Raw genomic sequence first — 72,089 nt, 5'->3', positions numbered from 1 at the left:
CAGCTACAGGTAAATGGTAAAGTCCCAGTGCGGCCGCACTGGACGGTAAGTGATGGACCCCACTGTGTTTCCTATAAATAGACCATTAGGATCTTCATTAGAGCTTTTCACCAAAATTAACCCCCGAGCCCTAAAAGTTACTGTTCACATTCAGAGACCCCTCTTAGTGTTAATATAAAAAGCATTTCTTCACTTTCCTGGTAACATATCTCTCACATTAGTCTTTACTTAGTATTAATTTAAACTTTATACATGTTCTCTTAGTCATAACTTCTTCGTTTTTCTTTTTTTGTTCTTCGTCGCTTCATGATTAGGATAGTTTTATATTGTTCTTGTTGTTTTTTGAAATGATGGGCATGTTATAAATGAGTAGGGACAAAGTAGGATGCTAAAACGTGAAAGACTTGAGTTTTTTGTAAAACCCTAATTGCCCCTGTAATTAAAGCCCAGTGCGGCCGCACCCTCTAATTATGCGGTCCGCATGCCTTTTACGCGGCCGCATCATTCTGCTACGCGGTCCGTGTAAACCTTGAACCTAAAGGTTGATTATCCCAACGCGGCCGCATGCCCAGTTTGTGCGGTCCGCGCCATGCCCCACACGGCCGCATCCCATGTTTGCGCGGTCCGCATGGGTGAGGTTCAGAGGGCACCAGTTTTAATAGTATGGCCAATGCGGCCGCATGACCAGTTTGTGCGGACCGCGTTGGCCCCCACGCGGCCACACCCCCTGTTCATGCGGTCCGCATAGTTCCTAATCAGAGAGGGTTCATTTCCTAACTTGGTCAGTGCGGTCCGCATGCCTTGTTTGTGCGGTCTGCACTGCTATCATCTGTTCTCTATCTGTGTTTCTGTTCTGTACTGAAATTTTGCAATTGCCTGAACTAACAATGTTAGAATTATTTGTGTGCAGAAAATGGTTAAACAATGAGGGCGTGGAGTTAAACAACCCGGACGAGGAGTTGACCCCTCCCGGGGAGGTAAAGCAAAATTGAAGAAACTCACTCCCCAACCAAAGCTAAAAACAAGAAAGCAGGTGATGAGTGATGAAGAGCAGTCGGGGAGTGAGTACCTCCCCTCCTAGGATGTCTCAACTGATTCGGGGAAAGCCCCCACAGGCCCAGCTAAAGCTCCAACTGTTATACAACCTGAGTCGTCTGAGGGCTCAGAAGCAGGCAGTGCCAAATACTCCACCTCCCCCACAGCTTCAGAATCTGGGGAGGGTGCAGAAGATAAAAACAAGAGTGATGAGGAGGTCCCAGACAGTGGGGTACTTAGAGTTGGGGGAATTGAAAGAACTAGAAACCCAGTTGTATGGCAGGACAGATTTGTCAGCGAGGTGGCCTTTCATATATTCCGGGAAGTGTGGCCCAAGAAGAAGGTGATTCCAGAAAGAAGAATAGTCACCCGGGATTTGTTACCCTACCTTCCCCGAGTCCATGAACAATTTCTTACTAGAGTGGGGTGGGATTTCTTTAAAGATGAGCTGGTTGATGCAAATGAACATATGGTGAAGGAATTCTACAGCAAAGTGGCCCACACAAAAGAAGGGTCAATTGCAACCAAAGTGCGGGATAAGAATATAGTGTTCTCAGGAGAGGCGTTGAACGAATATTTGGGTTTCAATGAGGAGGATGACTCTCTGTACAGAGAGAAGTTAGCGTTGAAAGAGGAAGCTCATCCTTGGGTGGCACAGTTCTTAGCTCAGTCGGGTATTGTTCCAGAGTGGATTCAGGTGGGGAAGAAAATACTGCGAAAATACCTCAATTTTGAGGCGAGAGGATGGTTAACTTTTGTAAACAACAGGTTGGACCCTTCGTCCCATGACCAGACCATTCCAATCGCCCGAGCGATTCTCATTGCATCCATCATGGCAGGTTTCCCCATCAATGTGGGGAATGTTATGTACAGTGTGATCACATCCATTGGCATTGATACGGACAGAAACTACCCCTACCCGAACACCCTAACAATGTACTTTGAAGATGCAAAGGTGAAAAAAATACCCTTTTGATGTTGGAGTCCGGTCGGTGTCCCCGTTCTCATGGTTTAATATTGAGGGGCCGGACAACCCGAAGGGGGATAAGAAGGGAAAAACATCCACCTCTGCCCCGACTGGCCAGTTTGAGGAGCCAGTTGCGGTAGAGGCTTCTATTGAGCCACCTACTCCTGCTGCCACTACTGTTCCGGACATCCCATCCTCATCTGTATGTCCCAGTTCTTCAACTGGCCCAGTGGTTCCCACATCCAAATCCAACCCCCTCACGGCCCAGCAGTTAGCAAAGACATTGGCCAGTTTGAACAACTGGATGTCAGTCTCGACATCCAAGTTGTCCACTTTGGCAACCACAGTTGCGGTCTAGTCTGTTCCAGCCACCGTTGAGATTCCTCAGTCCATTGAGGAGACATTGAAGACACTCCTGGACAACCAGGAGAAGATTTTGGCTACTCAGGCTGCCTTGACAAAGGCAGTTGATGCACAGGACAAAGCTCTAAAAGAGCTTGCCAGAGAACACAAGAAGATGAGAAAATCTCGGGCATCTAAGGAAGAGGTGAAGGAGCTCTGAGCTGAGGTTGACAAGCTAAAGGCAGACCAGCTGCCTTTAGACTTGTTCTTTGATGACTCATCACCTCCACCAGCAGTAGTTGTACCGGAGCCACAGCAGGGGAGGAGCCTAGGCACCCAAGGAAGAAGAGGAAGCTTCCTAGCACTGAGGGTGTTGTGATAGAGGTAGCACAGGTTCAGAAGGATACTTTCAGTGCTCCACCAGATGTTCAGCCGGTCCATGACCCGGCCCCTGTCCCAGCAGTAGGCCGGGAACCAGTCTGAGGTTCCCGCTAGTACAGAGGACCAGGGGACCACTGATCAGCCCATGACGACGAATCAGGCTTGAGGAGCCACTCTATATCATTTCTCTGTTTATATGCTTATTTTGGTAGTTGGCATTGGGGACAATGCTAGATTTTATTCGTGGGGGTGCGCCCTACTATTTTGTATTTTTTGGTTGATACATTTGAGATGACTGTACATATTTATTTGACTCTTAGCTTATGTTGCTAGTTGATAGTTGGCATGTACATAACTTTTCATTCTAGTTACTTTTCTACTTTATGTACATATCTATTCCCCCCCCCCTCCGTTGTATATTCTACTCCCCTATTGTACATATTCATTCGGTTTTTCTATTTTCGTTAAAAAATTTCGTTTTTAGTTTCATAGCAGGCTCGTAACCTTTTTGTTTTGTGTTGGCGTTTGCAATAAGCCCTTGGTTTTCTTAATATCACGTTTCTTTCCAAGGGTAGAGTGTTGTGCAAATCGGGTGGCTCTTCCCAATGAGAGATAGCGTGACAACCTTCTTAAGGGTTTGAGTCCGTTTTTGATTTTTTTTTTTTTGATTTTCAAGTTTTGCAGTCAAAGGTACCTCAGGCAAAGCTTCACTTGGGCCTAACACATTTGCCTTTGATCCCATGGTCAAAGACATAATGTTGTGCTTAGGATGGTGAAGGTCGTGGCCTTGAGACTCTTGTGTTGACCAAATAGTCATCATGTGGTCGTATTGGACCATTGTGCGCTTGAATCATAACTAAGGTCGTTGTGGTCCCTTGACTCGATATCTTTAGCAATCCTTGAGAGTGTGTGGTGAGAATTCGATTTGCGAGTCCAAGTCCCGAGATGATGGTCTAGAACTTGCCCCGAATGTTTGTTGAGGCGAAATCTTAGGTGAAATTTGGCTTGAGAAGTGATTGTAGGCTCTCCTTGATCCAAAATGCTAATATTGAACAATTCCATGACCTACCAATGAAATGATACCTAGTTAACCCTTTTGAGCCTTGAACCTTCTTCTTTTAAGAACCAAAGCTACAAGCCTATACCCGTTCTTAATGATATCCTCTCTTGGCACCCAAATCTTCTCTTGAGTATATGGAAAATATCTAAGTTTGGGGGAGACAAGAAAGGAAACAATGTGGTAAAAGGTACAAAAGCAAAAAGAAAAGAAAGGTAATAACAAAAAAAACCTAATTGAATAAGGTCAAAAAGGGGATTCAAAGAAAACAAAAGTGAAAAAGGGTGTGGAAAAAGTAGAAAAAGGAGAAATGTGTTGAATTGCATAAGAAAGGGTGACAATGTGTCTCTCTAACCCCTTGAAAAAGAAGTGAATACTCAAATGAGTCAAGAAAGTGTGCCAAAATGAATCAAAAGAAGTGCTTAAGGGAAGATTGAACCCACTTGAACAAAAATATGTCCTACCCTTACCCAAAAGCCTTCACAATGACTCCACAAAAGCCCTACATGATTTTGAGTTGAAGGGAACCTACATTAGTGGATACTTACATAAGGGGCAAGCATATGGTACTTAGAGCCGGACTTGTGGCCTCTTCCTAGAGAGAGATGAGTGAAAATCCATCAACCTCGATTTGTGTGTCAATACTTTAAAAGGTGAGGTTCACTTAGGGATAGTTGAGGATGTGTTAGTTTGGGTTCCACAATGGCCAAAGTAATTTAGAAAAGTTTTTTGATGAAATGTGTCAACTCTTGATGCTCTTGTGTCACACTTGATCCACAAGTTTTCAAAGTTTAAATGTGTTAATGATGCATTCGCATTGAGGGAAATTGTTAGTCCCAATTGATGCTTGTTGAGGCTACTTTAGGATAAGCTGAAATTGCTTGGATGTTGCCTTTGAGGGGTGGGTCTTATTTTATTTGCTTGAGGACAAGAAAAGGTTTAAGTTTGAGGGAGTTGATAAGTAGGATTTTAACATGTTTTATAACCATACTTGCCTGCACTTTGAGTGTAATTTGCTACAAAATAGTCCCAAAATGCTTATAGATTGCGCTTGATTGCAGGTTTGAGCTATAAAGTGACAAATCGTCAAAGATCGGCTCAAATCAGAGTGAAACTTGCTCAAGTGTCAAAAATCATTAAAGTAAGGACATTCAGAACTTGGTGCGGACCGCACCATCATGTCATGCGGCCACACCATAGGAGTTCAGAGACTGTGAAACTACAAGTCAAGCTCATGCGGCCGCGTCCCACTTCATACGGCCCGTGTCTCACTCATGCGACCGCACAATCCTGCTATGCGGTCGCATCCAAAAAGTTCAGAGAGTGTCATATTCCAGAAGCAAACCACGCGGCCGCGTCCCACTTTATGCGGCCCGCATCCCTCTCCATGCGGCCGCACTCTATGGTCACGCAGTCCGCGTCCAAGAAGTTCAGAGAAGCTGCCAAAACTATTTATGCGATCGCACAACAATTTTGTGCGGTCCGCACCAGTCTTCATGTGGCCGCACTCCAACTTTGTGCGGTCCGTATCACCATCTTCAGAGAGCAAGATTTAGAGGTCAAGCAACCCAGTGCGGCCGCGTGCCAACTTTGTGCGGTCCGCACTAACCCCGCAGGGGCATTTTTGTCTAGTTTTTCCAGCCCACTATAAATAGAACATTTTACCATTTTTAGGTTAAGTTGGGTACATCTGATAGTTGTTGCACTCGTGAGACTTATGTTTTGGCCTATCTTGGGCATTTTTAGCTTAGTTTCATCATAGATCATTGTATTTTAACAGTAGCAATTAATTAATATGGTTGTTTCATCTTCTATTTCTTCATTTTCTTCTTTAATTATGTCTAGCTAAACCCATTAGCTAGGGTTGTGGCTCAACCCTAGTGTGGGTAATTAATGGGTGTAGCTTCTTAATTATAGATTGATATTGGGTGTTTGTTATTTGGGTTGATTTTATGGTTTAATTAAGGATTGTTGGTTGCAAACATTGATTCTAGCTTAGTGGGTCTTGACTCTTCTTGAGAAAGAGAGTCTATGACCCCAAAATTGACCCAACAAGGAATTGGGGTGGACCCATGAGAAATGGTAGTCCCAATTAACGGGTTAAACCTCGAGAGAGTAATCACCCTACTTGAACCCTAGTTGCTTGGTCTAACTGGCCTACCCAATTGGTCTCGAGAGAGTCAATTGGGCAAAATCGTTCTCTCTACCAAGAGGTGTGAGAGTGGGTATAATTGTGCAACGGTTATAACATTGATCCCAAATATGTCAATCTATTATTAGTAGTCTCTACCTGTTAGTTAACCACCTAGGTGATACCACGACCCTAGTGCCTTTCTCTATATTAATCACAACTTAGAATATCTCTCTTTAGCATAAATTAGCCTAAATTTGTAGTTGATAATAGTAGTTATTAAACAAAAACCCCAAAAACGTTTAGAAGTACAATAAGGAGCAAGCACACATTCCTAGTCTGAACAAATACGCAACTCCATCCCAAGCTCCCTGTGGAAATTGACCCCGATACCACTATTCGGGTAAAAGTCTTAGCGCCCGCTCTTCCTACCGTTGTGTGAGGTTGAGTTTGCTGTGATTAGTGGGCGAGCTCGATGAGCTTAATTCCGAGGCCTTTCAAAGAGAGGATAATATACCAAGTGAATCACTTCGGATAATTAATGTAGGTGACTCGCCGCCGGGCCTGGTGTTCTCCAAAGAGCAATTCTGAGATGCCCGGGCAATGAGGACTCCTAATGCGGGAACGACCCATAAAGGGAGTGACATTTTTTGGAAGTGCCTTGCAGGGATCGAATATGGTCCCGATCCTGACGCCTCATTTATTTTTGATGAGGCCCCAAGGCTTCTCAAACAAGTAAGTTTTTGTCTTTATAATTACGCTCGAGTTTAATTCTCATCTTTCTAAGTCTAACTCCTTTTCTTTGCATGAATGTCGTGTTTCTTCACCGACAAGCATTTTCCGAATCTCGAGTTGAGCTTGCCCGATGTGAAGCCACACTCAAGAAGCTGGTAGAAGAGAGGGATGGCCTTAAGCGCCTTTATGTACAGAAAAAGGAGGAGGTCGGGGATCTCTGAGTCGAGTTGGCGAAGGCTCGTCAAGAACAGACCGAGCTTATTGAAAAAGTGATACAACCTTTGACGGTCTTTTAAGCATTTATTTGATTTGGCAACTAACACTTCAACTTTGCAAGCCCAGCAGAAGGGTGAGCTGGTGGAGCAGCTTCGAGAAGAGCTCAATATGAAAGAGGCCGAGACCCTAGAGTGGAAGCAACACATGGACCGTCTCGCCGCAGAAAAAGATACACTTTGGAAACAACTGACTTCAATCGAACGCCAGCTTCAAAATGCAAAAGAGGAAAACTTGGTCCGGAGCCGCAAAATCGAGGAGCTCGAAACTAAATCAGTTGCTGATCTTGCGAAGGTCAAATCTGAGGTAGAGGTATTTGTGTCCTTGTACCGGACTGACGCCGAAGCTGCTAACACTCGAGCACAGGAGATCTCCACTGCGGCTAAAGTTAAGTTATCATGTGCTCTTAACCAAGCCAGGCGACAATCCCGGAGAGAAACTCTCGATAAGGTGCACGCTCATGGCTTTGACTTCTCAGTTGATATTGAAAAAACAAAGACTTTGGAGGAAGAGGTTAACAATTTGCTCTCTGATGAAGAGGATTCTGCTAGTGGATTCGAGAACGGAAGAGATGAGGACGAAGTCCCCGAGGAGGAGATTCCCGAAGATAAGGCCCTCGATGATAAAGCTCCCGAGGACGTGGCTTCCAAATAAGTGGTTCCCGGGGATATGTCCCCCAATGTAGATTAGGTTCCTTTGTTTTGTTTTTGTGAGAGTCCCTTTATGGGTATTGTAAATACTCTATATGAATATAAGGAATTCCTTTTCTTCTTGCTTTATTTCCGATGTGTATCGAATTCTGCTTTGTCTTCATTTTGTGAAAAAATTTGATAACTTCAATGACCAAGTGAACATTGGCTCGGACTCTGAATATAACAAACCCTTAGGTTTTTTAGTAATAAATGGGTGATCTTCGAACTTATAATAGAATACCTCTTAAGGTTTTTGTTAATCCTCGAGCTATGTTTAAGTCGATTTAATACGAGCTCGGGATGATGGGACTCTTGAGTTCGAGTTGAGTAAGAGTAAGGTCTCGAACTCTGCATGCTTTGGCCCTTAGGCTCTATTATATTGGCCCTTAGGCTCTTTAAGTTGGGCCAATTCGGCCTCTAAGACGGCTATAATTTTTCCCTCTTTTCGGCTAAAAGACTTAGTGAAAATTTCTTTATGCCTTAGCATGTGTTTTCGTACCCGTTGGGTTTTTCGAAGGTTCAATCGATCGAAACCCCATTTGTAATCCGTTTGTGTTACGATAATTTAACACCTTTTGAGGCTTTTTCGAAGGCTGATACCATCGAAGCCTTTAAATTATTCGAGGGGATGATTTTATCGAAGCCCTTTCTTATTTGCTTTTGCCGAGGGTAGCCTAGTTTAACCGGTTTTTCAAAGTATTTGAAGGCCTTTAACTTATGGAAAAAGTCGGACGTCTTCGAGACGCATTATTTCGGCCATAGCCTTTTTATGTGACCGTAGTCTTTAATGTGGCCGTAGCCTTTAATATATCCGTAGCCTTCGGGTGTGTTTCTTGGACTTGTTTCCTGATAACCCTTTGAACTTGTTCAAAAGGTTAGTCCCCGAGTGTGATGGCTTTGGCCTTGATGCCGAGGGGATGCCTCTTTGAGGTCTTATGAATTCGAGTTTAGATGACTCGAATGCATTGACTGTCGATGACAGTCCTCGAGCATTTGAGGTGTATTCGCATTTTGGCCCTTGAGTTGTTTCTTGCAAAAGCACAAGTATTATGTTCGTATAGTAGCAAATTTTTTTGAGACACAAAGTGTTTTGATATAGAAAGAATGCTTCTTTGAATAATTGATATATGCGTACATGTTTTGCCGTTGGGGCTCGACTATTCTATATGGACAATGTTCATCTAACCGTTTGGTCCATTACAAAGTTTTCCTATCAAGACCCTCTTTGGCGTGAAGTATTTTCCTTGAAAATATAATCTCCGAGGGTGATGCCCCCCAGTATTCGAGGTTGATTAAAAAGAAGCCTTGGATACTGTTGAGTTCTCCTTAGGTAGCACATAGTTGTTGCCTCGTTAAAAACCTCGCTGGTAAACCCATTTGGGACAAAATCCAAACTAAGGGAAAAAGATTGCAACGCGTGCCCTAAGATCTTCGTGTAAAAATGTGCCCTCGATGTCTGCGATCGAACACCTGCAATGAGTTAGTTTTAAATTTAAATGGACAAAAGGAGAAAATCATACCTTAGCAGTAGTATCGTTTGAGTAATGATACATTCCAATTGTTCGGCAGTTGTTCGTCTCTCATCGTGCCAAGTTTGTAAAATCCTTTACTGACAACTCTGATGACTCGGTATGGTCCCTCCCAATTCGGCCCTGTTTTCCTTCATTCGGGACTCGAGTATTGAGGGTGACCTTCCGTAGAACTAAGTCCCCGATTTCGAAGTGTCGAAGGTTAGTTCTTCTATTATAATATCTCTCGATTCTTTGTTTCTACGCCGCCATCCGAACAAGTGTTGCTTCCCATTTTTCATCTAATAGCTCGAGGCTAGTATTCATAGCTTCGTAATTTGACTCCTCCAATGCATGTCGAAACCTGGTGTTGGGTTCTCCGACTTCGATCGGGATTAAGGCCTCGTAGCCATATACTAAAGAGAATGGAGTAGCCCCCGTGTTGGATTTCGATGTCGTTCGATATGCCTAAAGGACCTCGGGTAGAACTTCTCTCCATTTTTCTTTTGCATCGTCCAACTTTTTCTTTAGGTTTTGATTGATAGTTTTGTTTGTTGACTCGGCCTGTCCGTTCCCGGTTGGGTGGTACGGTGTTGATAAGATCCTCTTTATTTTGTGTGCTTCAAGGAACTCCATTACCTTGTTGCCGATGAATTGCATTCCATTATCACATACAATCTCGGCAGGTATCCCGAACCGACATATGATGTGGTCCCAGATGAAGTCAATAACTTCCTTTTCTCTGACCTTCTTGAAGGCCTGTGCTTCCACTCATTTAGAAAAGTAATCAGTCACAAACAAAATGAATTTAGCTTTACCTGGGGGCCGTTGGTAGAGGGTTAGCTATGTCCATTCCCCATTTCATGAAAAGCCACGGGGATAGGACTGAGGAGTTGCTCTCCAGGCTGGTGAATCATCGGTGCAAATCATTGGCACTTATCACATTTTTAACAAACTCCTTAGTATTTTTTTCCATGTTATCCCAGTAATACCTGCTCTAATAATTTTGCGAATCAAAGACTCGGTGTCGGAGTGATTCCCACAAGTACCTTCATGGATTTCTTGTAGAACTTAATCGGCGTCCCCCAGCCCTAAACATAACACTAGTGGTCCATCAAACGTCCTCCTGTACAATGTTTCATCTTTATTCAATGTGAACCTAGCAGCCTTGGTTCGTAGGGCTTTTGACTCTTTGTGGTCCAATGAGAGTTTCCTATTTTTTAAATACTCGATATACTTATTCCTCCAATCCCAAGTCAAACTTGTAAAATTTATCTCGGCATGACCCTCTTCAACCACAGACCTCGATAATTGGACGACAGTCCCGGGACAATATCATCATCTTCAACCGATGACCCCAAATTATCAAGTGCATCGGCCTCACTATTTTGTTCTCGAGGCATATGATCTAGAGTCCACTCTTTGAAGTGGTGCAAAGTTACTTGTAGCTTATCCAAGTACCGTTGCATCCTATCCTCTTGAACTTCAAAACTTTTGTTTACTTGGTTTACCACAAATAGTGAATCGCATTTGGCTTCAATGACTTCTGCCCTCAAGCTTTTAGCTAACTCGAGACTTGCAATCATGGCCTCATACTCGGCCTCATTATTAGTCAACCTAAAAGTTTTGATGGATTGTCTAATAGTACTACGTATTGGTGGCTTCAAAACAATACCAAGCCCGAACCCTTTCATATTCGAGGCACCGTCCGTAAAAAGGGTCCATACCCCCGACGATGCACCCAATTTATGCAGAAGTTCTTTCTCCACTTTGGGTACAAGGGTCGGCGTAAAATCAGCCAAGATTTTAGACTTGATGGCCATTCGGGGTTGATATTCAATATCGTACCCGCCAAGTTCGACTGCCATTGGCAAATCGGCCTTATAGTTCGGGCTTATGCAAAACATTTCGGAGAGGATAAGTGGTAATTACACATATTGGGTGACACTGGAAATATGGCTTTAACTTTCTAGATGCGCTTATTAATGCAAGTGCTAATTTTTCTAAATGAGGATATCTAGTTCCAGCATCTCCTAGAGTTCGACTTATATAATAAATAGGGAATTGCGTATCTTGCTCTTCTCGAACTAGTACCCCACTTACCGCTATCTCAGACACTGCCAAATATAGGTAAAGCATTTCATCTATCTTCAGGGTGTGAAACAAATGTGGGCTTGCTAAGTATCGCTTCAATTCTTCTAAGGCTTGTTGGCATTACGGGGTCTATGCGAAATCATATTTCTTTTTTAGCAAGGAAAAAAACCTATGACTTCGATCTGATGGCCTCGAAATAAATCGACCCAAGGCGGCTATTTGTCATGTTCGCCTTTGCACGACTTTCACACTATCCATGATTGTGATATCTTCGATGGCCTTGATCTTATTGGGGTTGATCTCGATTCCCCGATTAGATACCATGAAGCCGAGGAACTTGCCCTAGTGTCACGACCCGGATTTCTCACAATCAGGAGTCATGATGGCGCCTACTAATACGAGCTAGGCAAGCCAATCAATTGCACAATTTACCTTTTTACCCATTTTATATTCATTAACAATTTCGAAATAATTACAGTTAAACAGCAAAATTTAACATAAGCGGAAGAAAGAAATAATAAGCTATCTGAACATGAATATCCAATACAACTGTTTGAGTCTCGACTACCCAGAACTGGTGTCACAATTTCATAGACGGTCTAAGAATACTACAAACAAAGGGTCTGAAAGAAAGAAATAAATATAACACTATCTCTAGAAATGCATGAAAGAAACAAGAATAGTAGATAGAAGGTGACGCCAAGGCCTGCGGACGCCTGCAGGACTACCTCGGGTCGCCTGATGATTAAGAATCAGCAATCTCACTGTGGTCCGAAGTCCACAATACTAGGGTCTGCACAAAAGAGTGTAGAGTGTAGTATCAACACAACCGACCCCATGTGCTGGTAAGTGTCTAGCCTAACCTCGGCGAAGTAGTGACAAGGCTAGGACCAGACTACCAAATAAACCTGTGTAGTTTAAATACAATAGCGGAAAAGAAATATAGAAATAAACAAATAAAGATAGGAGGGGGGAAACATGCTTCGGGGAATAATAGGTAAAACAGAATATCAAGAGAATTATAAAGGAATCAAAATCAACCACTAACAAGAATAAGGAAAACAAAGGCAGATTTCACTTTATTTTCATATCTTGTTGCATGCGTGTAACCCGATCCCATTTCATGTGTCTCGTGGCAGGCGTGCCACCCGTTCCTATTTCATGTATCTCGTGGCGGGCATTCCACCCGCTCCTATTTCATTTATCTCGTGGCAGGCGTGCCACCCGCTCCCATTTCACTTATCTCGTGGTAGGTGTACCACTCGCTCCCATTTCATTTATCTTGTGGTGGGCGTACCACCCGCTCCCATTTCATTATATCTTGAGTAGGCGTACCACCCGCTCCCATTTCATTATATCTTGTGGTAGGCGTACCACCCGTTCCCAGTTACAAGCCAACAATAATCACAAGGAATCCCGGTAAGGGAACAATAGTATCAAACAAACATCCCATCAAGGGAACAATGATGATAATAACATATGAGGCACAATAAACCACAATAGAGTCATAACAATTTATAACACAAGACTTACGGACATGCTTGACACCGGCGCATAGATACTCGTCACCATGCCTATACGTCGTACTCCACATTAACACGTAGCAAATAGACACCACCCCTAATCTCTCAAGCTAAGGTTAGACCAAACACTTACCTCGATGCCACAAACACAATTCACGTTTCAATTATAGCTTTACCCCTTGATTCCACCACCAATTCGCTCGAATCTAACCATAAGTTACTTAATTACATCAATAAACGCTAAATGAATCAACTCCAATGCATGAAAATAAGTTTTCCAAAGTTTTACCCAAAAAGTCAAAAATCTCCCCCAGTGTGTTTATGTTTTGAGATGATATGAAAAAAGGGTTTAAAATCGTCTAAGTATAAAGTTGCAGGTCGCAGGTATGGGAAATGCGAATAGGGTTTCGCAATTGCGAACCCCGACCTATGTTAAGCTGGGAAATGCGAGACATGGCTCGCATTTGCGAACCCTCCATAAATGCTGGACTTTTGCATTTGCAAAAATACTATCGCATTTGCGACTTGGGAATTGCGACTACAGCATCGCATTTGCGATCACTGGCCAAATGGGAAACTTCGCATTTGCGAGGATAACCTCGCATTTGCGAGAGGGAGCTGGCCTGAGCTTCTTTCGCAATTGTGACAAGCTGCTCGCATTTGCGACATCGCATTTGTGAGCCAGCGAAGCCTGCAGGCCTACTATGCACAGCTGAAAAACCTGCAATTTTCTAAGTTCAAAATGCACCCCGTGGCCTATCCAAAACTCACCCGAGCCCTCGGGGCTCCAACCCAAATATACACACAACCTCAAAAATATCCTACGGACTTATTCGTGTAATAAAATCACCAAAATAACATCATGAACATCGAATCAAACCTCAAGATCAATGAAATTTCTCAAAATTTCTTTGAACATCAAATTTTACATTTAAGGTCAGAATCACGTCAAACAGATTCCGTTTCTTACCAAACTTCACAGAATTATCTTAAATCATATATAAGACCTGTACCGAGCGCCGGAACCAAAATACGGGCCCGATACCAACATGTTCTAATCAAAATTCATTTCCAAACCTTATGAACAATTTCAAAAAGCAATTTTTCTTCAAAAATTCATTTCTTGGACTTGGGATCTCAGAATTTGTTTTCGGGCATACGCCCAAGTCCCATATTTTCCTACGGCCCCTCTGCGACCGTCCAATCACGGGTCCGGGTCCGTTTACCCAAAACGTTGACCGAAGTCAAATTAATTCATTTTATAGTCAAAATTTATCATTTTTCACAGATTTTCACATTTAGGCTTTCCGGCTACGCGCACGGACGGCGCACGCAAATCGCGGTGATGCTAAAAGAGGTTTTTAAGGCTTCAAAAAGTAGAATTTTATTTTAAAATAGGGTCATCGCTTTCTCTACCTCTAAAACAATTGTTCGTCCTTGAATGGATAGAAGAGAGAAGTACCTGAGTCGGGGAAAAGATGGGGATAACGGCTCCACATAGCGGACTCGGACTCCCAGGTCGATGCCTCATGAGGCTGACCTCTCAACTGAATACGAATAGAAGGAAAACTCTTTGATCTCAACTGATGAACTTGTCGGTCTAGAATAGCCACCAGCTCCTCCTCATAAGACAAGTCCTTGTCCAACTGACAGTGCTGAAATCTAACACGTAGGATGGATCGCCGTGATATTTTTGAAGCATGGACACATGAAACACTGGATGCACGGCTGATAAGCTTGGCGGCAATGCAAGTTTATAACCCACATCTCCCACTCGATCAAAAATCTCAAACAGGCCAATGAACCTAGGGCTAAGCTCGCCCTTCTTCCCAAATCTCATCATGCCCTTCATAGGTAACACTCGAAGCAATACCCACTCACAGACCATGAATGCCAAATCACGAACCTTGCGGTCTGCATAACTCTTTTGCCTAGACTGAGATGTACGAAGCCTATCCTGAATAATTCTGACCTTGTCCAAGGCCTCCTGAACCAGATCCGTGCCCAACAATCGAGCCTCTCCCGGCTCAAACTATCCTACCGGAGACCGACACTGCCTACCATATAAAGCCTCATAAGGAGCCATCTGGATACTCGACTGGTAGCTGTTGTTTTAGGAAACTCTGCTAAAGGCAAAAACTGATCCCACAAACCTCCAAAGTCAATGACACAAACTCGGAGCATATCCTCTAAAATTTGAATTGTTCGCTCGGACTACCGTCCGTCTAAGGATTAAATGTTGTGCTCATCTCAACCCGCGTGCCCAACTCTCGTTGAACTGCTCTCCAGAAACGTGAGGTAAACTACGTACCTCGATCTGAAATGATAGACTCGGGCACACCATGAAGACGAACAATCTCCCGGATATAGATCTCAGCTAACCTCTCGGAAGAATAGGAGACTGCCACAGGAATGAAATGCGTTGACTTGGCAGCCTATCAACAATAATCCATACTACATCGAACTTCCTCCGAGTCTATGGGAGTCCAACAACGAAATCCATAGTGATACGCTCCCACTTCCACTCGGGAAGGTCAATTCTCTGAAAAGAACCACCGGGCCTCTGATGCTTGTACTTAACATGATGACAATTCAAACACCGAGCCACATATGCAACGATATCCTTCTTCATTCTCCACCACCAATAATGTTGCCACAAATCTTGATACATCTTAGGGGCGCCCGGATGAAAAGAGTACCGGGAACTATGGGCCTCCTTTAAAATCAACTCTCGAAGCCCATCCACATTAGGTATACAAACTCGACCCTGCAATCTCAAAACTCCATCATCACCTAAGGTAACCTGCTTAGCACCTTCGCGCTGCACCGTGTCTCTAAGGATACACAAATAGGGATCATCATATTGCCGATCTCGGATACACGCTAATAAAGAAGAACAAGCGACCGTGCAAGCTAACACACATCTGGGCTGAAAAACATCCAACCTCACGATATGATTGGACAAATCCTGAATATCCAAAGCAAGCGGTCTCTCACCGACCGGAATATAAGCAAGACTGCCCATACTGGCTGACTTCCTACTCAAGGCATCAGCCACCACATTGGCCTTTCCTGGATGATATAAGATAGTGATATCATAATCTTTCAATAACTCTAACCACCTCCTATGCCTCAAATTCAACTACTTTTGCTTGAACAAATACTGAAGACTCTTGTGATCCGTTAACACCTCACATGCCACGCCATACAGATAATGCCTCCAAATCTTCAATGCATGAACAATGGCTGCCAACTCCAGTTCATGAACCAGATAGTTCTTCTCATGAATCTTCAACTGCTGTGAAGCATAGGTAATGACTTTGCCATCCTGCATCAACACTGCACCTAGTCCAATACGAGATGCATCATAATAAACTGTATAAGGCCCTGAACCTGTGGGCAAAACCAACATCGGTGACGTAGTCAAAGTTGTCGTGAGATTCTGAAATCTCGCCTCACACTCATCCGACCATTTGAACTGGGCACCCTTCTGGATCAACCTGGTCATCGGGGTTGCGATAGATGAAAACCCCTCCACAAACCGACGATAGTAGCCTTCCAATCCCAAGAAACTCCAAATCTCTATAGCTGATGCTGGTCTAGGCCAGTTCTTGACTGCCTAAATCTTCTTCGGATCCACCTGAATACCCTCTGCTGATACAACATGACCCAGGAATGCAACTGAACTCAACCAGAACTCACACTTCGAGAACTTAGCATATAACTAACTATCCCTCAAGGTCTATAGAACCACTCTAAGATGCTGCTCGTTCTCCTCCCGGCTGCGGGAATATATCAAAATATCATCAATGAAGACTATCACGAATGAATCCAAGTAAGGCCTGAACACTCGGTTCATCAAATCCATAAAAGCTACTGGGGTATTTGTCAACCCGAATGACATCACCAAGAACTCATAATGCCTGTACCGAGTGCAAAAAGCTGTCTTAGGAACATTAGATGCCCTAATCCTCAACTGATGGTAGTCAGATCTCAAGTCAATCTTCGAAAATACCTTAGCACCCTGAAGCTGATCAAACAAATCATCAATCCTCGGTAATGGATACTTATTCTTGATCGTAACCTTGTTCAACTGCTGGTAATCAATACACATCCTCATCGATCCATCCTTATTCTTAACAAACAACACTGGCGCACCCTAAGGCGAAACACTCGGCCTAATGAAACCTTTCTCAAGCAAGTCTTGCAACTGCTCCTTGAACTCTTTCAACTCAAGCGGGGTCATACGATACGCCGGGATAGAAATGAGCTGAGTGTCCGGAGCCAAATCAATGCAAAAGTCAATATCCCTGTCAGGTGGCATACTCGGCATGTCTGAAGGAAATACCTTAGGAAACTCACGAACAACGGGCACAGAATCAATAGAAGGAACCTCAGCACTAGAATCACCAACATATGCCAAATAGGCCAAACACCCTTTCTCGACCATACGCCGAGCCTTCACATAAGAGATAACACTACGGGTAGAATGACTAGGAGTCCCTCTCTACTCTAAATGAGGTAAACCCGGTAAGGCTAAGGTCACAGTCTTGGCATAACAGTCCAAAATAGCATGGTAAGGTGATAACCAATCCATCCCTAATATGACATCAAAATCGACCATGTCCAAAAAAAGCAAATCTACACGAGTCTCAAGACCTCCAATCACAAATATACATGAATAATGGACTCGATATACCACAATAAAATCACCCACCGACGTAGACACATAAATAGGATCACTCAAAGAATCACTAGGCATGACCAGATACAGTGCAAAATAAGAGGACACATACGAGTACGTAGACCCTGGATCAAATAACACTGAAGCATCTCTATCATAAACCATAACTGTACCTGTAATAGCGACATCGGAAGCCTCAGCCTCGGGCCTGGATGGAAGAGCATAACATCGAGGCTAGGCCCCACCACCCTGAACTACATATCTGGGATGGCCTGCTGCTGGCTGGCCTCCACCCCTAGCGACCTGAGCTCTACCTCTAATACATCTACCTCTACCTCTAGCACCTCTACCCCTACCTTTTAGCTGGCTGGCCAGGCTATCGAACACCTAGTGCCTGAACCATGGCACGAGAACCCTGATGTTGAGAGCTACTCGTGCTCAAGGGCAATACCTAGCAATGTGCCCCATATCACCACAAGTAAAATAAGCCCTCGGCCAGTGGCGGATGCACATAGAGAGTTGTGGGTGCTTAAGCACCCATTAACTTTGACCATATTAATTAATTTATATAGGCAACAATACAAATATTTAGATAAATATTGAGCGAGCACCCACAAGTAAATTTATTTTTCCTCTTCTTTTAAAGTTTTTATCAGCGAGCACCCATAACTTTAAAATCCTGGATCCACCACTACCCTCGGCTGCTGGGGCTAACGATCCTGGAAACTCTGAAGAGGCGATGCACTGATAGGAGCTGATGGTGCACTGTAGGACTGCTGATCAGAATACTGCATCTAAGAACCATGACCACCTGAAGCACCGTGAGAAACCTAAAGTGTTGACTGAAAAGGCCTAGGAGGATGGCCTCTACCATATGAATCCCTACCTCCAGAAGAGGTACCACTGAATCGGCCTGAATGATGGGGTCTCTTGTCTGACCCATGACCACCTCCTTGCGACAGAACTATCTCCACTCTCCAGGCCACATTGGCCCATTTCTATCCTACCGTATCATATGGCCCTCCTGAGTTGAAAGAGTTGAAAGAGCAGTTGCAAGACTTGCTTGAGAAGGGTTTTATTAGGCCGAGTGTTTCGCCTTGGGGTACGCCAGTGTTGTTTGTTAAGAAGAAGGACGAATCGATGAGGATGTGTATTGATTACCGGTAGTTGAACAAGGTTATGATCAAGAATAAGTATCCATTGTCGAGGATTGATGATTTGTTTGATCAGCTTCAGGGGGCTAAGGTGTTTTTGAAAATTGACTTGAGATCTGGCTACCATCAGTTGAGGATTAGGGCATCTAATGTTCCTAAGACAGCTTTTTGCACTCGGTATAGGCATTATGAGTTCTTGGTGATGTCATTCGGGTTGACAAATGCCCCAGTAGCTTTTATGGATTTGATGAACCGAGTGTTCAGGCCTTACTTGGATTCATTCGTGATAGTCTTCATTGATGATATTTTGATATATTCCCACAGCCGGGAGGAGAACGAGCAGCATCTTAGAGTGGTTCTATAGACCTTGAAGGATAGTTAGTTATATGCTAAGTTCTCGAAGTGTGAGTTCTGGTTGAGTTCAGTTGCATTCCTGGGTCATATTGTATCAGCAGAGGGTATTCAGGTGGATCCGAAGAAGATTTAGGCAGTCAAGAACTAGCCTAGACCAGCATCAGCTATAGAGATTTGGAGTTTCTTGGGATTGGAAGGCTACTATCGTCGGTTTGTGGAGGGGTTTTCATCTATCGCAACCCCGATGACCAGGTTGATCCAGAAGGGTGCCCAGTTCAGATGGTCAGATAAGTGTGAGGCGAGCTTTCAGAAGCTCAAGACAGCTTTAACAACGGCACCGGTGTTGGTTTTGCCCACAGGTTCAAGGCCTTATACAGTTTATTGTGATGCATCTCGTATTGGAATAGGTGCAGTGTTGATGCAGGATGGCATCATTGCCTATGCTTTGCGGCAATTGAAGATTTATGAGAAGAACTATCCGGTTCATAATCTGGAGTTGGCAACCATTGTTCACGCGTTGAAGATTTGGAGGCATTATCTGTATGGCATGGCATGTGAGGTGTTCACGGATCACAAGAGTCTTCAGTATTTGTTCAAGGAAAAGGAGTTGAATTTGAGGCAGAGGAGGTGGTTGGATTTGTTGAAAGATTATGATATCACTATCTTATATCATCCGGGAAAGGCCAATGTGGTGGCTGATGCCTTGAGTAGGAAGTCAGCCAGTATGGGCAGTCTTGCTTATATTTCGGTCGATGAGAGACCGCTTGCTTTGGATATTCAGGCTTTGGCCAATCAGCTCGTGAGGTTGGATGTTTCTGAACCCAGTCGTGTGTTAGCTTGCACGATCGCCCATTCTTCTTTATTAGCGCATATCCGAGATCGGCAGTATGATGATCCTTATTTGTGTGTCCTCAGAGACACGGTGCAGCGCGGAGGTGCCAAGTAGGTTACCTTAGGTGATGATGGAGTTTTGTGATTGCAGGGTCGAGTTTGTGTGCCTAATGTGAATGGGCTTCAAGAGTTGATTTTAGAGGAGGCCCATAGTTTTCGGTACTCTATTCATCCGGGCGTCACTAAGATGTATCAGGATTTGTGGCAACATTATTGGTGGCGGAGAATGAAGAAGGATATCGTTGCATATGTGGCTCGGTGTTTGAATTGTCAGTAGGTTAAATACGAGCATCAGAGGCCCGATGGTTCATTTCAGAGGATTGAGCTTCCCGAGTGGAAGTGGGAGCGGATCACTATGGATTTCGTTGTTGGACTCTCATAGACTCGGAGGAAGTTCGATGTAGTGTGGGTTATTGTTGATAGGCTGACCAAGTCAGCGCATTTCATTCTTGTGGCAGTCTCCTATTCTTCCGAGAGGTTAGCTGAGATCTATATCCGAGAGATTGTTCGTCTTCCTGGTTTTCCTGAGTCTATCATTTCGGACTGAGGTATATAGTTTACCTCACATTTTTGTAGAGCATTTCAATGAGAGTTGGGCACGCGGGTTGAGTTGAGCACAACATTTCATCCTCAGATGGACGGACATTCCGAGCGAACCATTAAGATTTTGGAGGATATGCTCTGAGCTTGTGTCATTGACTTTGGAGGTTCGTGGGATCAGTTTTTGCCTTTAGTAGAGTTTGCCTACAACAATAGCTACCAGTCGAGTATCCGGATAGCTCCTTATGAGGCTTTATATGGTCGGCGGTGTCGGTCGGCGGTTGGATGGTTCGAGCCGGGAGAGGCTCAGTTGTTGGGTGCGGATCTGGTTCAAGAGGCCTTGGACAAGGTCAGGATTATTCAGCATAGGCTTCATATAGCTCAGTCCAGGCAAAAGAGTTATGCAGACCGCAAGGTTCGTGATTTGGCATTCATGGTCGGTGAGCGAGTATTGCTTCGAGTGTCACCTATGAAGGGCGTGATGAGATTTGAAAAGAAGGGCAAGCTTAGCCTTAGGTTCATTAGCCCGTTTGAGATTCTTGATCGAGCGGGAGAGGTGGCTTAGAGACTTGCGTTGCCGCCGAGCTTATCAGTCGTGCATCCAGTGTTTCATGTGTCCATGTTTCGGAAATATCACGGTGATCCATCCGACGTGTTAGATTTCAGCACTGTCTAGTTGGACAAGGACTTGTCTTATGAGGAGGAGCCGGTGGCTATTCTAGACCGGCAGGTTCGTCGGTTGATATCGAAGAGTTTTCCTTCTGTTCGTGTTTAGTGGAGAGGTCAGCCTTCTGAGGCATCGACTTGGGAGTCCGAGTCCGATATGTGGAGCCGTTATCCCCATCTTTTCCCCGACTCAAGTACTTGTCCGTTCGAGGCCTTAAAAACCTCTTTTAGCATCACCTCGATTTGCGTGCACCGTCCAGGCGCGTAGCCAGAAAGCCTAAATGTGAAAATCTGTGAAAATGATAAATTTTGACTATAAAATAAATTAATTTAACTTCGGCCAACGTTTTGGGTAAACAGACCCGGACCCGTGATTGGACGGTCCCAGAGGGTCTGTAGGGAAATATGGGACTTGGGCGTATGCCCGGAATTAAATTCTGAGGTCCCAAGCTCGAGAAATGAATTTTTGAAGAAACGTTATTTTTTGAAATTGTTCTAAGGTTTGGAAATGAATTTTCATTAGAACGTGTTGGTATCGGGTCCGTATTTTGGTTTCGGCGCCCGGTACAGGTCATATATATGATTTAAGATAATTCTGTGAAGTTTGGTAAGAAATGGAATCCGTTTGACGTGATTCGGACCTTAAATGCAAAATTTGATGTTTAAAGAAGTTTGAGAAATTTCATTGATCTTGAGGTTTAATTCGATGTTAATGATGTTATTTTGGTGATTTTATTACACGAATAAGTCTGTAGGATATTTTTGAGGTTGTGCGTATATTTGGATTGGAGCCTCGAGGGATCGGCTGAGTTTTGGATAAGCCACGGGGTGCATTTTGAACTTAGAAAATTGTAGGTGTTTTAGCTGTGCATAGCAGGCATGCAGGCTTCGCATTTGCAAAGCCTGGCTCGCAATTGCGATGTCGCAAATGCGAGCGGCTTGTCGCAATTGCGAAAGAAGCCCAGGCCATCTCTCTCTCGCAAATGCGAGGTTATCCTTGCAAATGCGAAGTTTCCCATTTGGCCAGTGATCGCAAATGCAATGTTGTAGTCGCAATTCCCAAGTCGCAAATGCGGCATTATTTTTGTGAATGCGAAAGTCCAGCATTTATGAAGGGTTCGCAAATGCGAGCCCTATCTCGCATTTCCCAGCTTAGCAGAGGTCGGGGTTCGCAATTGCGAACCCCTGTTTGGATTTCCCATACCTGCGACCTGCAACTTTATACTTAGACAATTTTAAACCCATTTTTCATATCCTCTCAAAACATAAACACACCGGGGGCGATTTTTGACTTTTTGGGTAAAACTTTAGAAAACTCATTTTCATGCATTGGGGTTGATCCATTTAGTATTTATTGATGTAATTAAGTAGCTTGTGGCTAGATTCGAGCGAATTGGTGGTGGAATCAAGGGGTAAAGCTATAATTGAAACATGAATTGTGTTTGTGGCATCGAGGTAAGTGTTTGGTCTAAGCTTAACTTGAGGGATTAGGAGTGGTGTCTATTTGCTACGTATTAATTGTGGAGTACGACGTATAGGCATGGTGACGAGTATCTATACGTTGGTGTCAAGCATGCCCGTGAGTCTTGTGTTATAAATTGTTATGACTCTATTGTGGTTTATTATGCCTCACATGTTATTATCATCATTGTTCCCTTACCGAGATGTTTGTTTGATATTATTGTTCCCTTGTCGGGATTCCTTGTGATTATCGTTGGCTTGTAACTGGGAACGGGTGGTATGCCTACCACAAGATATAATGAAATGGGAGCGGATGGTACGCCTACCACAAGATATAGTGAAATGAGAGCGGGTGGTACAACTACCAAAGGATATAATGAAATGGGAGCGGGTGGTACGTCTACCACGCGATAAGTGAAATGAGAGCGGGTGGCACGCCTACCACGAGATAAATGAAATGGGAGCGGGTGGCACGCCTGCCACGAGATACATGAAATGGGAGCGGGTGGCACGCCTGCCGCGAGATACAGGAAATGGTATCGGGTTGCACGCCTACAACAAGATGTAAAAAGAAAGTGAAATCTGATTTTGTTTTCCTTATTCTTGTTAGTGGGTTGATTTTGATTCCTTTATAATTCTCTTGATATTGTGTTTTACCTGTTATTCCCTGAAGTATGTTTCCCCCTCATATCTTTATTTGTTTATTTCTGTATTTCTTTTCCGTTATATGTATTTGAACTGCACAGGTTTATTCGGTAGTCTAGTCCTAGCCTCATCACTACTTCGCCGAGGTTAGGCTAGACACTTACCAGCACATGGGGTCGGTTGTGCTGATACTACACTCTGCACTCTTTTGTGCAGACCCCAGTGTTGTGGACTTCGGACCGCAGTGAGATTGTTGATTCTTGATCATCAGGCGACTTGAGGTAGTCCTGCAGGCGTACGCAGGCCTTGGCGTCACCTTCTATCTACTATTCTTGTTTCTTTCATGCATTTCTAGAGACAGTGTTGTATTTATTTCTTTCTTTCAGACCCTTTATTTGTAGTATTCTTAGACCGTCTGTGAAACTGTGACACCAGTTCTGGGTAGTCGAGACTCAAATAGTTGTATTGGATATTCATGTTCAGATAGCTTATTGTTTCTTTCTTCCGCTTATGTTAAATTCTGATGTTTAACTATTATTATTTAGAAATTGTTAATGAATATAAAATGGGTGAAAAGATAAATTGTGTAATTGATTGGCTTGCCTAGCTCGTATTAGTAGGCGCCATCACAACTCCCGACCCCGAAGGCACATTTTTATGGGTTAAGCTTCATGTTGTACTTCCTTAAGATTTTGAATGTTTCCTGCAAATGAGCTAAATGGTCCTCTGCGCAGGGGCTTAACCAACATATCGTCAATATACACTTCCATTAATTTACCTATCTTTTCCTCAAATATTTTGTTAACTAGGTGTTGGTATGTAGCTCCTGCATTTTTTAGCCCTAAGGGCATTACATTGTAACAATAAGTTCCAAACTTAGTGATAAATGAGGTATTCTCCTGGTTCCCCAGGTTCATCTGAATCTGATTGTACCCAGAGTAGGCATCGAGAAAGGTAAGGATCTCGTGGCTGGCTGTGGCATCGATCATGCGATCGATGTTAGGCAGTGGAAAAGAGTCTTTAGATCATGATTTGTTTAAATCCTTATAATCTACGCACATTCTAAGTTTGTTTCCCTTTTTAGGAACTACAACTACATTGGCTAACCACTCGAGGTATTTTACCTCCCGAATAGACCCCATTTTAAGAAGTTTGGTTACCTCATCCTTTATGAATGCATGCTTCACCTCGGACTGGGCCCTTCTCTTTTGCTTCACCGGTTTGAATTTGGGGTCGAAGCTTAGCCGGTGTGTTGTTATTTCTGGTGGGATCCCTGTCATGTCTAAGTGGGACCAAGCAAAACAATCCATATTATCGATAAGAAATTGAATAAGTTTTTTCATGAGTTCGGGGGTTAACCCCGTTCCCAGGTATACTTTTTTCTCGGGCATGTACTCAATTAGTATAACCTATTCCAGTTCCTCGACCGTTGACTTGGTTGCGTCTCACTCTTCGGGAACAACAAAAATTCGAGGAGTAAGGAAATCCTCCTCTTCTTCTTCGATTACATGTTCCTCCGGTTCGATCGAGGCTGGGGTCGGTGGTTTCTATTTGGCCATCTGCTTATCTTTGGTGCTTAACTTTTTCGAGGTCGGAGACTCCGGTATCGGTGTCACCTCATCAACTGCAAACATTTCCTTTGTAGCGTGTTGTTATCTGTAAACCATCTTCACACCATCTATTATTGGAATTTGATCATCTGGTGAAGGGTTGATGCGTTTGAATACAGGCCCTTGTGGAACATCAACACCGCCAACGATCATATGGATTACATGTTGTGGTTCTTCCAGTTCATTTTTTCTGTTTGCATCTCTTTCCTTGAAGTGGTTCTTAGCTCGATCACTGAGAAATTCTTGAAGATGACCCTCGTTGAACAACCAAGCTACCTCCTCGCTTAGCTGTCTGCAGTCTTCGATTCTATGGCCATGTGTGCCATGATACTTACACATCAAGTTTGGAATCCTTTGAGAAGGATCGGTTTGTATAGGCCTGGGCCATCTGGTGTCTTTGATTCTTACAATAGCTAACACGATCCTCGATGCATCTACAGTGAAATTATACTCCAACAATCGAGGTGCTTCCGCGGGGTCGGTATGTTTATCAAAGCCATTTTTACTCATGAGTCCCCGAGAGCTTTGATCTTGACTATTTTTTCCGATCATTCCGGGGAGATTTACGCCTCGAATTGTTGTTCTCCGATATACATACGGCTGGTACCGTTCCTTGTTTGATCTTGATTCCATGTCTGTATCCCTCGGGGGCTTAGTTGCCAATCTATTAGGATGAACTGAACTCGAGGGGGCTCCCAACTGGTCGTCATCGACCCTGATCTTCGTTTGATAACGATTACGTACGTCTGACCACGTCACAGCTGGATACTCGATCAGATTTTTCTTTAATTGTCGAGACGTGATCGAACTCCACTCATTCAAACCCTGCATAAAAGCTTGTGCTGCCTAATCATCTGAGACCGGTGGTAATTCCATTCGCTCTATCTGAAATCAGGATACGGACTCCCATAGCATCCCATCGTTCCTCTATTTTATATTAAAAACATTTTATTTCCTTGTCGCCACCTTTAGGGCCTCAGTATGTGCTTTCATGAAGGCATCTGCTAACATAGCAAACAAATCAATAGAGTTCAGGGGCAAGTTGTGATACCAAATCATGGCTCCCTTAGACAAAGTTTCCCCAAATTTTTCCAACAATACTGATTCGATCTCATCATCATTCAAGTCGTTTCCTTTAATCCCGCAAGGATACGAGGTAGTATGTTTGTTATGATCTGTTATTCCGTTGTATTTAGGTATATTGGGCATGCGGAACTTTTTAGGAATGGGCTTCGGAGCCGCACTCGGAGGGAACAGCTCTTGTATGAACTTTTTGGCATCCAAACCTTTCAAGATCGGGGGTGCCCCCGGTATTTGAACAATACGGGAGTTATAAGTCTCCACTTTTTTGTCATTATCCTCAATCTTCTTTTCCCCGGACTCGACTCTCTTGGTGAGTTCCTCGAGCATCATTATAATTGTGGGGTCACTCTCCGAGTCATTACCGTTTGTTCTCTCTGGCACCGGCTCAGTACGTCGAGTGTTTTCTGGTTCGACTATACTTGGAGTTTTATTCTGACTTTGAAGTTGAGCGATGACAATCTGTTGAGCTTGTAGCATCTCGAATATTACTTGGAGGTCGATTCCCCCATCTCCTACACCCTATGTTCCTTGGCCCCTAGATCGGGCTTCCCTGCGTACACTTCCTCCGGGGTCTACACCTATATCCGCATTCAGAGCCATGTGTGAACTAACATTAACTGGTTCCACATTTGGCACTTCCCCAGGGTTTATCTGTGGTACACCGACCCTTACATTGTTATTTTCCTCATGAAATCCAAGACCATCGTTGTCGTGTATAGGTGTTTTTTGCGAGTTTGGTATGTTTTTACCCGAGAACAAAAAAATCTTGACAAGAACAAGTGTGAAAATAACGTGTGTTATGAGAATCAGTACTGAAATAATCACTATTATCTTTATCCCCACGGTGGGCGCCAAATTGTTTACCTCGAAAATACGAGTAACAATTAAACTTGATTTATGGTTGTTCAATACTAATTAATAACCAAGAAGTATAATGTAAAAACGAAGGAAATAAGTACAATCAAATCAGTGTGCAAGGCAGTCTCGACCTCGAGCTAAGGTGGCCTCGAGGTTGCTTAAAAACAGTAAAGCAAGAACAATTAAGTAAAAAGACGATTCAGATAAAGTATGAGCCAAAAAGTAAGAGAGTATATTCCTTTCCAATGATTCATGATCTTTACAAGTGATTGGGGTCTCCTTTATATAATAGGGGAACCCTAAATAAGGTATATTTCTATTTACAGTAAAAATTTATTGGGACAACTGTCTAACCGCCTAGTACGGATTCATACAAATCTATTCCGGGATTTATGCCACGATATTGGGGACGCGGCAGGAATCTTGCTTATTCTGTTACAAATCTATAACGGCATTATCTCGAGGCTGATCATATTAAGCTCCGACGTTCCTGGAACACTTGATTCTTCGAGCCTTGTACTCTATCGTTGAGCTCGAGCCTAGTCCATTGAGCTCGAACTCGATCCATCCTAAACTTGAGCTTAAGGCGATCCTTCAAGCCCGGAAAATTGGACATATCTGATTTCGACCGTATACTAAGAACTTTTCAAACTCTGAAAGTAATTTGAAGGAATAAAAACCCAACATTATCTTAGCTGGAGTGATTTGGATTCTTTTGTGAATATGGATTGCTGTGAAATTATTTATTTTTCGACTATTTCTGCCACAAAATTTGAGCAACGATCTTTGACGAGACTAAAGACTCGTTAGTGGGGAAACCACTTTGTCGTTTTGGTCAGAGGTTAAAAATCTCTCATATCAAAAGTAACGTACGTATAAGAAAGGTATAAGGGTGATATAAGAATTTAATATCACCTTAATACTTTGTTTGGTTAGTAAATTAGGTATAAGTTATTCCGGTGTTAATTTTAATATTGAGATAATTTATACCTTATAGAATATGGGGTAATTAGCACTGGTATAATTTATACCTTCTTTTTAGAAATTATGCAATTATCATTCTTAATACAACATACCAAACAATGAATAAACAACAATCTCAGCATAACTTATCTCAATATAACTTATACCGGTATAAATCGTATTCCAATCAAATAACCCCATAATGTGTATGTTGTACATTCTCTCATATCTAAAGTCTTAAACAGAAAAATGTGTAATCGTGTGACCAGTAAAACGTCAAATGAGCTGTTAACTGAGTCTACATATAAAATCGAAACACAGAATTCTTTTTGTTTGGAAAAAAAAAAATCCTAAATGTTGTCCAGAACATTAGACTATGTTATTAACACAACCCAGTTAAATCAGCAATGACTAGTTGTGGGCGGTGGTGTTTTTTTGCGAATCTATGTCCTATGTATAGATTTGTTCCTGACACAATAAATTGTATTTTTATATAAAGAAGTCATTAGATCTGGGCTCAATAAGGACAAGAATTCCTATAAGAATCTCTTTGGAATATGTAATTCAGAATAGAGAAATCACAAAATTGAGTACTTAAATGCATAAAATATTTATTGAGTGCAGCTACTGCTCAGTGCTCGACATGCCCAAATGTCCATTCACACCGTCATTCGGAGCATCGTGATGTGGAAAGGTTCGGACATCTATGACTTCCATTTTGACATTATTTATTCCTTCCTTTTATTTACTTGTCCACTATAAATTTTATATAGTTCTTAAGAAATAATAAATAAAATATATAACTTACCATGATACTCATATTAATTGATGTATATTTTTAATAAATTTGAGAAAATAATTTAAAATGAGTCATTAATAATGTGGGTACAACAAAAAAAAAGAAATTGTTTTCTCTTTTATATGTTAAAAATGATAAGTAAAAGTGATTTTTTTTTTAAAATACTGAAGTAGAAGTGAATGGAGCTGGCTATTTTTATCTTTCTAAAGTTTCATTAGAGGTAGGGTGGGGTGGGATGGGGTGGGTGTTGGGGGGGGGGGGCATTTAGGTTCTTATGTTTAAAATCCAAGCATATATTAGTACTCCTTCCATCTCAAATTATCTATTGTTATTTCTAAAAATAAATGTCTCAAATTATTTGTTATTTTGGAAGTTCAAGATAAATTTAATTATTTTTTCTTATTTTACCATTAATTATAATTATTTTTAAAGATGAAAATAACACATAAATCGAATTAATATCAATAAAGATAGATTATGTATTAAGATATATATAAGGGTAAAATACTCAAATAAATTTTATAATTAATATTTTTTAAGAATCGTGTAAAAGAAAAATATGTCAGATAATTTAGACATAAGGAAATATCATCTGAAATGGGTACCCATTTTACTTTTACAATTGTTATAGTACTAACCCCGCCTTTCATTTTGAATGTCTTTTAAGATTTTGCGTATTTATTAAATGATCGTCTATTATTTCTAATAAACTATTAAAATAATTTATTATATGAATCATTTATTAGAGTGATGATAGATTTGGAAAAAGATATTAATTATTTTTATTTGACTTTGCTAGTAGAGTGTTAACTAAATAAAAAATCTGGGAGAGACAGAAAGTATTTTAAATAAATATTTTACAACTAAGACTAGAGAATACTGAATAGTACCAAAATTGGCCCTTCACTATTGAAAATAGAACAAATTCAAGACATATTCAGTAGCGAATTTATCCAGATTTGCTTTCAATTATGATAAATAGAACAAATTTGTCTTTTTTTTTACTTCGTTCCAATATTATATTCTTATCATAAGTGGAGCGACTCATATTTGTCTCTCAAAATTAACAAAATTCATTTTTCTTATCAATCCTTTTATTTTAGTGTTAATAATTTTCTTAAGGATGTGTAATTTTTTTCAAAATTTGTGGATTTGAATCTTATGAAGAAGACAAATTAAACTTTGAAGTAATATGAAGTTAAATACCCTTCGTTCACTTTTACTTTGCATGTATAGTAAAAATAAATTTTTATTTTTACTTGTCATTTTACGCATATCAAGAGAAGACAAAAAAAATTCTTGTTATACCCATAGTATTTAGTACTCATTTCAAATCAGTTTCTCAAATCTAATAAAATATACATTAATTAATATGTATATCATGGTAAATTATGCATTTTATTTATTATTTCTTAAGGGACGTGAAAAGTCAAAACATGACAAGTAAGAATGAACGAATGGAGTATTAAATAAGCTAAACATTAATCAGACACAAACTCAAATGTAACAAATAATGAACGTAGGACGAAAATGGACTCTAGTTTTGATATTAGTTCAACCCAACAATGTGGTAAATTTTACGCCGTTAAACAGCAGAAAAATATCAGGAGCGTATGATGTACGAACTAGTGACGAATTAGTCTTTATTTAGAAGTGAATGTGGTGAAAGTACAGTACAGTATTGACCACATTCAGTGGCAGAGGTGGAAATCGTAGCAATGACCTTGTAATAGTTTTGAACCCCCTTAAATTATTAAGTCATACTTTTGGATTGTGTAAAAAAGATTTAAAATATAATATATAAAGGTAAAAATAAGATTTTACTTAATATATACAATGTAATTTTTCGGCGAAAAGGGTTCGGATGAACACCCTTGCCCTCCTAAATCCGAGTTCGGAACCAAAATGTGATTCTTTTGGAATCAAAATACTTTTTTAGGTGTAAAAAAAATTACCATTCTATATAAAATGCGGTCATGAACCGCGTTTTACCTTAACGTCAGTTTGAGACGTTAAGGTAAAGCGAAATTTGTTACCGCATTTTATATAAAATGCATTTTGATACCGCGCTTTACCTGAAAGCTGATAAGACTTTTATATAAAGCGCGGTTCAATATCGCATTTTATATAAAACGTTGTATTAAATCGCATTTTACCTATATAAGTATCATTCTATTCCCTTTCCCCCATGTTTCTAGAGAGATCCTATTCTCCCCTATTTTTAAAAAACAAACAGCGGTCCCCCCTCCCCCCATTAACTCGATAAAAAAACTCGAGTGGACCCCATCCGTCCCACAAAAATTAATCCAAGTTGGTCTCACATCCTAGCCAAGCCTTTTATTGTTCTAGGTTACTTGTTTCGGAGTCAAATTTTTAAATCTTCAACTTTTCGAAAAATATAAATCGAGGTATTCCGATTTAGTTTATGTCCAAGCTCGTATAAATAATGCATATTAGTTGTTTTGAATGTGTTGTATGTTGCTTTGTATTTTTTCGATTAAATTGGTATGTTATTTTAGTCCAAACTAAGATATTAATGTTGTAAAAAAATATGTAAAAATTGTGAAATCATTATTATTTGTTAATAAAAAATTTAATAAATTACTTTACTGTTTTATATGTATTTTTGTGATTACAATATATTTGTTGTATTTTATCTGGTTTAAATTATTTATTTGCTTAAAGACTAATAATATAGTGCCTTGTAGGGTAGTAAAATGTAACATTTTTTAGCGTAGTATAATGTAGTGTCTTTTAGCGTAGTATAATGTAGTGCCTTTTAGCGTAGTAAAATGTAGTGTCTTTTAGCATAATTTTTCTGTAGTTTAAGTATCTCTTATACTGAAAAATACATCAAAATAACTGATAGATCAAACACAAGCTCTGTCCAATTGTAGTCAACATATATTTAGCGTTATTCGGCCGCAAATATCGAGCATGGAACCCAAATATGAATATTTAATAATTAAATATTATATAATTATAAAAAATAATTATTTAATTTATAAACAAACATATAAAATTATAAAACTAACATGTAAAATAATAAAACTAACAAATAGAAGAATTTAGGATAAATTGGTGCTACTGAGATCTAAATATCGAGCTTGGAACCCATTTGTGAATATTTAATTATAAAATTAATTATTTAATTTTCAAACTAACATATAAATTATACTATAACTAACACATAGAAGAATTCAGGATAAATTGATGCTACTAGGCTCCAAATATAGAGTCTGGAACCCATATGTGAGTATTTATTTATAAAAAATAATTATTTAATTTACAAACTAACATGTAAAATAATAAAACTAACAAATAGAAGAATTCAGGATAAATTGGTGCTACTGGGCTCCAAATATCGAGCTTGGAACCTATTTGTGAATATTTAATTATAAAAATTAATTATTTAATTTATAAACTAACATATAAAATTGTAATATAACTAAGACATAGAAGAATTCAGGATAAATTGGTGCTACTGGGCTCCAAATATGGAGCCTGGAACCATATGTGAATATTTATTTATAAAAATTTAATTTACAAACTAACATGTAAAATAATAAAACTAACACATAGAAGAAATCAGGATAAATTGGTGCTACTAGGCTCCAAATATCGAGTCTAGAACCCATATGTGAATATTTAACTATAAAAATTTATTTTTTAATTTACAAACAAACATATAAAATTATAAAACTAACATGTAATTAATGTTGTTTAATTTAGAGTAGACGACATGGAGGTGCTGCCTATTCATCCCGGACCTTCCAACGATGAGCTGCTCTCGTTACAAGGCGATCATAGGTCCACCCACATATGGGAGGGTGAGTTACTCACCAAAACTCTCCGCGCCAGGAGAGTGGACGACATGTGGGACTTTCTGCATGACAGAGTTCTCCATGATCGTGTAGTCGCGCGCCGGTGGGACACGGGTTCCTACAGGTTGATTGAGATCGGGCGGCTGCAGCTCGATTGGTCTTGGTCACGGCCTTGATAGAGCGGTGGCCACCGGAGACGCACATATTCCACCTGCTTATTGGCGAGGCCACCGTCATATTGCAGGATGTGGAGGTTTTATATAGGTTGCCCGTTGATGGACTGCCCATTGCTCTGCCGCCTGGCATGAGAGAGATGACACGTGTGCAGTACCTGGACATGCTGCAGCGACTCACTGCTTTCCGGCCAGAGGATGAGAATGTACTACATGGGACTAGTCGTTTTCCGTTGACGACTATTCGATTGTGGTTGGAGGCATTGCATCCTCAGATCGATGGCGATACACCAGATTATCATGTTGACCGATATACGAGGTTGCTGCTACTCTTGTTGTTTGGAGAGGTCTTATTCCCGAACACTTCGGGGAACCTAGTCAGCTTGAGATTTCTTCATCATCTTGAGCGGCTAGATAATTTACCCCAGTACAGCTGAGGTTGTGCTGTTCTCGCCTACTTGTACAAGCATGTGTGCTGGGCGAGCATGGGCAACCAACGTGAGGTTGCTGGATTCTTGCAGCTACTACAGGTGACAACATATTCGAATTACTCTATTCATTTTAACAGACCTAGTAAAAATATATCTTAAATTTTACGTCAAATTTTATGTTAGGTTTGGGTCTAGGAGTGGTTTCTGTCGTTGCAGCCACCTCTACCACCATTAGATCTGGATGTACTACCGGAGTTTCTCCTCTAGCTAGGAGGTGGGTACTACGACGGGGACATACGCGTGAGTACGAGGCTCGGCATAATCTCTCCTTGTGCAGGGATATATTGGATTTGCTGGATGGCACACATGTAAATGTATATCTAAGTTTATTTGTCATTGCTACAAACACAAGTTGCATATACTGACGTTTTCTGTTGTTACTTAATAGTTCATCTGGACTCCATACAGCGACGTGTTGAGCTGGCTTGCCCGATTATTGCTCGGCCGACCAACTTATGTGGGGCTCTTCTGTCCCGTTGTTCTGCCTTGATATTGTGGAGCATCATGCCACCGAGCGGGTGCTTCGCCAGTTTGGCAGGCCGCATATCATACCGACATCGCCCACCTAGGAGACCATACATTGCCAGCGAGATGATCGTACTGGGGTGGACGACCAATATTTGGCATAACTACACGATCATATTTAATTGGGACCAGCGATTTCACTTGATTCTGCCCCCTTCACCGAGTTGGCAGGATATTGTACATGATTATATGCCCTGGTACCGCGGCGTTACCCGACTTTTTGTTGGGAACCCCATTCATCGAGCTGGCGGTGGGTACGTTCCATACGCCGGGAGGCACGAGGCACTGGTATGTTATTTGGTATTCTTACTTATAACTGTGATATAGCGTTCTGTAATTTATATTTTACATGTTGTGCAGAATATTGGTCTACATTTAGTCCACCAGTTGGGACTGCAGATGCAGCAGCATGCCAGCGATCTTGTGGTCGCTTTGCAGGAGTATGGCCGGCAGGTTACAAAGTTGGCTGCCCGGACACTGCATCGAGGTAGAGAGGACGAGCGCTTAGAGCATGTCCCTGCTTATGTGGCGCCAGAGCACTATCATTGAGGTATGCATGTCCCACGAGCGAGGGGACGACGAGGCACGATTGTCCCACGAGGCAAGGGTGACCCACGAGGCAGGGCTGTCCCACGAGGTCGTGGGGGTTGGCGAGAAGGTGGTCCCCAGCAAGGGGGCGTTGAGACACCCGTTCAGGCACCTGATGAGGATGTTGGAGATGATCTGCCGGGTGACCTCTATCAGCCAGACGAGCATTCCAGCAGCATGTCATCGTATAACCTTCAGTTGGCGTTCACTCCAGCCGCATCACAGATGATCCCGTCAGATCCATTGTTGATCACGGGCACGAGCATTATCGGACATAATTAGGAGCAGATATTTTCAGGCCCATCGACCGCTGCTGAGGATCAGTCGACCCGAGATGTGGACGGTGGGCGCTGACTGAGTTATGGCTCATCGTCGACGGGTGGTGTGGATCTTTCACAAGCACAGGTATGTTTGTATTACTATTAAATTTAAATATTTTTTTATCTTATTGATTCGCAATAAATAACTTTATAATTTTCTTATTAAGGCTTCATCTCAGCCCGTCACGGAGGTCACTTTGTGTGATGCTGAGCAGGATGCGACGGATGCTTATATTCAGGAGCCCGACGAGACCATGGTAAGAACCTTTTTTTGACTTGACACGTACATTACTAATATATATTTTCATATAGTGAGATGACTTATAATATTTGTAGGTTGTTGATGGACCGACGACCCTTTTTACCGATCTTGCCAGCACTATTGACGATCATGTTGCAACGCATCCTCATATAAAAAAATGACGTGATGAAGATGACCCTGATAGCGTATCCGGGCGGGATGGGATGCGCCTCAGGCCAGTGGCTGCATTGAAGCACACAGGCTGTGGGACACATTGATTTTTTATTTATTTTTTTGTATTTTATGTACTCTATGTAAATATTATTTTATGTAAATAATAACAACAATTTTTATGCTTACATAATATGCGCATTATGTTTTTATTTCCTAGTTTCTTCTTTATTTTCACACTACAACACAAACACAAACATTGACATTTAACATAATTTAAATGCAGTACAACTGATGAAAACACATGACACGGGAAATATAAAGATAAAGTACTACACTCAACACATACATATCATTATTTAGTCATCACCGCCTAGTATTCTCTGCTCCAACCACTTAAATTTCTCTTTCAGCTTATTTTTTTCTTCTTCCACCTCTTTGAGTTTCTCCTTCAACTCCCCAATTTCTCATTCATATTCCCACTGTTTTTTGGTCAAATCATGAAGATGCTGCAAAGATTTTTTGTAGCATTCCTTCTCGCAGGGTTCATCAAGTCATACCTCAAAGTTGCAAAAATTCTGTTGTTGCCTCCAAACCTGTTCACACGCATCCAGTATCTGCTCCCAACTTGACCCTCATCCCAACAGTTCGCCATCATACAAAATGTAGTATTTAACCATGCTATATTTGACGTGTTAAAGATTCTTTCTGATAAAAAATAGCTTTTTCACAGTCGGGCAGCTTTTTAGACTAACAAGACAACACACAAAACGTAGTATTTAACCGCGCTATATATTCACAAAAAATGTAGTATTTAACACGCTATGTACAGGGTCGGGGAAGGGTCGGATCACAAGAGTGTTTTGTACGCAGCTTTACCCTACATTTTTGCAAGAAGTTGTTTCTACGTTTCAAACAACCAGTTACCTCAAGACTTCCTACCTCCCTGAGCTCCTTCCGAACAAAAAACCAATCTCATTTGTTATCACTTCGTTAAGCGACAAAATTTAAGAAAACTATATAGAATGCCTATCCAAATCACTGATGTGGCAGTGACGAAGCTTGAAATTGCTTAAAATGCTGTCTAATATCTGTGTAGTGTTAGGACCGAAAAAGTCAGGTGTCATGCGGAAGCTAGTAAAGCAACACTTGAACGGCGATAAATAAAACAATAAAAGAGAAATATACTAAAGGAAACACAAGCATTTAACGTGATTCAGTCAATTGACCTACGTCCACGGAGGAAATGAGCAATTCACTATAACAAAAGTGAGCTGACTTATAATATTTGTAGGTTGCTAATGTACCGACGACCCCTTTTACCGATCCTGCAAGCACTACTGACGATCATGCTGAAACGCATCCTCATATAAAGAAGCGACGTGATGAGGATGATCCTGATAGCGTATCCGGGTGGGATGGGATGAACCTCAGGCCAGTGTCTGCATTGAAACAGCCACCTTGTGGGACACATTGATTTTCTTTTTTTATATTTTATGTACACTATGTAAATATTATTTTATGTAAATAATAACAATAATTTTTTATGCTTACATAATATGCGCATTATGTTTTTATTTCCCCGTTTCTTCATTATTTTGACACTACAACACAAACACAAATATAGAAACTAAATATTATTTAAATGCAGTACAACTAATGAAACATATGACACGGAAAACATAAAGATAAAGCACTATACTTAACACATACATGTCATTGTTTAGTCACCACTGCCTAGTATTTTCTGCTCCAACCACTTAAATTTCTCTTCCGGCTTACTTTTTTCTTCTTCCACCTCTTTGAGTTTCTCCTTCAACTCCGCAATTTCTCGTTTATATTCTCGTTCATATTCCAACTGTTTTTTAGTCAAATCATGAACATATTGCAAAGATTTTTTGTAGCATTCCTGTTCACAGGGTTCATCAAGCCATACATCAAAGTTGCAAAATTTTTTGTTGTTGCCTCCAAACCTATTCACACACATCTAGTATCTACGCCCAACTTGACCGTCATCCTAGCAGTCCGCCATCATACAAAATGTAGTATTTAGCCGCGTTATGCTTGGCGTGTTAAAGATTCTTTCTGATACAAAACAACTTTTTCACAATCGGGCAGCTTTTCAAACCGACAAGACAACACGCAAAACGTAGTATTTAACCATGTTATATACATTCACACAAAATATAGTATTTAACCACTCTATGCTTGGTGTATTAAAGATTCTTTCTGATACAAAACAACTTTTTCGCAGCCGGACAGCTTTTCAGATCGACAAGACAACACACAAAATGAAGTATTTAACCACGTTATATATATTTACACAAAACGTAGTATTTAACCGTGCTATACTTGACGTGTAAAAGATTCTTTCTGATACAAAATAACTTTTTCGCAGTCGGACAGCTTTTTATATCAACAAGACAACACACAAAATGTAGTATTTAACCGCGCTATATATATATATATATTTAATTATTTATCAAACATCTTCCTCCTATGACAATATAGTTTGCTAATAATTTTAGAGTGAAACTCGAAAGTGAACGCAAATTTTTTTCACTTTTTAATCCACTACTATTTTTGATTACATGAACGGAAGGGATAAATTCATTAATTTACTCAACTAAAAAAATATTAAATATCAATAAGATGTAACAAGGCTGTGGAAACATAATTTTATTTTATACATCTTGCAACATAAACGAGTACATACACTTATTACAAATAACATTACTAAAAAAATAAAATACTATATGTATACTTGATAGTTGGATACATTAGATGAACTTGCATCAGGAGCTGGATTAACACTGCCACCCAAACTAGCTGAAGGACATTTACGATGGTCGTGTCCTATTTGCGAGCATATGTCACATTTACGCGCATAAACAGTATCACCAACATCCATTTGATTCCGTATACGCGTTCTCTTTTGCACTTGTAGCTTGTGCAAATAGTCCTTTTTACATAGCATTTTAAATGGTTCCGGCGGCCAATAATGCTCAACACCTACTTGCTATAACTGCCCACTATATGTGTTTAAGTATACAACAATACTGTATTGCCTATTAACATAGTTGGTTGCCTCTAAACCTGTTTGTTGAAAGCACTTCATGGCATGTGAGCACGGCATGTGGTAGATGGTTGATTTCTCACATAAACACAACCTGCTGGCTTCATTTATGGTGTGTATATTATTCCCCTGGTATTGATGGATAGCGGTGCGAACTTCAAAAATACCCCGATCGTAATCATATTGTAAATATGAATGTCAATGTTCTCGCCTCCTGTATTTCTCAAATCTTTTCATCGGTATTCGAATAAATTCAACACCACTCTCCATCAATTCCGATGCACCTCTATGCCTTTCAACAAACCTCTCCACCATCTGTTTGAATGTCATCCGGACCATGGCAGTGACAGGCAATCCACGTGCAGACTTCAATAACCTGTTGAAAAACTCTGACACATTTGTAGTCAGGGTTCCCCATCGGCTGCCACCATCAGTATGCAATGTCTACTTGTGAAGCTCATGTTGCATCAATCATTTATAGGCTCTTTCGTCTAACTACCAGATCGATTCCATGCACCTCTTGAATTTGCACTGCTGGTGATCGGTTGCAGCCATCCACATTAAATAATGCAAGTCTTTGTTGGGATATTTCTTCTGGAAATTGGCCTTCAGGTGCCTCACATAGTAACGGTGGTATGCATAGGGTTCCTGCCATTCAGGAAAATGCTTTACAGAACATAATATACAACCATGCCGATCAGATAGTAGATAAATACCTGAATGTTGTTTGACAACGTGCTGTTTCAAGTGGTTCAAAAGTAGCGTCCACGTCTCCTGGCTTTCATTGGCGCAGATGGCAAAAGCTAGTGGAATATTTGTCCATTGTCATCTACTGCAACGACGATCAATAGCTTAATATCATACTTTCCATAGACATGAGTACCGTCTATAGAAATTACCGGACAACAATGGACAAAATCATCAATTGCTGGTTTAAATTCCAGAACACGTATCTGAATATATATTCCGGGATTCCTATACTCCGCTCAAGCTCCCATTCAACAACAGTCCTAGGATTGAAGTGTTTCAGCGCGGCCATGTATCTGGGTAGAAATGCAAATGACTTATCCCAGTCACCATAAACAATTTCAAATGCACGTTTACGCCTGAGATATACCTTTCTTTTGGTAATAGTACACCTATATTCCTGGTGGACGAATGTAATACACACTTTGATCTTGTACCTAATGGACATTTCAATGTGTGGAATCAGTTGAAGAGATATCAAGTCAACATCCAAGTTGAAGTGATTCCCATTGAATGTGTCCATTTCACAAACATAGGTGCCAATATATTTACCCACTTTCCACAACCCTGTTTCCTTCTTGGTCGCATGCAACATACAGTGACAACCCGTAAACCATCTACGACAAACAACCTTGTATACCTCCGAACTTGACTCCCATACTATCATTTCACGATACTCTTTTACACTGTACAATTTACAAACCCTGGTTAGGCGAGCTTTATCGGGAAAAAAACATGCCCTTTGCCAGCACCATTGATCTAGACTTATCCCATACTGTTGATCGAATTTCGTCAAGATCCCTTGTGAGGGCATCCACATCCAGAATACTTGGCAAATTATCAAGGTATGGAATATGCCTTGAATGAAACGGCATGTGGGACTCGTACACTCTTGGTCTAATAGGAGGTGGAGCATGCTCCCTCATCAGCTCTGGTTCGACATTCACTTCCTCCCCATCATCACCCTCGTCAGGAAAGGGTGTATCATGTCCAGACTCATCGGCATTGTTATTATAATCACTATTATCTTCCTGACTCTGCGCATCTACCAAATCCTGAGTAAATACGTTATCTACGGGCAACTGAGTGAGGTCAGGACCATCAAGTTGCTCGTTTTCACTGCACAAACAACAAAATGATAAGCTACTCAAATTGATAAATACTTTACATATAGCTATATCACTTCACTTACATGTCGTAATATGTTGACATTCCATGATGGACATTATCCTATTGGTGATGACTCCCGGATGGACCATCGTGATCCAATACACTAAAACTACGCATATTCTAACTAGGCGTGAGGTCATAACTTGTAAAATTCATATCTGGATGGTACCCCCTGTGGATATATGAGTGTTACTACAAATTCAATACAACAAAAATAAAGATCGTAACACAAAGGCAAATTGAAGTTTACCAGTCGTCTTGTGGATTAAGTAAAGTAGGAGAGAAAATATTTCTTCGCTCCTCGTTCGCCCGTGGAGATAAGTTTAGATCCGGCAAAACTCTTTCAGTCGGAACCTGTTGCGCTAAAACTGCTCCAGAATAACCACCCGATGATTGAGGGTTATTACTGCTTTGCGCAACATCATTATTGCGAACTTCTTCATGCTTCACGTACATTTCCAACATTTTTATCAAAATAAGTTTCTGGTATTCATCCGGAGTCCCCAAAAAATCTCTAAGAGTTTCATCATCCTCGATGTTAAACTCAGCATAACAAACAACCCCTTGCGGAGTCACAGAATACGTATATCTTTCGATTATTTTAAGATTCACCGAACGTTTGCTCAACCTCATTTCATTGCATAACAACGATACCAGTATATCGTACTCCATTGTAAGTGGCAGCTTAACATGACTCTGTGGAGATAAACTATAGCTCACTGAGTTATTCGCCACCACAACCTCACCTCCTTTCCCTCCCCCCCCCACCAATATAATGAAACCCTTACTTTTCACTCTTTAGACACTATGAAAAAAGCTTGAGAACTTAACAACAAGAAAAAATTATCACGAAGTTGGAGTATTTCTGAATGAGTTTTCTCAAAATCCTTAACGCCTTTAAATAAGGCAATGTCCAATTCGGGGGGAGGGGGGTCAAATTTTTGGAAGTAAAACGCGGTTTAATAGGGCGTTTTACATATTTGAATTATTGTTATGTCAGTTAAGCACATAAGAGTTATTGGTGGACCCACAAAATATGTAAAATGTAGTAATAAACCGCATTTTACATAGTTGTCTTATTAGCTAACATGTAAAACACAATTTATTACTACGTTTTATATAAAATGCAGTAACAAACTGCGTTTTACCTTAACGTCCCAAACGACCGTTAAGGTAAAACACGGCTCATAACCGTATTTTATATAGAATGGTAATTTTTTTTTCCACCTAAAAAAAAATTTTAAGTCCTAAAGAACCACATTTCGATTCCGAACTCCCGAAATCCGCCCTGACCACATTCATTATGTTTTTCTGATCGAGATTTTATATATAGGAAGTGTTTGATTTGATTTGCCAGAATGGTTGGTTGTGGTTGTGGGGTTGTGCAATTGCATGTCCAGGAAAAAGAGTGAAATTGGAAGGAGGGAAGTAGTAATATAAGAAGCAGAAGAAGATGCAGCATCAGAGTATGAATGATTCCTTGAGGCATGTGATTTTGCTAACTTTTTCTTTGGGTGCAAACAACTCTTTTCTCCATCTGACACCCTCGATATTCGTGCGCTTTTGTCATATCCCACCCTCCTATACCCCCAAACAAAACCCACTCACTCACTACTCCACTCTTATGGCTACTCCTCCCCTCGAATGGAAAAGGTTGCAGGCCCCTAACATGCAAATTCATAGTATTTGTGGTCCTAAATAAGTTAGAAAGGGATCCAAAGTATTTGTATAACTATAAAAGATTCTTATTAAGAATAGAATTGAAAGTTTAAGCTAAATTATTTTCAAATTTAGAAAAGAATTCTTTATGAACAGATCAAAAAAGAAATAGATTCATATAAACTGAAACAAAGAGAGTATTAATTAAGAAATAAGGTACCAATAAAGGTTGTGATGTGTAGTGGTAAGTATTCTTTCATCCTTAATCAGAGATCTCGAATTCGAGTCCCTGAGCATGAAATCGCCTTTGTTAGAAAATGCTTTAGCCCCAATATGAGACTTTCCAACTAATTCGGATTTAATCGGACCCCAATGTGAATATCGGACACAAGGTGGAAAACAAAAAAAATTACTTTAAGAAACAAGGTTCTGCGTCCTTCTTGTCAAGACAAAGGACAAAGTTAAGAAAATATCATGTTTAACTTTAATTAAGGTAAATGTGTTTTCTTTGAAATAGTTTAAAATACATTGGAGTAAATTAGCAGGTCCTAGTGTTATTATTATTTATTTATTTTGCAAATGAAATTGTTCTAAAAAAAATTAACAATTTAGAAAAGTAAAAGGTCGTCTAGCTAGTATCTTTTTTTTTTCTTTCTAATTTATTGTTAACGTTTCATCTCAACAAATGATGTAATTAGTTAAGTGAGAAATAAAAAAAATAAATGAGAAACAATTGATCCTCCGTTTCGATGAAGCTTATAGTTAAACCTATTGAATATTTTTTAAAAAGGTATATCAAATCTTAAGAAACATAAAATATGAATTGCTATCGTAAAAAATGTAAAGTAGAATAAATAAATATACCTTGCCTTATACTGTCCTACAATCCAAGAGCTCTCATTTCTACCAATGATTTGAAGATTAGGTAAGCTATTGAAGAAAGAAGAGTAGATAGCAATTTTAATTTCGTTGCTTTATGTTCATCGTTTATTTTGAAGAGAGAACAATGCAGTTAAATTTGTAGTTTTAGTTGAAATGCCTAAACATAGGATAGCATCTCAATTTTTCCCTCTCTCGAGTTAATCTCGATTCAATGCTATGTCATTGAAAAAGGGGAATAAGAGGGTGTTTGGATTGACTTTTAAGCTGGTCAAATCAATTTTTAAGCTATTTTTTATAGTTTTTTTTAGTGTTTGACAAGGTCAAACAATGCTTAAAATAAGTTTAAAACTACTTAATACAGTCAAAAGCAATAAGTTGAGCAACTCAACTTATTATCTTTTGGCTTAAAAGCTATTTTTTTAAGTCAATCAAACGGACTCTAAGTCCCACGTGTGTACCTATTAAGGACCCGTTTGGCCATATTTTTTAATTTTTTTTTTTTCAAAAATGTGTTTGTCAATAAAATTTAGCAAGTTTTTGAAAATTTTCGAAAATGAGAATTACTTTTTCAAAATTTTCAGAAAAACTTTTTTCCTTACTCACCAAACTGTAATATTTTTTGAAATATAATTTTAATTCCAAATACCATTTTTCAACTTAAGTTCAAATATTACTTTTTTTTCAAAAATAACAATTTTTATGTCCAAACGCCTACTAAAACTCAGTTCAATTCTTCCAATTTTTTAAAACTATTTAGGGTTATTAAGTCCAAAATTATTATTCTGATTACTCTCAAAAGAAAAATAAGTTAAAGAGGACTGGAGGGCCTCCTGAGGTACAAACTCTTTTTTCAACTTTTACAGCTAGCAAGTTCACCTTATTCATAAACGGGCCACTTATTATTACCCCTTACTAGCTTTTGTTATGTCACTCTATATCAAATCTTATTCAGTCAGTATCCAAAGTAACCCTACTTTAGTATCTTCCCGTTTTATTTTGTTTCTTATTGGTTTTCTATAAAAAGGCCCATTTCTAAAGGGGAAATTCTACACTCCTCTTAGTAGCTCTTTCCACTGACTCATATTTTTTCTCACAGCTGCAGCTTAGCCATGGGAGAAATCCTAAGACCCTTCTTCATTTTGGCCTCTCTCGCCATCCTTGCCTCCCACATTTCAGGCACACAACAATTTCTGGTTTAAGTAATTGGGAATCTGTTTTAATTTTTTTACTAATGTCTTTTTTATTTTATTTTTCTAACAGTAGAAGTCACTGCTACAACAATGACAATGTACAACAGATGTAGCCACCCAGTTTGGCCAGGGATACAGCCAAGCGCAGGCAAACCGATTCTGGCTCGTGGAGGGTTCAAGCTGCTCCCAAATAAGGCTTACAAGCTTAGCCTACCGGCTGGGTGGTCCGGTCGAGTCTGGGGTCGACATGGCTGCTCTTTTGATGCATCTGGACACGGGCGCTGTGCTACTGGGGATTGTGGTGGTGCGCTCTTTTGTAATGGTATTGGTGGGACCCCTCCAGCTACACTCGCTGAGATTACTCTGGGTAGTGACCAGGATTTTTATGATGTGAGTCTCGTAGATGGCTACAATCTTGCCATCTCTATTACTCCATTCCGTGGCAAAGGTGAGAATCTCTTCCTAATTTCTCCTATTTCTTTTGCCATGTGTGACATTAAAGTGTTTGATTGACTTATTTGTCCTTGGATTAAGGCTTCTATGATTCCTTTCCTTCAAGTTGTGTTAGTTTCGTAGCAGGGGTACTTTCGACATTACATGTTATTAGTCCCACTCCATCCCCTTTCCGTTTATTTTTTCTCGAGGATTAGGTGAGTAATTTTAGATCTACGAATCTATGACTGAATGTTTTTTAGGGGTTTGCCTGTCACCTTTAATTTCGTCTTTACTAGCAACGTTAGCTGGTATATTAGAGGTAGAATAATAATCAATCTTTAGTTATTCGCCTGACGGGTTAAGTTGGAGTAATTGTTATCAAACTATGTAAGCCAGCACATATGTCAAAATGTAACACAAATCCATCGGTTTTCACATTTTCCCCTAAAATTTAAAATAAATGTTAGTGAAATCTCCAGTTGTAGTAGTGGACTACTAGTAGAACAAGCAACTCAATTCTCCCATCTGGCTACCCTCTTAAAAGGCAATCGGACCACGAAGGTCTATTGTATGAAGACTTATCCTGTATTTCTGCAATAAGTTATTTTTGCGGTTCAAACCTGTTACCTCCTAATCATATAGCAACAACTTTTTTATCCATTACGCAAGGCTCCTTTCCAATCTACAAAATTTAGGAAATCTATATAGAATCCCTATCCAAATCACTGATGTGGCAGTGACAAAGCTTGAAATTGCTTAAAATGCTGTCTAAAATCTGTGCAGTCACAATCATCCTTTAAAAAATCTATTTGCTGGATTGTGATATTTGCACTTTTCTAAAGTAATGTCACTATTAGAGCTTACACCAAAAATATTTTGCAGGGAAATGCAGCTATGCAGGGTGTGTGAGTGACTTAAACACAATGTGCCCAGTGGGTCTACAAGTAAAATCTCATGACAAGAGGCAAGTTGTTGCTTGCAAAAGTGCCTGTGCTGCTTTCAATTCTCCAAGATATTGTTGCACTGGTACTTTTGGCAATCCACAATCTTGTAAGCCAACTGCTTACTCAAGGATTTTCAAGACTGCTTGTCCAAAAGCTTACTCTTATGCTTACGATGATCCCACTAGTATTGCAACTTGCACTGGTAGCAGCTATTTGCTCACTTTCTGTCCTCATCATTAGTACTCTTTTTTTTTTGAACGCTTATTATTATTATTATTAGTATCGAATCAAATATATAGTCGTGATTTTAGTCTTTCACTTGTTATCTCTAGGTCAGATTCCTATCTTACTACTAGTATATTGTATTATTATCATCATTATCACTGGTGGTAGACTCTTTATTTAAATTGGTAGCAGTTAATTGTTTTTCGGTTTTGTTAAAGTTGTGATATCATTGCTGCAATTATTCCTTGACGCTTTAATTTCGGATTGATATTTGGAGCTTTGACAGTTTTTAAAATATGAACTCACTTTACAAGAGTTTAAACTTTTGAGCAGACTGTATAAAATATCAAATTAACATAATCTAGAATTCTTCTTGCTTAAAATTAACGGTTTGTAGTTGTGATGGTGGCTGGATTAGCTGGTGTTTCTCGGTTCTATTTTTTCAATTATTTCATCAGTATATACTACCTTTCATCAGCATAAGTACCCTGGTAACTTTTTCGATCAAAGCTTAAGATTATGAGATTTATTCATAGTAAAATTTGATTTGGTAATATAGAAAAATTATCATATAACTTGTGTCAGACGATCATAGTGTATAAATTATTTACAAACATCAAGGTTCATTTAATCTCATTTATATGGTGTAAAATTAAATCGATTAAATCAAACGCTAATAGCAAATTATTTTATTGACCGTATTACTACATTTAATCTCACTTATGGTGTGAATTTTTTTCAAACCACCATAAAATCTACTTTGAAATGCTTACTCCTATTGAGTAGTGGGAAAAGTAAGTTGAATTTAAGCAAAGAATCTTGTAACGTGTCATGTTGGGCAAAGGATGGTAAAGGGCAAAATACGGACAGAATGGGGTCGCCGTTTATATCATCTAAAAAATCTTCATGCCTCTGCCTTTCGCTGTTCATTTCTTGCTTCAGAGAATCAAATCGTTGGCGACTTGCAAACATCTTTTCCTTTTTCTAACTTTATTAATCAAAAGCTATAGCGGCTTTTCTATCCATTTCTTCTGTGAAATTGAATTTCATTGGACTCACCTACAATGATATAGGGCATGAGGTGAATACGTGAGGTGATGCCCTTAGATGTTCTGGGCCGTACGCGCGCTACACTGATGTATTCATCGAGTTTATAGTCTTGACCGACAGGCCGGGTAATCTTTGAAATTTCATTGTGACGGGGATAGATCATTACAATTGTTGGTCTTCAACGAGGAATTCCTAGTAAGCGCAAGCTTGTGTTGACTACGTCCTTGCCTTTGTACACACCGCCCGTCGCTCCGACCGATTGAATGATCCGGTGAAATGTCGGATCGCGGCGACGCGGGCGGTTCGCTGCCCGCGACGTCGCGAGAAGTCCATTGAACCTTATCATTTAGAGGAAGGAAAAGTCGTAACAAGGTTTCCGTAGGTGAATCTGCGGAAGGATCATAGTCGAAACCTGTAAAGCAAAACGACCCGCGAACTTGTTTAAACACTGGGGAGCGACGTGGCCGGGGCGCTTCGGCCTCCGTCCGCGCGACTCCCTCCTATCCCGGCACGTGCACGTGCTCGCGTGCGTGCCGGGTGATTAACGAACTCCGGCGTGGAAAGCGCCAAGAAAAAAAAAGGTGAATACGTGAGGGCTCAGTTCTAAAATGTACCTACATAATCAATAAATTCTAATACGTGAATCAATACATAAATAGATCAAATGAGACTTCTTATCAACATACTAATTATTGTTTCTTTTCTATCTATCACTAACATAAATATGAACTATAGCAAATGATAGAAAATGTGTTAATTACCTTAAATAATAAACTTGTGACATTAACAAAAAAACAATTATTACAAATTATATAATTAAAGTAAATTCAAAATAAATTCTATTGCACTAATTACATATTATACATTACAACATTTAGATTGATTGTTTTATTAAATATTCAGAATTTCAATCAATTGGCAATAAATATATATGGATAAACTAAGTTTGTCAAAAATTAAAATAAATGTTTGTTTTCATAAATACGAACTTCTATCATTCTTTATCTGAGCTAAATACTAAAATTATACCAAATTTAGTTAGTGGTTTTTGGCACAAATGTTCTAACAGCATATTTAAAACTAACATCACGCCTACAATTACTTCCTAAGTGGTAAAATTAATATTTTTCTTTGCGCATTACGCTTCGATTTCAGTATAACATTTTAACATTGCCGCTCTATTTAACGTTTTAAAATTAACTATTGTTCTCATTTAGTCTTTTAAAAATTTACCCCATTAAGTTTTTCTGTCAGACAAAGTTGGATAGTTATTAGGATTTTGATTACTGTTTATTCGACAAGTCTATTTGGAGTGATTAAAAGCACTACTAACAATAACACTAATTCTATCAAATATATAAATAACATTATTTTTTAACGAATAAAATTACACATATTGAAGAAAATCCCAAATTTCACAAAGCTTCCAACACTTCAACTTCACAAACTTTCAACTCAAACCCTATCTACACCTTCAATATTCTATGGATGTTAGTTATTTTTTTTTTTTTTTTGTTGTTGAGAAATTGCAGGTTTGGTGTTTGGGAGGGTTGTTTCGCCGGTAAAAATAGGTCGCTTTAACTAGCGGCTTACAGTTAGATTTATTTCCTGCGAGCCAAGAGATAAAAAGCTTAGATTTACCCACACATGCTTCACTAATAGGAGTACTAAATTAAGAATTTTAGGTCTTGATTCTGATATTTGAATTATCAATATTTTTTTTAAAAAAGAGTTACATAACTAGAAACTACTAGATCTTTATGATTAATTAATTAATTAATAATTACCAATAAAAGATATTTACAATGATTAATATTTAAAAATAGAAAAATTGTGGTAAAAGAAAAATATATTTGACTGACCTACAAACCACACTAATAGCCTGTTTGGCAGTGCTTTTTTGGTCGAAATTGTTTTTTGTTGTTGTTAAAAGTGCTTTTATTCCAAAGTTAAAGGTGTTTGGTCAAATTTTTAGAAGGAAAAAGTGTTTTTGAATATAAGCATAAGCTTGAGAAGCAGAAAAAATAGTTTCTCACGAAAAGCACTTCTTTGAAAATATTTTAAAGAAAAATAAATTTAGAAGCACTTTTTAAAAGCTTGACTATACACTAATAACTAATTGTTGCTCAAAAATAATTTTTAAATTAATTAGCCAAATACAAACTGTTTCTCACGAAAAATACTTTTTTGAAAAGCACTTTTGAGAAAAACACATTCCAAAATAAGCTTATTTTAGAAGCACGTCCAAACAAACTATAGTAGCTTGTTTGGATGGTTGTTACCTATTGTATTGTATCGTATCGTTACTTTAAATACAATATTTGTTTTAGTTGTTATTTAAATTTTATTGTACCGTATCGTACAATCTGTTGTTACATCGACGAAATGTGCCACTTTATGTAACGGCCGATTTGATGTGGTTGCATCGTTATCTTACTTTTTCTCTCATTTCACCCTTCATTATTATTAAATAATTTTATTTTATTATTTATTACCTTTTTATATAATAAATCTATTCTGTATCATATTTTTTCTTTAAAATATTACAAGTTTATTTTTCATATTGTTGGTGCATAATACCATAAAATAAAGATAAATAATACAATTTATTCAAACATTATATTCACAAAACGATACAGTAAAATACAATATAATACAATACATTAGGAAACGATGCGTCACAACCATCCACACAAGCTGTAAATTGAGCATGGGCCGAAGGAACGAAGTAGACTAGGAACATTGGTCCAACAAAGTTCATTTCTATCTTACAGTATATACTCATTTTTAAGATCAATGGAACAACTAAACTACCGAGGGACCTCATGTGCATTACTACTACTACTACTACTGTATAATGCGTTTTTGCAAAATTCCATTTCCAACACCTCTCCACAACTCTGTCAAAACTCTTTCGCTCTTCTCCACATTTCTTTCACCTTCTGTAATTCAGCCCAATCAGCTCGCTTTAACTCCTCCTCAACAACAACGAAGCGCTGAAGCACAAGAATTTGAAATTGGTCGGAACTTGATCGACGATAAAACTTACTGGACCAGACGAATTCACAAGCTTTGTGCTATTGACGGAAATGTTGACGAAGCTCTCCGACTTCTCGACGAGCTTCGACTTCACGGCTACCATCCTGACTCTCTTAATCTCAGCAGCATCGTTCACGCTCTCTGTGATGCTCACCGCTTTTCCGAAGCCCACCAGCGTTTCCTTCTCGCTGTTTCCTCCCATTCGACTGTCCCTGATGAGCGCACCTGTAATGTTCTCATTGCTCGCTTACTACATGCGGGTACTCCACAAGCGACTTTACGTGTTATCTCCGCTTTGTTCTCCCAGAAACCTCAGTTTGTGCCGTCGTTAATGAATTACAACCGTCTGATCCATCAGCTTTGCGATTTTGGAAGAACTACAGATGCACATCAGTTGTTTGTTGATATGAGAAAGAGAGGGCATTCTCCTAATGCTGTTTCTTATACAACTTTGATTAACGGGTATTGTGATGTTGGCGAGGTTGGGGGAGCAGAGAAGCTGTTTGATGAAATGTCTGAGTGTGGAGTTATACCTAATGCGCTCAGTTATAGTGCTTTGATTCGCGGGGTTCTGAGGAAGAGGGATGTGGACTATGGAAAACAGCTGATTAGGAAGCTTTGGGATGTGATGCTCACTGAAGAGGATATGCATGTTAAAAATGCAGCATTCTGTGATGTGATCAATTCCTTGTGTAGGGAAGGGTTCTTCTATGAAGTGTTTAATATTGCCGAAGATATGCCTCAGGGTGTAAGTGTGGCTGAGGGTTTTGTATATGCCCAAATGATAGATTCTCTTTGTAGATTTGGAAGGTATAATGGGGCTGCTAGGATAGTTTACATGATGAGAAAAAGAGGGATTAATCCAAGCTTAGTGTCATATAATTCGATTGTACATGGTCTCGTCAAAGAAGGTGATTGTTTCAGGGCATATCAGTTGTTGGAGGAAGGGATACAATTTGGCTACTTGCCCTCAGAATTTACTTACAATTTATTGGTAGAAGGTTTGATTCATGAATATGATCTTGTTAAGGCCAAGGAAGTGCTCAATGCCATGCTAAATAATACATTAGACCTTGACAGAACAAGGATTTATAACATATATCTCAGAGCTCTTTGTGCTGTTGACAATCCAACTGAGCTTTTGAATGTCCTTGTAACCATGCTTCAAACTCAATGTCAACCGGATGTGATCACCCTGAATACTGTTATTAATGGCTTCTGCAAAATGGGAAGAATTGAAGAGGCTCAAAAGGTTTTCAAAGATATGATGATGGGGAAGTTTTGTGCACCTGATGGTGTGACGTTTACAACTGTTATTAGTGGTTTTTTAAAACTCGGGAAAGTTGAAGAAGCTCTTGAGTTATTGCATAGAGTTATGCCTGAAAAAGGTTTGAAACCCAGTGTTGTGACATATAATGCAGTTATCCAAGGGTTGTTCAAGTTACATCGGCTAGTCGAAGCTATGGAGGTTTTCAGTAGCATGGTAAGTGGTGGCACCGCTGCGGATTGCACGACATATACTATTATTACAGATGGGTTGTTCGAGTCCAACAAAGTTGATGAAGCCAAAAGATTCTGGAACGATGTTGTTTGGCCCTCAGGAGTTCATGACAGTTACTTATATGCAGCCATTCTCAAGGGGCTTTGTCGCTCTGGCAAATTGAATGATGCTTGTGATTTCTTATATGAATTAGTAGATTGTGGGGTTACTCTTTGTGTCGTCAATTACAACATTGTTATTAATGGTGCTTGCACATTGGGTTGGAAGAGAGAAGCATATCAGATTCTTGGTGAAATGAGAAAGAATGGACTAGAACCTGATTCTGTAACATGGAGAATTCTAGAGAAATTACATGGCAATGTGGAAAAACAGTTCTCAGAGGATTTGACATGTCAAGTTGGGGAGTAAGATAAGGCGGTCGCATCAGTTGTCTTAAACATGAACCGTGTTAAACTGCTCTCTCTGAGTATTAATGTTGTCATGATAATAAGATGTCTTTGATAGTAAAAGTGGTATTGGTAATGATGAAATGAGCTAGTGATCCAGCTACATATCTGACCCTGGAAATATGGAGGGAGGGAGCATTGGATGCGACCAGTTATAAAAAATCCAAATTGGTTAGCAGGTGGTTAATCATTTACAAGGAGCGAGGTAAAAGAAAAGAAACTGCAACATAAACTATGAACAAGAAGTCAGAAGGGTATTGAGAAGGTGGCTCATCATATCTCTGCTATGTATTACTCATAGCCCCCATGAAATTGTCTTCTTAGTTTTTTTTTTTACATTCATCTCAGTGAACTCAATAATGAGATGTATTCCTTTCTATCTGAATGTACTATATTTAATGGTCACGCAAAATTTGATGTTACATTTTAGTTTTTAGTTTATTACAGCATTGCTGAATGCAACACCCTTAAATATCTTATTTATTGTTGATATTTCAATTGAACATAGAGCTATTTTTCTTCCCAAATTGAATCTGCAAAATTTTCGCGACAATACTTTTGACTTTATGCGTTGAAGAACGTGCGAGCAGTACAACACCTTAATTCATAAAAATAAAAAAAAAATCTTTATGCGTTGAACAACTTATGTTCCAAGTTGATCTAAGCACCCAACATTCATGTGTTAGGGATATAGTAGATATGCCCTAAATCCAATATCACATTTGATGTTTTGAACATATTTTTATAAAATATATATGGCATTTGATATTCTTTTATCATTGTTATTAATTGCTTGATTAATTTGATAAGGTCCTTGATTAAATTTTGAGACTTGACATTGTGATGGAGATCATGATAATGAGAGTGAAGTTTCTTATAATTTAATCTAAATTTGTTCTTGATCGTAGGATTATTAATTTGGACATTAGTAATCCGATTAGATCAATATTTATGTGATCGTCTTTATGGGATAAAGATTAGTTGATCTCATTAACTAAATTACATAGATAGATGATGCATATAGAGATATGATCATTGAACCGACTCATTGGATAATTCCTAATGGTTAGAATTACCATAAACTGTCAATAGGATATTCTCTTGAAGAATGTGATGTAACCGTTTCCTTTGACCTGAGATCGTCATAGTAATTGACAAGTTATTTATTGTGCTTTGATACTAGACACCTATGGCCCTAGGGCGATAGTTGAAAGGATATTGGGTATGATTAAATGCTTGTAGAATTAGTGATTGATCAAGATGGAATCTGTCAACTCTTGGTAATGAGTTTAAGCTCCATGTTGTCATGAATTATAAACGACCAAACTAAGACCTTGGCCAGGGCAATTGAATGAAAGAAGAAAAGAGTTTCTTAGGTCATTTAATGGTCGAATATATTTGACATGGACACATAGTTGGTCGCCTATTAGGATTTGACAGTTGAACCATATCCTAGGGTGATCCAGAGCTATAAGGACAGAAGGAATTACTACATTATTCTTCTACTGGTTCTTGAGAGTAAATTGTATACTTCATTCTATCCGGTCGTTAAGGAGTGTTGCTAGACGCCACCCTTGATTAGTATATTGATGTGATCAATTTACTACCGGTTTAGTATTGAACCTATGGGGTCGCACACTAACGAGTGTTCTGATCTTTGCTAAAGGATTAGTTACTTTATTATTTGATAATTAAATTAAATAATTTAATTAGTCAAATAGAGTTTTTAGTCCAAATGAAATATTATTATATTCTTTGCTAGCACAGAGGATATAATTAATATTGTGAACAATTTGAAGTTTTCTATTTGGAATAGAAAACTAAAATGTATCTCTTGATTGAAATATATATATATATATATATATATATATATATATATATATATATATATATATATATATATATATATATGATATATATAATTAATATTTATTTATTTAATGTATGTATATAAATATTAATGAAGGCTTCTAAGTAAATCCTATTTTGAATTGGATTGACGAGAAGTCCATAAAGGACGTGCGGCTACTTTAGACCATTAAGAATGGGATTAGAAATTTTTAATATAAAATACTATGAGTACTTATAATCCAATTTGGAATTGGATCTTATGGAAAGTCCATAAGGACTTGGCAGTCACGATACCAATTTGAATGGGAATTCAATTTTCTATCGAAATTTTCTAAAAAACGTTTATTTAGGTATAAACTTTTACCCTAAGTAAATTATTACCTCAACCAAATAGGAAAAAGGTTTATAGGTGATGCTATATAAAGGGTGATGGAGAAAATTTGCCGCATTATTATTATTCTTGAGAAGAAAACCCACTTTGTGAAAGTGAGAGTGCAATACAAAGCCAAGAGAGAAAATACAATTGCAAGAAAAGTGTTTCTTGTTCTTCTAACATTGAGTTGAGATTTTTGTGAAAAATTTCAACACAATATTTTGTTCAATTTGTTCGCGGGTTTCATCGATCAAAGAGTTGATAGCAAGGATCAGTCTCGGTGTGGATACGCATAGAGTCTTCGCACTATCGAAGAAATTTTGAAACGAGGCTCTCTTCACCAGGTACGTCTTAGATCTGATCTATTGACATGTAAATAAATTTTAAACATAAAAGATCTACCTAGGATTGTTATTGTCTTCCGCTGCGTGTTACGAACACCTATATGCAATCCTACAGTGGTATCAGAGCAGTGGTTTATTGTGTCTAAAATTTATTTACGAAATATTTTTATATTATATTTGAAGAGTTCAAACCATAATACATGTGTCTTGTGCAATAGTTAAATCGTTTGAACTATTGAGATAGTTCATAACTTGAATTTAAAATTTTGTATTAGATACAATGGGAATCTATAATCGGTTACATGATTCTATTGTTATTTTAATTGTTATTAATTCATGAGATGTTAATTAATAATAATATTCTGGCATGAATTCTTTTTATGTGATATATAAGATAAACATGTTAGAGGATGTTGAATTTCGTTTTTATGTCATGTGCTTGTTCATTATATAATTCTGAATTAGTTATTACATGTGATATAAATTAATTAAGGACTAATCGTGTAGACAACTTGAACTAAATTCACACGCTAAAAGATTTGATCTTCATGTTATTAAAAATTATTTTAGTAACAATTCCCTTTTACTAAAATTTGAATTCTTAAATAATAAAATATAAGATATTTTATTATGGAGCTATTCATCAAGGTAAATAATTTTACTTATTTCTTGTTTATAAGGAGCGGCCTGACTACCGGAGACTTATAGTTTGAGAATATGTTAAAATTATTTATTGCATTAGATGTATGGATTGAAAGAATTATTCAATTTTACACTAAACGCCTGGACCACCCGGGGAGTATAAAATTTAATAAGTTCTTTGCTATCATGATGGTTGAACTCAACTATGCCAATAGGATCGACCTGACTACCAGAGGCTATTTGACATAGAGCTATTTAAGGAAATTGTATGGGGATACAATTGGTAAGAGTACCTACCTTTAAAATATATGTGAGAAACGACTTGACTTCCAAGGGGCTCATACATATTGTTAAAGGATTCCTTTACTCCACTAATAGAAATAAAGATTTCGTAAACTATAATGAGGGTAAATAGTTTAAAATAATTAGTGGAAATATCATTTAGATAAAAGTCCATGTCTTTATGATATATGCAAATATGTTCTTATATTATTGCCTTTTCTTTTCTATATTTTAGATTTCTCAATATGTCTGTTATATCACTGCGCGAAATACTTGAGACCAACAAGTTGGTAGGACCAAACTTTGATGACTGGTATAGAAATTTGAGAATTGTTCTCATGCATGAAAAACTCATTGATGTGATCGATAAGCCTGCAAAGATAATCCCACCAGAGAATGATGTTCAAGGCACCAAGGTTTATCAGAAATACTTGGAAGAATGCCTTGCTATTAAACACATCATTCTCGCTTCTATGAGTTCTGAACTCCAGAGGAAACATCAGAATATGGATCCAATTGCAATCATTGAATATCTTAAGAAGATGGTTGATACACAATTGGACATTGAAAACTCTCCAGTTGTACCCCTTGTCAATTATATGATTGTTCTTACAGAAGAACATGAGAAGTTGGGGTACAAGCTTGGTAAAGAGCTTTCTGAAGATTTGATCTTGCAGTCAGTATATGATGCTGAATGTTTTCACTGTAAGAAGAAAGGGCATTGGAAGAGAAATTGCAAGGAGTATCTTGCAACTCTAAAGGACAAGAAACAAGGTGAGATATTAATGAAAAATGTTTTCAAGGTCTCTTTAGCTACTACTAATTCTTCACTGTGGGTATTAGATACTGGCAGTGGTTATAACATATGTAATATGTTACAAGGGTTTAAGATAAGTAGGAGGCTAAAGAAAGGAGAAGTTAATCTACAAGTTGGAAATGGTGCAAAAGTTGCGGCCGTAGCTGTATGATCAATTTCTTTAATAATGCCTACGGGCAAAGTACTTATGTTGGATGATTGTTATTACGTTCCTAAATTTGTTTCGAACATAATTTCAGCTTCTATGTTAGACAAACGTGGTTTTCGCATTAATATAGGCAATGGTATTTGCTCTATTTATTATAGTGATAATTTATATGTGAATGGCTATCTCCAACATGACGTTTATGTCTTACCTAATGTGAATGCTAATTCGATTATGCATGTTTCAAGTCTTAAGAGGAAAAGAGATGATCAAGTAAATCATGCATACCTTTGGCATTGTAGGCTTGGTCATATTGGAGAGAAAAGAATTAACAAGTTGTACAAGGAAGGGTACCTTGACAAATATAATTTTGAATCATATCCAACTTGTGAATCTTGTCTCAAAGGAAAAATGACCAAATCTCCATTTACTGGAAGTGGAGAAAGAGCTTCTGAATTATTGGGACTAATTCATACAGATGTTTGTGGACCCATGAAAATTCAAGCTAGAGGTGGATATTCTTACTTCATCACCTTCATTGATGATATGTCAAGATATGGATTTGTGTATCTTATGAAACACAAGTCTGAATCTTTTGAAATGTTTCAAAAGGTTCCGTAGTGAAGTTGAGAAGCAGACTGGTAAAAGTATCAAAGTACTAAGGTCTGATAGAGGTGGAGAATATCTTAGTGAAGATTTTACCAGATATCTCAGAGAGAATGAGATTCTCTCACAGTGGACACCTCCAGGTACACCACAACACAATGGTGTGTCTGAAAGGAGAAATCAAACCTTATTAGATATGGTGAGATCTATGATGGGGTTCACTGATCTTCCAATAAATTTGTGGGGATATGCTTTGGAAGCAGCAACATACTTACTTAATAAAGTTCCCACTAAGTCAGTCTCTACAACACCATATGAGATATGGAAAAGATGTAAGCCTAACCTTAAACATATTAAAGTTTGGGGTTGTCCGGCTTATGTTAAGAGACTACAGTCTGATAAACTTGACTCAAGATCAGATAAGTGTAGGTCCATTGGGTATCCCAAGGAAACAATGGGATATTATTTCTATCACCCTTCTGACCATAAAGTGTTTGTGGCCAGAGGAGCAACCTTTTTGGAAAGGGAATTTCTTTTAGAAGGAAATTATAATGGAGAAATAGAACTTGATGAAGTTCAAGAAACTAATGAATCAACACAATATAAAGATCATGAGACCCAAGTTGAAGAACCTTTATTGGATGTTTTGAAGTTGCCAAGGAAGTTGCCATCTTCAACGGTTGAAGTTCAAGAACTAACTGAAGTTCAAGAACAGGTTAATGAACCAGTTCTAAACCAAATTGAACAACAACCAAATCCAGCACAAGGTGAAGAGGTTGTACAAGTACCTCTTAGAAGGTCTACACGAGAACGTCATGTACCAACTAGATTAAATTTATTGGTACAAGATGATGTATCAAATGAGGTTGATCATAATGATGATGACCCTAAGACCTATGAAGAGGCTATACAAAGTTCTGATTATGAGAAGTGGCAAAAGGCCATGGAATCCGAAATGGAATCTATGAAGGAAAATAAAGTATGGACTTTAGTTGAACCTTCAAAGGATATAAAACCTATAGGTTGTAAATGGGTTTTTAAGAAAAAGATTGGAGCAGACGGAAAGGTGGAGACCTATAAAGCCCGTCTTGTTGCCATGGGATATCGTCAGAAAGAAGGAGTCGACTATGACGAGACTTTCTCTCCCGTGGCAATGCTCAAATCAATTCGGATTTTCCTTGCTATAGCAGCATACTATGATTATGAAATATGGCAAATGGATGTGAAAACAACTTTCCTTAATGGTGAGCTAGAAGAGGATGTGTACATGACACAACCTGAAGGTTTCACATCTCCGTCTGATCATAACAAAATTTGTAAGCTACAAAGATCCATTTATGGATTAAAGCAAGCTTCTCGAAGTTGGAATATTCAATTTAACAAGACAATTGAAAAGTTCAATTTTGTTAGATGCGAAAAAGAACCTTGTGTGTACAAAAAGGTTAGTGGGAGCACAATTATATTCTTAGTGTTGTATGTTGATGATATATTGCTCATAAGGAATGATATACCGGCATTGCAAAGTACCAAGATTTGGCTATCTGAACAGTTCTCCATGAAAGACTTGGGAGAAACAGCTTATATATTAGGAATAAAGATCTATAGAGATAGATCTAGGAAGCTGCTTGGACTTTCCCAGTCTTTGTACATTGATACCATCTTAAAGAGGTATAATATGGATAATTCCAAAAGAGGCTATCTACCGATAGGCACTGGAATTACTCTCAGTAGGGAGGATTGTCCTAAAACACCTAAAGAGAGAGAACGCATGAGTAGGATCCCATACGCTAGTGCAGTGGGAGCTATCATGTATACCATGACATGTATACGTCCTGATGTGGCTTATGCACTTGGAGTGACTAGCCGCTATCAGGCAAATCCTGGTGAGGAACATTGGAAGGTGGTGAAGACCATTCTTAAGTACTTAAGAAGGACTAAAGACCAATTCCTCATCTATGGAAATTCTGAGTTGAAACTTGAAGGTTATACTGATGCAAGTTTCTCTTCAGATAGAGATGATAGCAAATCTATTTCTGGTTATGTATTCACCTTCAATGGTGGTGCAGTGAGTTGGAAAAGTTCCAAACAAGCTACAGTAGCTGATTCAGTGACTGAAGCAGAATATGTAGCAGCTAGTGAAGCTGCTAAGGAAGCTGTATGGATGAAAAAGTTCTTAACTGAACTTGGTGTGGTTCCTTCAATAGAAGGTGCGGTTCCACTGTTGTGTGACAATACTGGAGCCATTGCTCAAGCAAAATAACCAAGATCATACCAAAAGTCCAAACACGTTCTGCGAAGGTATCACTTGATAAGAGAGATCATTGAACGTGGAGACGTCGAGATTCAAAAGGTTGATGGAAAAGAAAATGTTGCAGACCCATTCACTAAAGCTCTTGGCGCAAAGGAGTTTGACAAGCACAAGTGGAAATTGGGAATGAAGTACAAGAGCGATTGGCTCTAGTGTAAGTGGGAGATTGTTAGAGATATAGTAGATATGCCCTAGATCCAATATCACATTTGATGTTTTGAACATATTTTTATAAAATATATATGGCATTTGATATTCTTTTATCATTGTTATTAATTGCTTGATTAATTTGATAAGGTCCTTGATTAAATTTTGAGACTTGACATTGTGATGGAGATCATGATAATGAGAGTGAAGTTTCTTATAATTTAATCTAAATTTGTTCTTGATCGTAGGATTATTAATTTGGACATTAGTAATCCGATTAGATCAATATTTATGTGATCGTCTTTATGGGATAAAGATTAGTTGATCTCATTAACTAAATTACATAGATAGATGATGCATATAGAGATATGATCATTGAACCGACTCATTGGATAATTCCTAATGGTTAGAATTACCATAAACTGTCAATAGGATATTCTCTTGAAGAATGTGATGTAACCGTTTCCTTTGACCTGAGATCGTCATAGTAATTGACAAGTTATTTATTGTGCTTTGATACTAGACACCTATGGCCCTAGGGCGATAGTTGAAAGGATATTGGGTATGATTAAATGCTTGTAGAATTAGTGATTGATCAAGATGGAATCTGTCAACTCTTGGTAATGAGTTTAAGCTCCATGTTGTCATGAATTATAAACGACCAAACTAAGACCTTGGCCAGGGCAATTGAATGAAAGAAGAAAAGAGTTTCTTAGGTCATTCAATGGTCGAATATATTTGACATGGACACATAGTTGGTCGCCTATTAGGATTTGACAGTTGAACCATATCCTAGGATGATCCAGAGCTATAAGAACAGAAGGAATTACTACATTATTCTTCTACTGGTTCTTGAGAGTAAATTGTATACTTCATTCTATCCGGTCGTTAAGGAGTGTTGCTAGACGCCACCCTTGATTAGTATATTGATGTGATCAATTTACTACCGGTTTAGTATTGAACCTATGGGGTCGCACACTAACGAGTGTTCTGATCTTTGCTAAAGGATTAGTTACTTTATTATTTGATAATTAAATTAAATAATTTAATTAGTCAAATAGAGTTTTTAGTCCAAATGAAATATTATTATATTCTTTGCTAGCACAGAGTATATAATTAATATTGTGAACAATTTGAAGTTTTCTATTTGGAATAGAAAACTAAAATGTATCTCTTGATTGAAATATATATATATATATATATATATATATATATATATATATATATATATATATATATATATATATATATAATTAATATTTATTTATTTAATATATGTATATAAATATTAATGAAGGCTTCTAAGTAAATCCTGGATTGACGAGAAGTCCATAAAGGACGTGCGGCTACTTTAGACCATTAAGAATGGGATTAGAATTTTTTAATATAAAATACTATGAGTACTTATAATCCAATTTGGAATTGGATCTTATGGAAAGTCCATAAGACTTGGCAGTCACGATACCAATTTGAATGGGAATTCAATTTTCCATCGAAATTTTCTAAAAGCGTTTATTTAGGTATAAACTTTTACCCTAAGTAAATTATTACCTCAACCAAATAGGAAAAAGGTTTATAGGTGATGCTATATAAAGGGTGATGGAGAAAATTTGCCGCATTATTATTATTCTTGAGAAGAAAACCCACTTTGTGAAAGTGAGAGTGCAATACAAAGCCAAGAGAGAAAATACAATTGCAAGAAAAGTGTTTCTTGTTCTTCTAACATTGAGTTGAGATTTTTGTGAAAAATTTCAACACAATATTTTGTTCAATTTGTTCGCGGGTTTCATCGATCAAAGAGTTGATAGCAAGGATTAGTCTCGGTGTGGATACGCATAGAGTCTTCGCACTATCGAAGAAATTTTGAAACGAGGCTCTCTTCACCAGGTACGTCTTAGATCTGATCTATTGACATGTAAATAAATTTTAAACATAAAAGATCTGCCTAGGATTGTTATTGTCTTCCGCTGCGTGTTACGAACACCTATATGCAATCCTACATCCTGTACCTTTAAGCTTCTCTGCCTTTTCTTAGTATATTGAGACAAATATGATGATCATTTTTATTAAAGGTGTTCCTTTTATATAAGCCATAACTAGCTCTTTTGAGGTGTTGAACATGAACAAATTAGCTTTATAATGCATCACTGAGTTAGTACAGTTATATAATAGCAGGTATATAAAGGAGAAGAAATTACATTGCAAAGGAGAAGAAATTAAATAGCAGCAGCTGCTTTACAAACTATTTAACAGCAGAAAAATTGCAAGTAGCTATAGTCTTAATTCTTAATTTGCACCTGAGACATTGTTCTCTGGCTTACATTGAAACCCAATGTTGTGACATGTAATCAAAATTTAAGCTTGGGACAAAATGTCATCCCGATAAATTACATGGTGATCTAACAAGTTCAACGACTCAACACTGTGTAAGGTAACGGAGTACTATGAGAATCGCAGCGCGAGCTTCGTGTTGATGAGAACATAGATATACAAATCGCAAGTAGTGTAATAGATTTCACGTGAATTTTGACAGCTTGTGTGGGTGGTTGTTACCTGATGCATTGTATCATCGTATTGTATTTTATCGTATTATTAGTTTAAATATAATATTTGTTTTGATTGTTACTTAGTTTTATTGTATCATATCGTATCGTTAAATTTATCGTTACATAACGACGAAAAGTGTCACCTTATGAAACGACTGATTTGATGCGGTCATGCTGAACGTTGTTTAACCAAAAAATGTTAAACCCTCTTGTTAAACTGATTAAATAAGAAGATAGAGGATAAATCCTAGCCAAAGTTAGTTAACTCTAGATCAATGAATGCTAAGTAAGAAAAGTTAGGTAAGGTTGAGCTCATGAACTCATTAAGATAAAGGAAAAAATCTAATGTGTATGATGTGCTTACATTCATTCTCGACATCGTTACTCCACAATGTAAAATGAAGAAGAAAGAAAGGATTCACCATTAATGACCACGGGGTACCTCTTTATTTATTCCATAACGATGACTACAGAAAGTGAATAGCAAGGTTCTAAACCTTCTCATTTACGAGACGAATTCTCCAATCCCCTTTCCCTGTCAGTGAAGAAGTGTGTGATTTGTGAATCCTCCTCCTTTCTTCATTCTCTCACCTAGTATATGTACTAGGTATTCTCATTTACACAACGGTCATTAGCCAGAGTACCTAAGTCATTTAACTGTATTACAGGTTGATCCTCTGAAATGCCGTAACATCCAATTCGCCGTACAAGCATTCTAAATACACGACCTCGGTCGTGGCCGAGGTGCTTGTCGCTATAGCGTTGTATGAATATGACTTCGGCCCAAGTGACTTTTTGCCGTTCTTCTTTACGCAGATTCTTGTTTGGTCAGATTCGACCCATACAGTTAGTCCATCCGCCTATTGGGGTCGTCTTTTGGCGAGCTCAATTGGTGGACTTTGTCGATTCGGAAGTTGTGAGAAATCTAAGCACTTTGTGCGAGGGGAGATTACCTCGTGGCGAGGTAGCGACATGACGTTTCGAGAGCTGCATCAGATTGTCACGTTAGTTCAGAATGTCATTAAATTCCTCATGCGTCATTATGGCGCACATTTTCAAAAAATGGTGGCGTTTAGTTTCCCTGCCCAGAATATTCATATCCCTATAAATAGGGAAAAGTTTCCCATTTGAATGCAGTGTCCCCCAATTGTTCACAAGAAACTTTTAAGGCATTGCTTCTTCTTCTCTAGTTCCTCGTATTTCCTTTTCTACTAACAATTCTCGTGGATGTTACCTTCCTTTCTTTACATTCCCGATCTGTGCAATCAACCAAAGAGATGGCTAGTACGTCTTCCAACCCTGGTAGAGCCGTTGGTGCCCTGGTACTGGAAAACGATATACCCCCACTCGAAGAGGGAGTGGCTATGGTGGAGAATGAAGGTTTTCCGACGGTGGATGAAGTGGTCCCCTGCCGAGGGAAGGCAAGGACTGACTTCAAGAGCCATGCTGAGGATGAGTTTGAACCTGTTATTTCTATGATGGATGCCGTCGTGCTCACGACGTTTAAAGCCAAATAGAGAATCCCTAATTACATTGAAGTGGTTTCGGCGGGTCGTGACATAGTGCACACACACCGCCCAGGCTACTGCGTGTTTTACGCATATCTATTTGTAATCGGATACACACTTCTCCTTCCTTCCTTGGTGGTGTACTTCTGCCACTTCTACGAGGTGTGTTGATAACTGTGATTTCTACATGTTTTATACCCATTCTTACCTAAGCTTTGTGCATTAACTGCCAGAAATTAGTCCCAAAATGCTTACAAGTTGCGGTTGATTGTAGGTTTGAGCGACAAGATGACAAATACTAAAGATCGGCTCAAAAAGGAGTGAAATCTGCCAAGTGTCAAAAGACAACTGAAAGGGGGGATCAAAAGGACCTGCGCGGTCCGCACTGTTTTGTCACGCGGCCGCGCAGGAGAGTTCAGAAGCTGGACATCTTCAAGTTCAACCTGCGCGGTCCGCACTGTTCTGCCACGCGGCCGCGTAGGAAAGTTCAGAGGCCATGATATCTCCAAGTCAAGCTGTGCGATCCGCGCCCCTTTTCATGCGGTCCGCGCCTAAGAGTATTAGAGACTCAATCATTCAAGGCAAAAGCCCACGCGGCCGCGCACCTAATCAGTGCGGTCCGCGTGGATGAAGTTCACGCGGCGCACGTCATTTGTGCGCGGTCCGCGCCAGACCCTCAGGGGTATTTTTGTCCGATTTTTCCTATGTAGTATAAATAGAACATTTTACTTTTTAGCAGCAAGTTTTTCCAGATCTGTTTTGAGAGCATAGAGCAGTTGAACTCGGGATTTCATGATTTTAGCCTATTTTGGGCAATTTCTTCTAGTATTAACGTGGATTTGAGTAGATTAACATTGTAGTTAATTGTTATGTCAATTTCATCTATTATTTCTTCAATTTCTGTTCCTATTATGGCTAGCTAAACCCATTAGCTAGGGTTATGGCTCAACCCTAGTGTGGGTAATTAATGGGTGTGATTGTTTAGTGCATGAATGATGTTGGGTATTTGTTATTTGAATTAATCTTATGTTTTCATTAAGATTTGGTGGTTGCAAACACTAAGTCTAGCTTAGTGAGTCTTGACTCTTCTTGAGAAAGAGAGTCTATGACCCCAAGATTAATTCTAACAAGGAATTGGGATGGACCCATGAGAATGGTAGTCTCAATTAACGGGTTAAACCTCGAGAGAGTAATTACCCAACTTGAACCATAAGTTGCTTGGGCAAATTGGCCTACCCAATTGGTCTCGAGAGAGTCAATTGGGCAAAATCACTCTCTCTACCGAGAGGTGTGAGAGTGGGTGCAAAAGTACAACAGTTATAGCATAAGTCTCATAGTCATCATTCTTGCATTAGGAATCTCTACCCGTTAGTTGACCACCTAGGTACATGCCACGACCCTAGTGCCTTTCTCTATATTGCATACAACTTAGAATCATAATTTTAGCATAACTTAGTTTTACAATTGTAGTTGATAAATTGTAGCTATTAATCAAAAGAAAACCAAAAATGTTAGAAGATCAATTAGGAGCTAAAATATAGTCCTAGAATATACAAACACGCAACTCCAAATTGAAGTTCCCTGTGGAAAATTGACCCCGATACCGCTATTGGGTAAAAGTATTAGTGCCCACTCTTCCTCAAGTTGAGTCCGTTGCGATCACTTTTTGGCGCCGTTGCCGGGGAACTTTACGGTGTTGACTATTTGTGCAGCTAGTATTGTGTTTTGCTTCTCTTTCCTTCTTATTTACTAACTTGGTGTGTGTCGATCAATCAGGTACAATGGCTCTTAATGCAAATGACCCTCTCGGCAATGTGATAGCGGGGGAGGAGGTAGAAGATCTAGAACAAGATGAGGTCTTACCTCAACTTCCACGGAGAGGCTGAAATGTCAATATAAATGCAAATGAGAACATCAACATTCCAGACCCTCCTCCGCAACCGCCGAGAGTGGCTCCCAGAGTTCTACCAAATCAAGGATACGCCAGTGCTATTGTTCCTCCCCGAATCCGGGCGGGGAACTTTCAAATCACAAATGTTATGTTGACCTTGCTCGAGCAAAGAGGTTATTTCACGGGTGCCTCCGATCAAAACACCTACAAGCACTTGAAGGGGTTCGTGGATACATGTTGGGGTAGCAAGCAGACAAACGTGTCCGAGGATGCGTTGAGATTGAGGCTTTTCCCGTTTTCTCTTCGGGGTAAAACATTGGATTGGTTAGAAAGGCTCCCCAATCATTCTATTACAACATGAGATGAATTGGCAGACAAATTTATTGCCAAGTTCTTCTCTCCAAGTCATATGGCAGCTCTTCGGGATGAAATTCTAGCTTTCAAGCAAGAGCCAACGGAACCTTTGCATGAGATATGGGAAAGATATAGAACAATAGTGAAAGAGTGCCCTAATAACGACATGACCGAGGCTATGATTCAACAAACCTTTTATCGGGGCATCAACACCACAAATCAATGCATTGTGAACCAATTGGCCGGAGGCAATTTTATGAAACTTTCTTACCAAGAGGCATGTGATGTACTTGATGAAATGGCCGACACCTCTTCGGCATGGCAAAGCCGAGCAAACGTGACCCAAGGTGACCCCACGGTCATCCATTTGCACAAGGAATTGCACGATCATGGCCAAGCTATAGATGAGCTTACAACAACTATAAATCAATTGGCAAAGGCGCAATTGCAACAAGTCTAAAACCCGTGCCAAGTCAACGCAATGGAAGGTGTTGCTATGTTGAAAAGGAGGCAAAGAGGACAACAACCTCAAAGTATTTGTGAACAATATGACAACAATAATGATGGTGGTGGATATTCGAATGAAGGTTTTGATAACCAAAGTGAGGAAGTCCAATATGTCAACAACTACCAAGGGAATAGAGGTAATCAAGGGAATCAACAATGGAGACCCCAAGGTAATTGGGGCAATCAACAAGGTGGCAATTGGAATTACAACAACAATCAAGGAGGCAATTGGGGGAACAATAATTTGGGGAATCAAGGTAATTGGAACGGGAACAACAATTGGAACAACAACAATGGTGGTCAAGGTGGTTGGAACAACAATAGTGGACAAGGTAATGGGGGGCAAGGCTTTCAAAGGCCCCCAATGTATCAACAACCCAATAACCCGCCTCCGTTTCAATATCAAGGGTCGAGTTTGTCGGGCAATGACATAGGTCGAATAAAGAGCATGTTCGAGCAAATGATGAAAAAGAGTCAAGATTCCGAGACCCAATTAGCTTCGCATAACACATCTATCCGGAACTTGGAAGTGCAATTACGCCAAATCTCTCAATCTTTAAATACTCGCCCAAAGGGTGCTCTACCAAGTGATACGGTAGTAAACCCCAAGGGTGGGCACAATAATCATGTGATGGCAGTGACAACGAGAAGTGGAAGAGGCGGTGATGCGCATGCCTCAAGAGGAAACCAAGTTACGGTGGATGAAGATGAGTTGCAAAATGATGGGATCCCATTGGTAGTTGAGGATGTTGTTGAACCAAGTGCAAATGATGATGTGAGAATTGAAATTGATGAAGGTGAGGAGGAGACTCAAGAGGCCGTGAACCCGTCTAGGGAACACGTCATTGATATACCCGAACCTGTGGTGCCAAAATCCAAGGCACCCTTACCTAGACCTCCTCCGCCCTATCCTCAACGGTTGGCCAAGCAAAAGGGTGACAACCAATTTAATAAATTCATTGAAATGATGAAGAGTTTGACTATCAATGTGCCTTTGGTGGAGGCACTCGAGCAAATGCCGGGATACGCAAAGTTCATGAAAGTTTTGGTTACAAAAAAGAGATCAATGGAGTGTGAGACAATCAAGATGACCCATCAAGTGAGCGCATTTGTGCATTCTATGGCTCCAAAACTTGAGGATCCCGGCACATTCACTATACCATGTACCATTAGAAGTGCCGACTTTGCAAAAGCCCTTTGTGACTTAGGGGCAAGTATCAATTTAATGTCATATTCGGTCTTCAAGACCTTGGGAATCGGACAACCTCGTCCAGATCTATGAGGCTTCAAATGGCAGACCGGTCAATGAAGCGGCCTTTGAGAATTATTGATGATGTCCTTGTTCGTGTTGATAAGTTCATATTGCCGGTCGATTTTGTAATTTGGATTGCGAAGTGGATTTCGAGATGCCTATTATTCTTGGGAGGCCCTTCCTAGCTACGGGGAAGGCCTTGGTTGATGTGGAAGCAGGAGAATTGACCTTCCGTGTTGGTGATGAAAAGGTGGTGTTCCACATATGCAAATCAATGAGGCAACCAAATAGCACCGAGGTGTGCTCGTTTGTTGACATTGTCATGGCGGTGATAGTGGATGACACAAGCGCAATGGCAAATGTTGAGGACCCACTTGAGGCCGTGCTATTGAACATGGATGTTGATGATGATGCTAGAGGTGGAGTGTGTGAACGCATTACATGGCATGGGCTCGTATTCTTATGTACTGAGGAAGTTATCTCTTGATCTTGAAAATCGCAAAACTCCTCCCACCAAGCCATCTATTGAGGAGCTATCGGTGTTAGAGTTGAAACCACTTCCTCCTCACCTCAGGTATGAATTTCTTGGTCCTAATTTCACTTTGCCGATTATTCTTTCTTCTTGCTTGACTACCGTGCAGGTTGATGCCACTTTGGCGGTTCTTCAAAAGCGCAAGCGGGCTATTGGATGGACCTTGGTGGATATTCGGGGTATTAGCCCCGCGTTTTGCATGCACAAGATAATATTGGAGGAGGATGCTATGCCATCTCTTGAACATCAAAGGAGACTCAATGAGGCCGTGCAAGAGGTGGATAAAAAGGAAGTCATCAAGTGGCTTGACGCCGGTGTGGTGTATCCAATTTCTGACAGTTCGTGGACTTCTCCGGTACAATGTATGCCAAAGAAGGGAGGAATGACGGTGGTGACCAATGACAACAATGAACTTATTACGACTCGTACGGTGACGGGTTGGAGGGTATCCATGGACTACCGAAAGTTGAATAAGGTGACTAGAAAGGATTATTTCCCATTGCCGTTCTTGGACCAAATGCTTAATCGTCTTGCGGGCCGGGCTTTCTATTGTTTTCTGGATGGGTATTCAGGCTATAACCAAATTCTCATTGCCCTAGAAGACCAAGAAAAGACAACCTTTACATGTACTTATGGAACATTCGCCTTCTCTCGAATGACATTTGGATTATGCAATGCACCGGCGACCTTCCAACGATGTATGATGGCAATCTTCACCGACATGGTGGAGGACATTTTGGAGGTCTTAATGGATGATTTTAGTGTGGTTAGGGACTCATTTGGTGATTGCTTTCAAAACTTGGATCGTGTGTTGGCCCGATGCGAAGACACAAACTTGGTTCTCAATTGGGAGAAATGCCATTTTATGGTAGAAGAAGGAATTGTGTTGGGTCACAAAATTTCAAAAAGAGGGATTGAGGTTGATAAGGTGAAAATTGAGGTTATCTCAAGTCTCCCTCCCCCTACTTCTATCAAAGGGGTGAGGAGTTTTCTTGGTCACGCGGGTTTCTACCGAATTCATCAAAGACTTCTCTAAGGTAGTTAACCTGTTGTGTAAATTGCTAGAGAAAGATGCCAAATATGTGTTCGATGAGAAATGTATGGATGCTTTCAAGCTTCTAAAGCAAAAGTTGACGACTACCCCCATCATTACTACACCAAATTGGAGTTTTCCCTTTGAGCTCATGTGCGATGCTAGTAATGTTGCTGTGGGGTGGTCTTGGGCCAAAGAATCAACAAAATGTTCCATCCGGTGTACTACGCAAGTAAGACAATGAATGAAGCTCAAAGGAACTATACGGTCACCGAAAAGGAATTGCTTGCCATTGTTTTTGCCATGGAGAAGTTTCGCCCATACCTTATGGGGGCCAAAGTGATTATTCATACCGATCACGCCGCCCTTAGGTATTTGATGACGAAGAAAGATTCTAAAGCGAGGTTAATGAGATGGGTGCTTCTTCTTCAAGAATTTGATTTGGAGATTGTTGATAGAAAGGGTAGTGAAAATCAAGTGGCGGACCACTTGTCTCGATTGGAGGAGGAAGGGAGGCCTTTGGACGGCCTTGAGATAAATGATGCTTTTCCGGATGAACAACTCCTCTCGGTTTCAATGCTAGACATGCCATGGTTTGCCGACATTGCCAATTATCTTGTTACCGGTGTGGTTCCGTATGAGCTCTCTTCTAACCAAAGGAAGAAGCTCAAGCGGGATTGCTTGGACTAATATTGGGATGAGCCGTATCTTTTCAAAATTTGCACCGATAGTGTAATTCGCCGGTGTGTTTCCGAAGAAGAGCAATTGAGTATTGTCGAAGCTTGTCACTCTTTGCCCTATGGTGGCCATCATGGTGGGGCGAGGACGACGTCTAAAGTGTTGAGTTGTGGTTTCTTTTGGCCTTCGTTGTTCAAGGATGTCGGTGACTTTGTGAAAAGATGTGATGAATGCCAACGTGCCGGAGGGATTTCGAAGAAAGATGAGATGCCCCTTAACACGATTCTAGAGGTTGACATTTTTGATGTTTGGGGGATAGACTTTATGGGACCATTCGTAAGTTCTTGTGGAAACACTTACATCTTGGTAGCGGTTGATTATGTGTCGAAATGGGTTGAGGCCATAGCTTTGCCAAATAATGAAGCTCTAAATGTGGTGGCATTCTTGAAAAAGAGTATCTTCACGAGATTTGGCACTCCACGTGCTATCATCAGTGACGGGGGTTCTCATTTTTGCAACCGGGCTTTTGACTCTTTGCTAGCCAAGTATGGGGTAAATCACAAGGTGACCACTCCTTATCATCCTCAAGCGAGTGGCCAAGTTGAAGTGTCCAACCGTGAGATCAAGAGTATTTTGTCCAAGACTATCAATGCAAATAGGACCGACTGGTCGAAGAAATTGGATGATGCTCTTTGGGCTTATCGTACAACTTTCAAAACTCCGATTGGTATGTCGTCGTATCGTTTGGTGTTTGGGAAGGCTTGTCATCTTCCGGTAGAATTGGAACATAAGGCTATGTGGGCTCTGAAAAAGTTGAACTTAAAATGGGATGTAGCTGCAAATCTCCGGGTTGAGCAATTGAATGAACTTGATGAGTTTAGGTTTCATGCTTACTCTAGCTCGTCCTTGTATAAGGACAAGATGAAGTACATTCATGACAAGTATGCCCGAGGGAAGGAATTCAAAGTTGGTGACATGGTTCTTCTTTTCAATTCTCGGTTGAGGTTATTTCCGGGCAAGCTGAAGTCTAAGTGGAGTGGCCCTTTTGAAGTGGTTGGTGTAACTCCCTTTGGTGCCATTGATCTTAAAAATAAAAATGGTGAAGTTTTCCGAGTCAATGGGCATCGTGTCAAGCACTATTTGGGAAAGATTGATGACAGCCACGTGGTGGCACGCATTCATTTGAAATGACTGTGATGGTAACATGCGTCGTGCCGCGACGTTAAATCAGGCGCTTCTTGGGAGGCAACCCATGTCTTTTCCTTTTCTTTATTTTTCTGTTGTAGAGTAGGATTTTTGAGCTGATAATTTGTGAAGTGTTGCAGGGAATAATGTTGAACAAGTGCAGGGCAAAAGTGCAAAAAATGGTCAGTCCCTGAAAATGGCCTACGTGGCCGCGCACCAAAGCAGTGCGGTCCGCGTGGGCTTGAGCAGCTGAAAGTTCATTCTCAGAAGATTCAATGCGGTTCGCGTCCCTTGTTGTGCGGTCCGCGTGTGGAAACTTAAAATGGCATGCTCTCTGATAAAATTCATACGCGGCCGCGGTCCAAAGAAGTGCGGTCCGCATGGGAAAAGCTGAAATCACCAAGTCTCTGATAACTTCCACGCGGCCGCGCACCAAAACAGTGCGGTCCGCTTGGGCTGAGCAGTCAAATGTGAAAGAATGAAAACCAGCGCGGACCGCGGCCATTTTCGTGAGGCCACGCTGGTAGGTAAGTTGTGAGTCCCCAGGGTTTTTCTATAAATAGAAGCCTTGGGCCTCATTTGAACCTTTTCGCAAATTTTCATCTGGACCTTTAATTTTCACTGTATATCAGCATCTCTTGCTCAGTTAGTTGATTTCTCATTAATCCCTGGTAACAACTCTTGTTTATTTCATTCATATCCTAATTTTTGTTTCTTTTAATCACTCCCTACTAGTATAACTTCTTATTTTCGTCCTTTTTCTTCTTAGTTAACTGTTAGTTTAGATTTTAATTGTTTTGGTTGAATCATGGGGCATAAATGCATGTTAATTAATTGAGTAGGGACACTTAGGACTCAAATTGTGAACAAAAATGGGACTTAATGGAAAAATATCCCGGCTCAGTTATATTTGCCCTACCCGGCCGCGCAACATTCTTGCGCGGTCCGCGTGGCCCTTTGTGTGCAATGACGAACCTTTTCAGCGCGGTCCGCGTGAGCCCAGTCCAAAACAGTGCGGACCGCGTGTGAAGAGTTCAGAGAGGTTAACATTTTGGCATTTGAGCTGCGCGTACCGCGTACCATTTCTGTGCGGTCCACACTGAAGCCACGTGGCCGCGGTCCAAAACAGTGCAGACTGCGTCGACTTATTCAGAGAAACATGTGTGGGTATCAGTATACTGCGCGGACCACATGCCTTTTGTTGTGATTCGCGCCCCTCTATCTGTGTAACTGTGTCTGCAACTGTGCATTCAACTGAACTGTTTATTTCATATTATGTGCTTCTACTAACAATGTTTGACACGTATTCCTTGCAGACAATGGTTCAAAAGCAAGTGGCTAAAAAACGAGTGGGCAAACAAATACAACCAGGGAGAGGTGGTTCCTCCCGTGGGGGAAAAGGAAAAAGAATTGTAAAGTTGAATTCTCAAACCAGGGAAGCGATAAAGAAAAACCGGAAGATAATCCGGGAAGCTGATAGAGCTGCATCTCACTCCACGGGGAGTGAGTATGCACCTTCGAGGAGTGTCACTTCAGAGTCTTCCCCCACACACATGTCCACATCTTTTTAGCTACGGGATTCCCCATCTCCGGGTCGTGCTGATGTAGCCACTTCCAAAAAGCCGATAAATGTCATCTCGGACTCGTCTGATAAGTACGGAGCAGAAAAAGCAAATGAGAACACCTACTCCACTTCTCCCACAGCTTCACTATCAGGGGAAAGTGGAGGATATGCCGAAGGAGGTGCACCACAGGTTGGAGGTATAGAGAGGACCAGGAGACCGGAGGCATGGGAAGATAGGTTTGTCAGTGAGGTCGCTTTCCACAAATTCAGGGAATGGTGGCCCAAGAGAAAGTTGATTCCGGAAAGGCGGTTCATAGATGCCGATCTTGTCCCACTCAACCCTCATGTGCAAGCACAATTCCGCACTAGAGAGGGTTGGGG

The 72,089-nt window shown here is 39.6% G+C and overlaps 2 protein-coding genes across 3 annotated transcripts; both read left to right on the top strand.

The window, feature by feature from the left end:
* Positions 1 to 43,323: 43,323 nt before the first annotated feature.
* Positions 43,324 to 45,317, top strand: LOC104233368 (thaumatin-like protein). 2 transcript variants are annotated; one of them, XM_009786756.2, is made up of 3 exons: positions 43,324 to 43,489; positions 43,574 to 43,951; positions 44,821 to 45,317. In XM_009786756.2, exons 1-3 carry the CDS (start codon positions 43,423 to 43,425, stop codon positions 45,120 to 45,122), a joined length of 747 nt encoding a protein of 248 aa, XP_009785058.1. In that variant the 5' UTR covers positions 43,324 to 43,422; the 3' UTR covers positions 45,123 to 45,317. The 2 variants fall into 2 exon arrangements, with proteins under 2 accessions (XP_009785058.1, XP_009785059.1); XM_009786757.2 differs by having other exon boundaries at positions 43,331 to 43,489; positions 43,577 to 43,951.
* Positions 45,318 to 48,980: 3,663 nt separating this feature from the next.
* LOC104233367 (pentatricopeptide repeat-containing protein At3g18020) lies at positions 48,981 to 51,579 on the top strand. Its single transcript, XM_009786755.2, has one exon. It carries the CDS (start codon positions 49,015 to 49,017, stop codon positions 51,103 to 51,105), a length of 2,091 nt encoding a protein of 696 aa, XP_009785057.1. The 5' UTR covers positions 48,981 to 49,014; the 3' UTR covers positions 51,106 to 51,579.
* Positions 51,580 to 72,089: the final 20,510 nt, after the last annotated feature.

Source organism: Nicotiana sylvestris, chromosome 3 (assembly GCF_000393655.2).
Source record: "Nicotiana sylvestris chromosome 3, ASM39365v2, whole genome shotgun sequence".
NCBI classification, from domain to species: domain Eukaryota; kingdom Viridiplantae; phylum Streptophyta; class Magnoliopsida; order Solanales; family Solanaceae; genus Nicotiana; species Nicotiana sylvestris.
Note: the sequence above shows the minus strand (reverse complement) of the source record. Positions and strands in the feature narration are given on the sequence as shown.

What these genes read in the sequence shown, in the direction of transcription:
- LOC104233368 (XM_009786756.2), top strand. Translation starts at nt 43,423, where the DNA reads ATGGGAGAAATCCTAAGACCCTTCTTCATTTTGGCCTCTCTCGCCATC. An exon ending in CCTTGCCTCCCACATTTCAG is followed by an intron (nt 43,490 to 43,573) that starts GCACACAACAAT and finishes TTTTTCTAACAG; the next exon opens with TAGAAGTCACTGCTACAACA. An exon ending in TACTCCATTCCGTGGCAAAG is followed by an intron (nt 43,952 to 44,820) that starts GTGAGAATCTCT and finishes AATATTTTGCAG; the next exon opens with GGAAATGCAGCTATGCAGGG.
- LOC104233367 (XM_009786755.2), top strand. Translation starts at nt 49,015, where the DNA reads ATGCGTTTTTGCAAAATTCCATTTCCAACACCTCTCCACAACTCTGTC.